The sequence below is a fragment of the Magnolia sinica genome, chromosome 18 (assembly GCF_029962835.1).
Source record: "Magnolia sinica isolate HGM2019 chromosome 18, MsV1, whole genome shotgun sequence".
NCBI lineage: Eukaryota > Viridiplantae > Streptophyta > Magnoliopsida > Magnoliales > Magnoliaceae > Magnolia > Magnolia sinica.
In genome coordinates, this window is record NC_080590.1 from 26,796,055 (window position 1) to 26,868,143 (window position 72,089).

At 41.0% G+C, this 72,089-nt stretch overlaps 1 protein-coding gene across 4 annotated transcripts; it reads right to left on the minus strand.

Moving 5' to 3' along the window:
* Positions 1–1,539: 1,539 nt before the first annotated feature.
* LOC131232476 (uncharacterized) lies at positions 1,540–41,939 on the minus strand. 4 transcript variants are annotated; one of them, XR_009164861.1, is made up of 20 exons: positions 41,434–41,937; positions 41,206–41,356; positions 36,845–37,176; positions 26,925–27,006; positions 26,512–26,842; positions 24,484–24,542; positions 18,876–18,965; positions 9,263–9,354; positions 9,060–9,158; positions 8,851–8,928; positions 6,646–6,730; positions 6,504–6,562; positions 6,273–6,342; positions 5,490–5,581; positions 4,883–4,945; positions 4,736–4,802; positions 3,507–3,776; positions 3,032–3,148; positions 2,257–2,505; positions 1,540–1,945 (listed from the first exon to the last, which is right to left on the minus strand). XR_009164861.1 is itself a non-coding variant. In XM_058228733.1 (20 exons), exons 1-20 carry the CDS (start codon positions 41,865–41,867, stop codon positions 1,877–1,879), a joined length of 2,793 nt encoding a protein of 930 aa, XP_058084716.1. In that variant the 5' UTR covers positions 41,868–41,936; the 3' UTR covers positions 1,540–1,876. The 4 variants fall into 4 exon arrangements, 3 of the variants coding, with proteins under 3 accessions (XP_058084716.1, XP_058084717.1, XP_058084718.1); XM_058228733.1 differs by having other exon boundaries at positions 2,353–2,505; positions 41,434–41,936; XM_058228734.1 differs by lacking the exon at positions 18,876–18,965 and having other exon boundaries at positions 2,353–2,505; positions 41,434–41,936.
* Between the last annotated feature and the right edge of the window lie 30,150 nt (positions 41,940–72,089).

Here is a 72,089-nt window from a genome sequence, read left to right on the forward strand (position 1 = left end):
TAAAAATCATTGATAGAAGAATATTCTCATTTTATATCTTCTTTCTCCATTTTATTGTTGAACTTTGATGGTGAATCACGCTGAAGGAAAAAGTTCTTAAATCGTAAACTCACATCTATTGTCACAAGGCAAAAAGAACTCATTCAGAAGGTTTAGACATGAACCTTTCCACAAATCACCTGAATGTAGTGCAATTTAGGTGGTTAAGATGACTCTAGATCATGTGTCCAATTTCCAATCTGTCAATCTCAATTTAGGCGACATCAACAATTCAATCAATCCTTGATTCAGGCAGAATCTGGCACACCTGCACATCCTACTCACACACACAAAAACCTGATCTAGGCCCTCAGTCACATGCGTCGCCCAATTTGATTGAATTAAGAGCAACATGACCTAACTCAAGTTTAAGAATGTAACACGAGGCTAAGGGCTCGTTTGGACGGGTGGATTGGATGGGATTGGAAGGGATTGGATGTTAAATCCCGAGATTGGCCAGGCGTGCCAAACAGACGTGGTGATTTGATCCTGGGATATAGCAATCCCATGGATGTTAAGACAACTACTTACAACACCATCATTACCATGAAATCCCATCCAATCCACCCTAATCCGTTCAAATATGCCTGGGATGTGTTTGGTTTGAGCGATTAGAAGGGATGGGAAGGTTTAATCCAGAGATTCGTCATGGTGCCAAACAGACTCGATATAGCAATCCCATGGATCTTAAGACAATCCACGGACAACACCATCATTACTTGAAATCCATGCCATCCACCCTAATACCATTCAATCCCTTCCAATCCACCCGTCCAAACGGGCCCTAAGAGTCGCACAACCTGTGGATATGTAGATATATACAAATTGAATCAAATTAAACTTTCTTAAAATATTTTTAGGGTCTTGGAATAGGTCTAGTCGGATCATCTGACCTAACCCATCAATGACCAATTTGGTGGGTCCCTACTGAGGGCTTAGTGGTAAAACTATGTTGTGAGTTTTAACATTGAGGTCATGGGTTCGAGTGCCCATGTGGTGTGTAAAGAAGGGTAAAAAAAAATTGGTGGGTGAAATTAGGTAGGTTCCATTTCATAGCCCATTTACTAAATGGGCCAGGAATTCCAATTCCAGCCCAGACCCAATTCATAACCCATTACTCCGGCCTGACCCCACCTTAAAATTCATGATGCCCAACCATGCACATCGCTAATCCACAACACGTCCCACAATTTGAATGATTTGATTGGGTGTCAGTATGCATCGAAAAACGTGGTACAGGATCCAACCTCAAAATAGGAAGGAAACAAAAAAACGAAAACGAATTAAAGTATAGCCTCAACGGGACCCACATGTCATGCACATCAGCCCAAACTAGACCATCTAAATAGTGGGACCGTTTGAAAGTGAGCAACCGTCCAAAAATCAGATTGATGAAACAATCCTAGCTGATGATGCCCATGTGGAGAGAGAGAGAGAGAGAGAGAGAGAGAGAGAGAGAGCTACACGGACGGAGAGGGGCAGGCTACATGCAGGAGAGCCTTCTTTCGTACTAAATCCATGCCATTCATTGATAAATGTGATATTATCTCAGCCATCCATCGCATGCGCGTGCGTTTTCAAAATTCCCCAAATATCCTGACATAAGATTGAAATCCCAAACAATTTCCTGCTAAATTTCAAAAAGTTTTACCTCTTGGAGACTAATTGATTGGGAAAAACTGTCCAGAAACACTGGCGTTATATATAGTACAGGGTTTCCCTTCTAAGTTCGTATTGTTATTTTTCAAGACTTCTGTGGTTCCTTTCTTTCCAACTTACCCTTCTGTTAGGCCGGAAATATACAAACGCAGCATGTCGTCTCTTTATGGTTTCTGAGTTACTTCTTTATTTGGTCAAGGCAGGCTTGAAGATCTCTGAATTCATCCGTATCTGAGAATCTCACAGCCTGAAAATTCATAAATTAACTTGAGTAACAAATGAGAGAGAAAGAGAGAAAGAGAGAGAGAGAGAGCTTCCCCTCTGCTAGCTGCTGGTAGGTTGGTCAGGAGCCCATCAGGAGCCCATTTACAACCCTACCCTTTTCGCATGGAGTCTTAAGTTATAACAGACCAAAACAATGACCATTATAACTGGTGATACCCAAATACAGATACTGATATAGACGCGTATATGAGAACGGAGTAGGGTTGCCATTGTGGAGATTTGGGGGCATGACCAATCCACCATGGGGACCAATAGCTCAAAAGGTTTTCTCACCAGCATATGGACCCACTTGTGCAAACTCCATCCACTACAGGGAAGTTCTCTATTAGTCATATGGGGGCCATTAGCTCAATGGTTTTGATCACCAACCTGCTTGATTGTATTTTTTAGGTGCATCTCAGCTGCAGCGAGTTCTCGATGGCTACCAGTGGATGAAGCAATTTCCATGTATACCTTGCAAAGTTGCAAAGAGGCATGTGCAAATTTCTTAAACCGGTCTTCGCTATGCCACAAATCAGATCCCTGAAACAACAATTCTCTTAGCAACTTGCACAGAGTACACATACACATGGACCAGTCATAGTATTCTATATCATAACACAAATATCTACTGCTTTCAGGAGCAATTGCAAAGATATGTTAACTAAAAGATGCACACTTCAATCAAGATATTGATAGAAGACTCAAAATGACATTCTTTGTTGAGAAACATATTGAAGCAAATAGCAGATGCAAAAGGATCCTCACATCAAGAAGACCCTACCCATCTCCAAAATGAAAAGCATACAGGAATCATGCATGAGTTTATTACAAAATGGAGCTGATGGAATCAAAACCCCAAATTCAAGAAAGGAATGTTTACCAGTACATAAACCCATAACCTCTTGGAAACAACCGGATAAAATGTACTAGTAGAAATAATACACTAAAAAACAGTAAATAAACTGTTGTAAATAATTAGCATTATAAAAATTTCTCAGTATGAACCAAAAACAATTAGCCAATATAATACTCATCACAGAGATTATTTTCGCATTGATGAAGATACCTGGTATGATCTAACTTGCTTTAGAAGGGCTTCTGAGCACATTGTGAGATCCCCTTTGATTTTGTACCATCTTGCATACAGACCCCATATATCTCCTCCCCCACCACTCCGAACAATCTACAACAAGAAGGAGAATATATGTGCCAAATGAAGCATATGTGAGTGAAAAGGTTACAAACAAACCAAAAAGAAAAAAAGAAAAAAGAAAAAGGAAAGAAAGAAAAGAAAACCACAAGTTACTTTGGGAGCTTCAAAACTGGAGGTATCGTCATTTATGAGGGGTAATAAAGGTCACGAGGAATATATAATTAAGTATGATAGACAAACTCTACCAGTAAATATAACTTCATTTATCCGTTCTTTACAAAAATACTCAAGGCCATGATAAAACAGAAACAACTGAAAAAGAAAAAAGAAAAAAAGAAAAAGAAAAAAGAGAGAGATGAGAAAATTGGCCTAATAAATATGTTCATACCTGCTGCAGAACTTTCCCAAGCAAATCCATCAAGTGCTCAGTTTCCCATGATCTTGCCATGCTGGATTCAAGAGGCAAGTTGTCAAGAGAGTCACCAGAAGAATTACTTGGAGAAGTTTGGATGGCACAATTAGGACCTCCAACTGTAGTGGATGACAAATCATGCCTTGATGATCTTACTTCCATCTCCACCATTAACCTTTCCAATAATTCAGCATCTATTCTTTTGTTGTTTGTCAAATCCAATACTGTTTTGGTGGCTTCTAGTGCCTGCAATGAAAAATCATCTTTTAAGTTGATGGATCACGGTGGAATTTTTCAGTGAAACTTCAGGAGGTACTAAAATACACATAGTTAGGAATAAAAAAAAAATTGCAAAAAGAATACATACATAATAAGTTTCCGTTTAATGGGAGCCTAAAAGTATGTGTTGTCATAAGAAACCAGTCCAACCGTCCCATCCATCCCATCTATCCATCCAACCTTTCATCCAAACATCTTTGATATTTCAGAATATCGACAATACAATTTTTTGCTAAGAAATCGTCGACAACTGGAAAGGAAACAAAAGACTGTGGTCTTGATATCGCCTATGTTGCAATAACGATAATATTGCAATATAATTGATATTATCGTCGACAATTTGAACACCACATACAACCATGCGCCCATAAAAAAAATTCAATATGGATTTTTTTAAAATAAACACATATTTGGCAATATTGCTACATTGGCAATATTATCGAAATATTGCCGATGCACTGGCGACACAAGCGACACCTACAATTTACATAGTCGAAAATATTAGCGATATCAAACCATTGGCAATACAAGAGAGTCAGAGACACTTGGAATCTACAAAGTCAAAAATAGTGGCGATACATTGGTTATATCGATACATTAGCGGTACTTAGCGATACATCGCCGATACCTGAAATTTCTGAGACCACCAGTGTTATTGGTATCACTGAGCTGAGATACGGATAATATTGGGGATATTTTGATAATATCGGGATACTCTGAACAATTACAAACAACTATTATTATAGAGGTGGAAGCAAGGGTTTTTTTTTTTTAATTTAACAGTATCCACTAATAACAAGGAAAGCAGAGAATCAAAGAAAGAGCACTCATATCTTGTAAAGGAAACGACAATCCTATTCATCGATGCTACAGGTTAGGGCAAAAGAAGAAAAAAGGTCCGTCTGAAATACAGATACCAATTTCACCTGATTGAAATTGCCAATGTCCATGGCAACTTGGCTATAATTCTCCCATAATTGCCAATTGGTCCGCCTGTCAACCATTCATAGTCAACCAAGTTAGCATTTTCATAAACTCGTGGCATTAAGCAGAAAGAAGAAAGTTGTGAAAACCTGAATTTGAGTGCTTCCTTGAACGCAATAAAAGCTTCCTTGCTCTTTTTCTTGATCATATGCCTGCAATATTTATAAAGTAAGAAAGTATCTTTTTTTTCTTTTCTTGATCAAGAGAAAGAATAGGAAGCCCCCCAGTATAAAGTATAAGTGGAAAAGATGTATCCAAGCCAGATTGGACCAACTAAAGAAAATAATGTCAGAGAGGAGACTGCTTATTTCGTTCCCTAATGTTAAACTTCTCACATTGGTTGATACTAGTGAGCTACTAAAAATAAAATACAAGAAGATGCATATGAACATCAACCAATAGTTGGGCCATGTAGAACAGAATCAAGCAAGAAACGTTTTGATTTGGAAGAAAAATGAGGTTGTAGTACTGAAGTGACAGGTATCTTTGCAAAGAGAGGTACACAGAGGGGGGCGTCTTTGCTTTGGAAATTTAATTTGTCAGACAACTATTGCAATGTGTTAAGTCAACCACACAGATCAAGATATCAGCTAATCCAAAAGAAAAGAATAATGATCCTCAGTGTATTGAATAATAAATTTGAAGTTTAATATTTTTTAAACAAAGCAAAGTATAAAATCGAAATCAAGAACATACAAGCAAGCAATATTATTCCAAGCCTCTCCATTTTCAGGATCGAGTGTCACAGCACGAGTAAACCCCTCCAGTGCTTTATCAATATCCCGAGCCTACAACGAAGAAATTTGATGGATCAATTGAAACTTGAAATAACAACTAATGTTATCTACTAATTTCCAAGAGCAAAACTCATTGTTACATGTGTCGATTACTTTTGCAGCTGAGACTCGCATTCTAAGGGTCAAAGATATTGTGCATAGATACTTCGAGAAAATATTTGTATACACATGCATATATCATCATCATCATCATGTAGCTGACCCCAATTAATTGGGATAATGTCTACATGATGATGATGCATATATCATCATCATGACATCATCTTCTAAGCCTTTTCCCAACTAATTGGAGTCGGATACAAGAATCCTGTTTCGCCACTTCAATGTCATATTGGCAGGATTCATGATGAAAGTTTGGCAAAAGTTTCACGGCCATTCTCCTTTATCTGTGCTTGGGACTGGCAATGAGAGCACAGAACTCCCACAGGAGATACATAATATGTATGCATATATTCTCAGCAAGAAGCTCCCAATATTCTAGAGACACCATGCAATGCTTCTAAAAGATGCACAACTACGTTTGTATCATGCATTTGGAAAAGAACACAAGCAGCAGTCAAACAATAGCATGTTCTGAAGGTGCCATGTGTGTGTTTGAATTCATGGAATAAGTGATAACCATGCGTCCATGCCTAACTCTAGGAAATCAAGAATGCAAGCATGGAGAAAACATGTGGATTACCTTCAATGCAGCAGCGCCAAGAGCAAACCACCCATCTGGATACAAAGAATTCAAAGCCATTGCAGATTCCCTGAGGTAGTTGTCATCAAGGCAAAATTGTTATAAAATAAATATTTAAAAAAAAAACATTAAAAAAATTAAAAAAAAATCAATGAAATCAAGGGAAGATAGGGATTAAAAACCATTATGAAAAGAAAGCAAATAACAAACTTGAGCTTCAAAATGAAATACCAAAGGACTTTAGATGTCTCGTAGTCCCCCCTATTGTATGCACTCCTTGCTAGAGACCGCTGTTGATCAAGCAGAGTTGGTGAGGATTCAAATCATAATACAAAATGTACAAACATGGTTGCTCATACAAAATCAAGATCACCTTAGCTCGAGCAGACCTATTGTTTGAAACTTCCAACGCTTTGTCATAATAAGCATCATCATTTGTAACATCACCCAGAGAACACCTGGAAATGAAAATTGTAATGCAACTCAAAATATACTACATTGTAATTGTTGGGGATTCAAACTCAACTGTATTCGGTTGTCTTATGGTATTGTCCTTGTTGTTTTGCCCCACATCGGATAGTGGTGGCTACCTGGGTTAGGACTCCTATCTATATAATGGATGCAAAGTAACCAATTCGAAATAAGGGATTTTGGGTAAGCAATGCAGCACCTTGTGCACCTGGGAGTTCTAATACTAAGACTGCCCTAGCCCTTAGTATAAAAATTTTCTGTTTTCACATTTTTAGTTTTGTTAACAGTAATAATTTTGACAAGCTATGTGTGTGAATGATGGACGAGAAGACACACTTGGTAAAAGAAATAGCTGAAAATTTATGACACATGAAGACTGTAGCTCAGCCTTTAATGTAATAATTTCAAGAAAGAGGTTTGGCCAATTATGTTTAGCTAATCTTTTCAAAATGCATTGCATGCATACAGACAAAGAACATTCAAAAACCACCCATTTGGAGAAGAAAATAAAATATGATTAATTGCCAATCAGATTGATTTCGTATTACTTTGAGGACCCGTTTAGTGTTGCTTCTAGGAAATGTAGAATTCTCAATAAACAAATTTATGGAATTGTTTATTGAAAAATCCTTCTACAGAAGTGATTCCCAAAAGACATGTTTAGTAAACATACATAAGAAAAAAAATTCAGGCAGACCCAACAATCATACGGCCACCACGTGAATTTGGATGTTTTTGGACAGTTATCCAATGTTTTCTTGGGTGGGGCCCGCCGTGTTGGGTATATGCCATCCAACTTGTGCATTGCATGGGTCATGCCATGATGATGGGAATGTGATGCCCAAAATTAAGGCCTATACAATCACTAGGTGGGCCACACAAACAATGGACATCCATCGAAAAACCTCCGAATACATGTAGTGGCTATCACGATGGTTGGATCAGCCTGATTTATGGGGAGTCCAACTTTCATGATTCTCCAAGACAGGTCAGATGTCATATACAAACCCTGGTAGCCCCAAGTACAGTCCTTGTAGAACTTACAAGGACTTGCGCAAGGAACCGGATTCTTTGATAGTCAAGCGGCATATGCTTTATACACAGGCACTCAAAAATTGTACCAATTACAACAATGCATCAAACAAAACCAATTAAATTGTGGAACCCATCATCGCTAAGTGATAGTCCAAAATGAAATTGCATTCATAACCACCAACTTGTTGAAATTCATTTATTGAAATAGGACCGCTTGATTGTTTAATTTTTTTAACCATCCGATTTCTACCCATGGCCTAACCCACCCATCATCAAGAAACAAATTGGAGTAAAAGTCGATCACTGCCTTGCAAATGCCCTATTTCTCCTCCAGTCTTCTCCCATCAGCCAAATTGCTTTCCAGCTGTTTATACTTGCTAACATTTTCAAACAGACACTTCCCCTCTTCCACACCCTTGTTGCCGTTTCTCTTCAAGCTTCGTGCAACCATAGGAGTTACATAGGCGGCATTTCTCAAAACGACAAGAAGAGTGAATGCCTAGGTACTAAAGCTGGAGCAGGAGCAACACCTCACATATAAGGTTACAGCAAGTATGTTCTAGATTCCTGAACCCGAATCGCAGCATCAAATCCCCCAAGAAGGATGAAAAGCTTCTTTGACTCTTATTGAAGAACCATGAACTCTTACAAAAAATTAATGCAAGCCGTCTCCACATGCTCAATGTTAACTCCATGCAACGCCTTTCCACATACTCAATATTAATTCTACATGATCTAATATCTAGAAACTTTGAACATTCACTTACCCAAGCCTTGGTTCCTGTCATCCTATGTTAGTTATAAAAAAGAAAAAAAAGAAACGAAAATGATCTTCCTCAAACCTAGTGTCCAACTAACACGAAGTATGGTGGCCAATACTTCTGAAGTTTGAAGTGGTGGGCATACAACTGTGCGCAATGGAATGATCTTCATTTTGTTATTTATGTTTGCATATATATATATATATATATATATATATATATGTCAAGTTATAATTCATACATGCATGCATTTGCATTATAGAAAAAAAATCAGATTAAGAAAATGCTTAATAGAATTTTGAATCTCTTACCATAACCTTGGATCATGAGGCATATCACATAAGCGTGCCTTGATGAGCTCAACAGCTGCCGCCTTCTTTCCTAGTAGGCTGTCAAGGTATTTATAAATAAATAAATAAATAAACAGAATTCACAACTAACCCCCCAAGATAAGAGAAGTGCTATTCAGAAGGACTACATCCAGAAAAGTTCAACAACTTAATTGTAAATGGCACAGTACCGGTAGCAATAGATTAGATTATCCCACAGCTCTAGATCCTCAAAAATTTTAAGTGCCTCTCCAATCATACCACTACTCACTAATAGTTCACCATATTCTCTGAAAATTGGAGATAAAATGAACAGAAGCTGTAAGTACTCTCAAAGAACACATGACTGTTAGATCTGCTAGTTTGAGGTAGTGGAGGAATGCAAGAACTATACTTCCGTAATGCCGGAATGGTGGGGATATAAACATCATATGCAAAGCAAATCCTCTGTGCAGCTCCAGGAAAACTTTCATAAATACCCTGGACCTGAATACAGTAAAGCACATTATCTGAGGTTGAGATAATTACAGGAATAATAAATGGCAGCTCCTATATACTAGATTAGACATAAAATCAAGCTCCACACAAAACTCAAACAGTTGGTCATAGCAGAAGGGATTAGTATACAATGACAACAGCATAAGCACAGCAATTGATACAATTATAATCATTCTACAATACAGAATCAACCAATGGTGTCAAAACCATAATCGTATTGCAAATCATTATAGGGGGTTGAATCGTATCAAATCGCAAATGTATCATAAATTGTAAGATTTTTTATGATTTTCTTTTAAAAATGGAAAATTATGAAAAATATAAATAAATCAGAAAAAAATAAATAAAAATCATCAAACATTCTTTTGTCATCAATATGCACCAAGTAATACCATGTCATGATAGTGTTAAAAGATTCTTATCTTTCCTTCTGTTTTTCTGGTCTTTCAAGAAAATTTCCTTCAAAACATACCAGGATACGTAATAATTTATGGTCTTGTTACCTTTCTTGAATGTAGAATCATATTGGAAAAGCGGCATTTGATTCTGTAGACCGATGAAAAAAGATATTTTGACTTATAACCTCTTTTTTTAAGGTGAGAATTTTATTGTTAAAAAAAAAGGAACGGACTACAAAAGGGAACAAAAAAGGGAAGAAAAAACAAACTAAGATGGAGAAAAAAAAAAAAAAAAAAAAGGAAAGAAAATTACGAAAACCAGACCCCTTCCTGGCAAGAAAACCCCAGTTAACAAAAACTACAGGGTCCAATCCCTAAACAACACTAAAACCCTCGAGAACACCCCAGCCTTCGAAACAATGATGTTCCTGAAACACCAGTTATTTCTTTCTGCCCATACAGCCCGCAATACTGCCAGAAGAAGGATTCACCATTTTCTTTTTCTGAGGGCTCCTCCTAGGTCCGCATGCCAACTACAATAGAGTTGTTCCACAGAATTGGGCATGGCCCATGACACTTCAGCCAACAGCAAAACACTCCACCATATGTCCGAGGAGAAAGGGCAACAAATATAAAATAAAAAAATAAAAAAAAATCCACTGATTCCTCTACCCCAATACAAAGAAAAAACATTTGGAAGATACAATCCTCTTTTTCTCAAGTTGTCTATCATCAGAATTCTGTTCCGGCCAACAAGCCAACCAAATGCAGTAACTTTTGGAGGAACTCCGTAAGATGACAAAAGGGCCCGTGTGAGAAACAGCTCCGGACACTGCAGGGGCTGTGACAGATCTATATAATGAGCAGACAGAACACGCCTGAACCCACCAGTGACCAACGAATAGAGTCATCCTGATTAGACAGCAGCACAAAAACCTGCAGATGAAGGAGAAGAGCAAATTCCTGGATTTCTGAATCGAATAGATTTCTATGGAAGGGTGGAAGCCAAATACCTCCACCATTTTCCTCAATAAAGCATTCATTAAACAAGATATTTGGTTTCAGGCTGACAGCAAAAAGGGTTGGGAAAGATTCAGCCAGGGTGGGGAAGCCACACCATAAATCCAACCAAAATCTAACTCTAAAACCGTTCCAGAGAGAGAAGTACACTTTGTCAAATACTAATGGGGCCACCCTGGCTATAACTTTCCACGTAAAGGATGCTCTATACAGAGAGGAACCTTTTATCCACCACCCTTCTGTCAAAACACCAAATTTTGCAGATATGATCTGACGCCACAGACTATCGGTCTCCATTCCAAATCTCCAAACCCATTTTCCCAGGAGGGCTTTATTAACAACCTTAAGGTTTTTAATATCCGCTCCCCCTTCATTGTAAGGAGTGCAAACCTCCCTCCAATTTAACAAGGGGAACTTCCTAGCTGTGAACCCTCCTTGCCACAAAATAAAATAAAAATCCTTCGAAGTTTGTCGATCTCCAAGATAACGGACTTCAAACACTAGAAGAGAGACAAAAAGTATATAGGCATATTCGAGAGAGAGAGGCCTTAATCAAATTCAGTCTGCCACCTAGAGACAACAAATTGAGATTCCAAGTGGAGAGTTTGTTCTCAATTCTTTCAATAATCTTATCTCACAAAAATAACGGAGGTTTTCCAATGCAGAAAGGTAACCCCGAATAGAGAGTAGAGAGGCAACCTACCTTACAACCAAAGGAATCAGCTAAAGAAAGACATACCTTCGAAGCCAGATTAATCCCAAATAACTCTCTCTTAGAGGTTAACTCTCAAACCTAAAAATACATCAAACCAACATATTGTCATACTCAAAAAATTGACCATATTCTCATCAGCCTCACAAAACAGGAGTGCATTGTCTGCGAAAGGAAGATTACATATTCCCAGCGGATATTTTTCCACTATAAAACCCCTAAACAAGCCCGCCTCCTGTCCCCTAGATAGTATACCACTTCAAGCTTCAGATAAGTCATTCCACGATGCATATAAAGTCAACATGATTGTAACCATCCATAAAAACATTTCAGATAAGTCAGATGAATTTGGTGTTTCAACTAATTTAGAAGTAAGAAATTATTTACACACACACACACACACACACACACACACACACACACACATATATATATATATATATAAATTTAAAAAGAAAAAAAAAAAGCTCTATGATTTAACGTTGAAGAGAAGATATATCATTTAATATCTTATAAAGAACAAAATAAAATAATATACCTTTTCTAAACGAGTCATTTTTTCTTTTCTTTTTTTCTTTTTAAAAGGTATTTTCTAAACAATTCTTAAAGCCCCTACCAATTTAAAAACATAAAATGAAAGCCAATTGAAGCTTAAAATAGAAGAGTGCAACTATAATTTGAATCGTAAATCGGAATTTGAATATTAAATCGTAGGATTCAAATTATAGAGTTGTTCAATATAAAAAGGGATTCAAATATCCCAAATGGTTTCGAAGTGGGACCCTTTGTACTTTGAGTGGTCCTATGGACTACCGTATATTTTTCCCGTTAATTTATTAATATAAATTAGAGAGAGGGTGTTATGAACCCCTAATCTCTCTTAATTAATCCTAAATTAAGCTTCAACATGGTATCGATGTTGCCCCTAGCCTCTGCAAGCCCACCCCTTACCGCACAGCCACCACCGCAGACCCGACCCCACTTATGTTGTCCCTTGCCACAGCCCTCAAACCCACCGCTTAAACCCCCTACCGCAGCCCGTAACCCCAGCAAACCCAAAATCCCACTTCATGTTCCTTCCCACCGGCTCCACAAGAACCTCCACAACCTCGTTGCTCGGTTCTGCAACCCATCTCTCCTTACTTCACCATTGTTGATGGTACGAGGGAGTTATCCTCCATACAAATTTCGTCTACAGTCCCCCGTTCAATGGTTGATCTTTCAGAACCTACCGACTCTACCACATCACATATAGAATCTTCTAACGAATAGGTTGGCCCTACTGGTTCAAGCACCCTTCCATTTCATCCACTGTCATTGATCTGGAATTACCAATTGCATCCAGAAAAGGTATTTGCTCTTGCACCCAATATCCTATATCTCACTTTATTTATTATCATCGTTAAGTCCATCTTTCCATGCTTCTACTATGGCCCTATCACATGCATCTGTCTCCACAAATTACCATGAAGCATTAACACATCTTGCTTGGTGTAAGGCAATAGAAGAGGAGATGGTTGCCATGTACCAGACTCATACGTGGGAGTTAGTTGATTTGCCTGCTGGAAAAAAGGGTTGTGAGGTGTCAATGGGTTTACACCATCAAGCATCGTGCGGATGGATCCATTGAGCGGCTGAAAGCCCATTTGGTTGCCAAGGGCTATACAAAAACCCAAGGACTTGATTATGAGGAGACGTTTTCTCCTATGGAGAAAGTAAACTCTGTTCGAGTATTGATTTTTATTGCAATTACTAGGGATTGTGATGGGGACATCACGCGCACACGCACGCCCCCCCTACGCACATACCCAAGGAGGAAGAGGGCCTCACCATCGATCTGGATCGATGACGATGTCCAGGGAGGGCCTCCTAGTTAGAGGACTGCGTTTTGGTTTGTTAGAGTGGACCCGATAGTCATGTAAAGCCTACCATGGGTTCTAATGATCATGGCCCACTATTATAATTAATCTAGTACTTTGGGTTTTGCTTATTATTGTTATTAGGAATATCATAGACGGTTTACATTATTTTGATGAGTTGTTATTTTTTATTACTTCGTCACCAAGTAATAGGTTGCGCACCTTGCGCGAGTTTTGGGGTATAGGGTTTTATAATAAATAGGTACCCCTTGTAGTCTTTTTTCTCATTGAAGATTAATAAAATTTCTGCGCTCCTCTAAATTCTTGAGTTGTGGAGATTTAATTGGGTGTGAAACCCTCCCTTCCTCGAAGGGCTAACTATTGTGGTGCGAAGCCACACCTATCCTGATTCGCCCCCACCTACCATCCATATTTCTCTTTTCCTACAATCATCCCATCTGTAAATCCATAAATATTTGCAGACGTTTCCCATCTACAGCAGATTTTTGGAGTCTGGCCCTGCAGGAGGGCTGAAACTTTAGCGGAGCACCACGCACCGACCGTATATCGAATTGGCCTGAAAATCGGGGGTTTTGGAGCCCACCCCTAGCCGACTAGACCGAAGAAGTCGCCTTCCGGGTTCGTGGCCCCCACACACATGCGGCCAAGCCCCTGCGCACGTGCGTCAGGTCTGGCCCGCTGACCGCGCCCGTGGACTGTTGTCAGGTCCAGTTTTTTCCCTCTTTCATTACTCTCTTGCTTACTTTTCATAACCCTAACCCTGGATTGCATTAATTCCAATTTATTTGCCATTTTTTCCTAAACCTAGGGTTCTCCGAATTGAAACCTGTGAACCCCTTGGATTGAGGACATATTTCTGTGCATGTGTGGGTGAATTTACTTCCCTTTGAGTATTGTTTGGTCCATAATTTTTATTGATCCAACCCTAACATGTGTAGGCCTGGACCCGCATAGATTCCCCTTGATTGAATGCTCGAACTTTTGTGTGGGATATGGAATTTTGTGTAATTGTTTCTGAACTAGTGTGATTTAAAGCCTGAAATCTTGCATGTCATATTTGAATTTCATTTCCTGCATCAGATTGGCCTCTTTATCAGTTGGATGTCAAAAATGCATTCCTTCATGGCGACAATTGAGGAAGTTTACATGGAGCAACCTCCTGGATTTGTTGCTTAGGGGGAGACTAGGAGAGTATATAGACTTCAAAAAGCAATTTAAGGCTTAAAGCAGTCTCCAATAGTGTGGTTTGACAAGTTTAGTAACGTGTTGTTGACTTATGGCTTCTATCAAAGTAAGGTTGACCACACAATCTTCATGAAGAACAATGATAAGGACATGATAGCATTAGTTGTATATCTCGATGATATCGTCGTTACAAAGAGTGATACATCTAACATCTTAAAACTCAAGAAGCATCTCCAAAAGCACTTTCAAACCAAGGATTGACGTAGGGAAGGGTGTGATGAGGACAATCACCATCCTCCTCGAACGATAAACTCTTTGAATCCACAAGGCCCTCTTAAATCCACATGAGAAATGTCTCAAATCAACAAGAGAAATAAGAAAGTTTGAGAATTTTATTGATAACTATCTAAAATAAACGAGTTTGCATGCTTAAATAAACCCTAAAACGCAATCTGAAGAGACCTAAAAAACTAAGGAAATAAAATCTTTAAAATGCGGAAGTTTCCGCCGTCCGTTGATCGGATCGTCAATCGATTGATTGGAATGGCCCAAAAATGTCCGAAGACTAAAACTAAAAAATTATGTGAGTTCTGATCGGTCGATCGATCTATCAGCTCAATTGACCTCGATGGATCAAACTATATTGAATTTTGTTGAATTACCTTTGGGGTTCTTCCGGTCCATTTGTGTTAGGAATGTGCTTGCTCCACATCCTACATCAAATCCCCTTCACGTAAAAAAAACTTGTCCCCAAGTTATCCTCCAATACCGGTTCATGATACTCGTACAAGTCCACGACATTGAACGTGCGTGAGATCTCCATGTCTTCAAGAAGGTCAACAACATAGGCGTCGTCATTAATCTTACGAAGTATAGGTACTGGCCCAATCTTCTTATTCTTCAGCTTGTTGTACGTCCCGGTCAGAAATCTTTCCTTGCGCAGATGAACCATGACGTTGTTGCCCACGTTGAACACCTTTAGGCGCCAATGTGTGTCAACCCTTTCCTTGTATTTGTCGTTATGCTCGCAACTTGGCCTTGACATCAGCGTGTACACTTATGATTCGGTTTGCCATATGTTATGCAGCAACGCTCACGCCTAGAAGCTTGGGCAATGGAACCAAATCAAGAGTATGCTTAGGTACTCATCCATACACAACTTCAAATGGAGACTTGCCGGTGGAATGGTTTTGCATATTGTTGAACACAAATTCTGCCTAAGCCAAGGCAAAATCCCACTGCTTGGGCTTATCACCCGAGATGCATCGTATACGGTTCCCGAGTGTACGATTCATCACTTCGGTTTGCCTATCTGTCTGCAGATGACATGCATTGTTGAACTATAGCTTGGTGTCAAACCACCTCCACCAAGTCCCCCAAAAGTGACTGGGGAACTTAATGTCACGATCCAAGGTGATAGATTTTGGGACACCATGTAGTCATACAACCTCGCGGAAGAATAAATTTGCGACATGTGTAGTGTCAAGAGTCTTCTTGTACGGTATGAAATTAGCCATTTTTGAGAATTTGTCGACCACAACAAACACAGAGTCCATTCCACGCTGGGTCCACTAAAGCCCTAGCACAAAGTCTATGGACAAATCCTCCCAAGGGCCATCAGGTACCGACGATGGAGTGTACTGTGACCATCCCTAGGTGACCGTCAAGGCCACCTCCATGTAGCTCTTGGATAACACGCTCTCACAACAAACTCCGTGCAATGCACAACCGATTTCCATTGAAAAGGAAATTATCCTGAATATGGAGGTCACTGGACTGACCTTCTTGGCATCTAATACACGTGTCCTTGAAGTCGTCATCATCGGCATATAGGTCATTAATGTATTCGAACCCGATAACCTTATTACTTATGGTGACCAACAATGTTGCATATCAGCTAAGCGCATCAACTACCTTGTTCTGCTACCCGACTTTATGCTCCAGCACGAACGTGAATTCCTACAAGAAAGAAACCCACCTAGCATGCACACGGTTAACATTAGTCTGGCTATAAATAAACTTGTGGACCTGGTGGTCCATATAAAGTATAAATTCCCATTGAATCAAATAATGCCTTCAATGCCACAATGTCGAACCACTGTGTACAACTCTAGCTCATATGCCGACTATTTCTTACGAGCATCACTAAGTTTCTCGTTATAGAAGGCTACCGGCCTGCCCTCTTGAGACAACACACCCCCAATGCCAAACTACGACGCATCGCATTCAACTTCAAGCAATTTATCAAAGCTGGGAAGTACAAGAACCGGGGTATTGAGCAACATCTGCTTAATTTCAGTAAAACTTTTGTCAGCCTTGTCGGTCCACTAAAAATGCCCCTTCATGCAATCGGTGATCAGTGCCATGACGGTGCTGAAGTTCCTCACAAACCAATGATAGAATGTCACCAACCCATGAAAAACTTCGCACTTCATGAATTTTCGTCGGAATCGGCCATTCTCTGATGGCTTTCATCTTCTCTTCATCCACATGGACATCACGACAAAGCCCAAAAACAAGAGACTCTCTATTAAGAAGCCGTGCTTCTTCAAATCAAGGTATAACTTGTTCTCTGCGAGCACTTGAAGCACTTGTTTAAGATGCCCCACATGGTCTGCCTCGCTCTGACTGTATATGAAGATATCATCAAAATAAACCACCACGAATCACCCAATAAATGGTTTCAGAACTTGATTCACTAACCTCATAAACGTAACAGATGCATTCGAGAGTCCAAAGGGCATGACCAATCATTCATACAGACCCTCCTTGGTCTTAAATTTAAATGTTGTCTTCCACTTATCACCCGATCGAATACGAATCTGATGGTAGACGCTCCTCAAATTCAATTTGGAAAACAGTTTCGCCCCCACTAGCATGTCCAATATATCGTCCAGCCGTGGTATAGGAAATATGTACTTTACGGTTATTTTGTTTATTGTTCAACTATCGATACACATGCGCCAACTCCCATCCTTCTTAGGTGTCGGTTGTTTGTCAGGTAGGTTCAGCCCAGCAGGGTTCACACCATGATAATAAGAATGCATATTAGTTGTAGATATGTTTGTTACATATCATTACATTCAAACTTTTAAGTATAGAAATGGCATACAGGTCGGGCTAGGGCCATATAGAACCTGTCAAACAACCATTTACTCTAAAAGCTTAAGCTGTCAGAGTGTGGTATATCAATGTATATCAAGGGACTTTATCACTCTAACACCCCCTCGCATGTGCGGGGTGGGAACTCCGCAAGGGAACATACTGACAAGGGTGGAGGGACACTCACACCATAAATAGGCAGGGCTTAAATTCCCGGTCCCTGGGCTGGACCTAATTTTCCTGACCCCCCATGGGAGAATAATATATTAGCAAGGCATATTTGCTGCTCTTGAGATTCGATTATAAGACCTTCCGCTCTAATACCATGTCAAACAACTATTTACTCTAAAAGCTTAAGTTGTCAGAGTGTGGTGTATCAATGTATATCAAGGGACTTTATCACTCCAACAGAACCTTAATCAGGTAAAGCTCGAACCTAGAAAAATTGGTAGGTGAGACTTATTAGTTGGACAAAGCATGAAGCGAAGCGGCAATAGAACCAGGTGCAAAAGCGGGGAAGCATCTGTTTCATAATGTTAGCGCCGGGCATGGGAGTGGAGAAGAATCTATTTCAAAATGTTAGAGAGCATAAACAATGAGGAAGCAAGAGTGGGAGTGAGAACCCAAATCATGATTTTAAGAAAGAAAGGCACCTGGTTAAAAGGATCATGAAACTAATCCTTAGCTGGACCAACAAGGCCCAATGATACCCCCTAAAATTTGTATGAATTCTTGTATCAAAACCAAGACTTACTAAAAATTCCCACTTACCCGGACATTAGGAACCCTGGCACTACTTGAGCAACTAAGCCAACTAAGAACACTAAGAAGGATAGCCATTAACGTTACGATATAACATTTGCAATTGAAAAGAAAAAAAGAAGTGTAGAAAGCGACAACAGACGGGTCAGAGTGAAACTTATGTGACCAATTTTGCTTCCTAAATAATCTAAATTAATGCCACAAGAAATGCAAGAGTTTTCTAAGGGTCAGAATGAATTTCTGTTTTACTAAAGGTCAGAATGAATTTCTGTTTAGCTAAAGGTCAGAATGAATATCCATTTAGCAAAACCAAAAAAAAAAGAAAAAGAGGCCAAGCTGTCAAGCACTGATGAGAAAATATCATGAACTTCAAAGATCGAGCATATCATATGCATAATAAAGAACAATATAGTGTGTACAAATGGCAGCAATAAGCATATAAAACTCTACCAATTTATCCAACATCACCAACGCACGCTGCTTTGTGCGACTGCGAGTAGACTCCCATTCAATGCGTAGGATGTCACAGAAGCACCTAATCTGGAAAAGGAAGAATTCTACAAATACTAAATTACAAATGAAAAGAAATTATGCCAACCCATGGAAGATTAGCAATTTCCACAAGAAAAAAAAAAAAACATGCAAAGCTACAAGTTTCTTATAACAAAAGCTTCAAGTCAATATAAAATATCCTAAGCTTATGGGTTAGGTTAGCTTAAACACTGTAGCCAAGGGAAGGATAGATCCTAGAAGCTCCTCCACACGGAGAGTGCCAAAGCTCATGTTAACATAAGCATATGACGATTTTTAATTACTGCAGTCTTATTCACCCGAGTCTCCAGAATTTTACATACTTCCCCTTGAAGAGTAATTTAACATTTTTGTGATAAGTTAATCGAGCAAACAAATAAAAATCAGCCAATCTGAGCATGTCAAGATATTACATAGGCTGATATGATTATAAGAAATGGAAAAATACGGTAGAAGTGTCACGTTAACAGAAGTCATATGTCAAACTTTGTTTATCAATAAATAATAATAATAAGTGACAATCGAATTGTGTACAAAATATGTCAATTAACAGAAGTCACATGTCAAACTTTTTTTAATCAATATAAAAAAAAGTGACACGTCGAATTGTGTACAAAACTCAAAACTCAATTGCTTTTTTAGAGAACAAGGACTTGTCACAAACACATGAACCATATGAAACCCGGAAGTGTCGCACATCCAACACTCTAAGTTCCATTCACACACTCAAAAACAAAATGAGGTCTTTCTCTTTACTTGTGCTCTAAGATTCCTCCTCATCTCCCACACATAAAGTTCATTGAACCTTTCAGAACCCAAACTAAAATCGGAACCCACTTACCCTTGAACTACTAGTTAACTTATTAACTTTGGCTAAGTAACTAATGAAGACACAAATTTAAACTGGCCCTCCATATTTTTTTTTTATTTAAGAGCAACGGAAATTTTATTGAAGGCCGCTTGCAAGCAAAACGGGAAAAAAATAAGAAGGGGATCCCAAAGGGACTGCAGCCATAAGACAGACTGTAAGATCATGCTAAACATTAAGAATGGAAGCCCACTCAAAGACAGAAGCTTTGATGAAGGCTACCGTTGCGTCGCTCGATCCTGAGGTGTTCCAAAAACGGCATCTATTCCGCTCACCTCAAACAGCCCACCAAACGGTCAGTGAAATCAGTTGCCATAGAGTCCCAATCTTCTTGGCCACACCTCCCCCATGCCAACCTAAAGAAGTTCTCCAACTGTCCCCGGCATAACCCAAGAGAACCCGAATAAGGCTAGGAAGTGCAGCCATATTTTAAAAGTAAATGCGCAGAAGATAAAAAGGTGATCGATGGTTTCAGCATCTTGATTGCATAAGCAGCACATGTTTGGAATAGCCACACCGCTCTTCTGAAGGTTGTCTTGTCAATTGTCAACACTTTCTTTCTGCCCACCAACCATGAGAAAGCGGCCACCTTGGGGGGAGCCCCATAGGACCAAAAATGATCAGCGTAGGTCCCACCTAAAATTTCTGGAATTCGTAAAGTCTAGAACTTCCCAAAATTCCAAGCATTCACAAAAATGAACCTCAACTAGATTCTCATGCATGGCCAATTTGGGCTCCAGATTGACACCACCACACCCATGGTCCTCAAAAAGGTGGCGCACCACATTAGGGCCAATGTGTTGTCTTTTCTTTGAATTTCCTTGGTCATGGGCCCTTGTTCAATCAGATGAAAGGCCCACTTGATCTGAAAAGAACACTGAAGCACAAGAGATGTTTTCTCTATTGAATGAATGAGAACAAACACAAAGGTACAGTACCTATAGGTCTCTCATGTCTATCTAGTTCTAGGAAAATTCTAGAATCTTCTCAAGCCTATATGGAGAGATCCACTCAACTCAAGCCTATCAAAAACATTTATATAGATTATAAGAAGGGGCGTGTTCCAGTGGTATCTGGCTAGATGTGCAGCCCACGTGATTTGTTCACGGAATCCAAACCGTCCATCAGATGAGTCACCTCCCAAATACCCTCAAAATCGACCCAATCCAAAACTCAGGTGGGCCATAAACATGGAATATATTGAGAGGGAACACCCGCCATTTATTAGATTGGGGGTCTATGGTGCTATATATATAGAATCCAGTCCCTTCAGACCCTTCACTCGGGCCAGATGAATGGTCGGGCCAAAAATCAGACTGTTTTACGACTCACGTTTGTCCCTTTGAAATTCAAGGTGGGCATCCCCTCCCAGTTTGTTTCCTTTGTTGTGGCTCACTTCAGTTTTGGCTTGGGCTAAATATTGGGCCCCAGGTTTTTTTTTTAGGTCAAGTATCTAATAGATGAGCTGGATAGTGTGAACCCATCACATGAGCTCCACCTATGGCCGGTACCACCGCAAGGTCGTGGTGGTACCGATACCACTAGAGCGCACCCCTTATGAGAATGCCCTCATAGGTAATAGAATTACAAGAATTCTCAATAGGAATTTCACCAATTTTTTTTTCCATTGGTTAATTTCACCACTATTTCCTAACACTCCCCCTCAATATGTACATGGGCAAAAGTTAAACATCTAGCTTGCTGCATACCCAGTGGCAACGATCCAAGGAAGCGACTTAGTACAAATATCAACCAACTGTTGAGAAGAAACAAACATGAAGCAGATCTGCCCTCTAGCAACTTCCTCACATCACAAGCAAAATGAGAGTAAAACTCGTGTTTCATGCATGCAAGAAAAAAAACAGATTTGTCGCCATAGAGACAAAACTAACATTATCACAACAAAGAATAGAAAGTATAGGCAATGAAATATGAATATCACAAAGTTAGAACCATAGACAAGCCAATGCATCAGTTGGTGAAGCCATACCAATACTCAGCTACAACACTAGAATGAGAACAGCAGGTATGCCATTGCCCTACATCAAACTGTTTTGTGCATTATTTGCATGCGAGTAACAGAGAAAGAAAACTCTTGGCCACTCGCGCAAATTTAGTTATAGCTGTCAATTTTGACTCGTCTTTGTAAGGAGCTTCCACATATGAAGTTCCACCAATATGGCATAATTGTTTAGGAACCAAGTTGCATTCGACAAGCGTACCAGTCATTTTGATAGAATGACAACAATACCACTAGAAAATAACACAAGGAAGAAATTGCCTGTAGCAATCTCCATTTCTAATTTCTTTCAACTTAGGGGCAAAATATTGAAACAATGACACTGTTTTGATGTAATGATTAGCAATACCTGAGTATTTCTACATTGACCCAAACATATCAGTGGCGCAGCCTGTGAGTGGGCCCCATGAGTGGGCCCCACGATCTGTCCGATCAGAGATCTGGACCACATAGTATGACAGAACACTTTCGTGGACCTTAATAATGGTCTGATCAATCTAGGGGCCAGCCAATAGTGGACCCCAAAGATGACGCAGTCAAACTGTAGGTCCAGAAGTCAAAAGGGTTAATTGCTAAAATAGTTGTAATCAGAGTTATGTCTTGTTGAACAAGCTTCTATTTAGTATTTTCGTCACTAATTTTGTAGGCTACTTTCAGGTATCAAACGATATATGCATGACATGGAATTGGTCCATTTGAAAGTTTGTTGAGTTAGCTTTGAGAAAAAGCCAAATTCGTGCAATTTTCATATCACGGGAGCAAGTTATGGTGATTTAGGGAAGGCTTATATGGTTGTCACAAAATTTAGGGATTGGGATTTTTGGTTGTTTTTAATTAGGGAATTTTAAAATATATATATAGCTAATTAATAGGGAATTGACATTCTAGTACTTTTTTCCAAAAGATTAATCAATATAATTATCATTCCAATACCTTCCATCACGTCCGCCACGTGAGCAAATGGGTCGGAGGCTCAGGTGGGCCCCACCGTGATGTTTATGTAAAATCCACCTCAACCACCAAGTATGTCACCCCATGTTAGGCCAAGGGCCAAAAAGTCAGCTCCATCAATGATTCAGGTGGACCACATGATTGGAAATAGTGCATAGGGCAACGCTCACCCTCTAAACTATTTCCATTACTGTGGCTCACGTGAATCACAGATGGTTATATTTTTGGGCCACAGGCTTAAATTTTTGTGTGGAATCTAATAGTCGGATTGGATTTCATATAATTATCATGGTGGGACCTATAAAAATTGAGGGTGGACGTCTCTCTCCTAAATGTTTCCTTTGGCGTGGCCCACCAAAATCACAGGTCAGCCTGATTTTTGGTCCCTAGGCCTAATATGGCAATAAATATCTAATGCTCGGAGTGGATCATACATAAACATCATGGTGGGGCCCATCAAAGTCAAGAGGGGTGTCCCATACAATTCCCTTTTTTCTAAATAATCTCTCTATATAGCCGGAGAGGGATATTAAGACTTGATTTTTTTGTTAGGCCCACCATGTTCTGTATGCAAAATCCACTCCGACCATTAGATGCCTAATCTCAATTTGGGCCCACAGGCAAAAATCAAGCTAAATTGTGATTTAGATGAGCCATGCCAAAGAAAACAGTTGGGAGAGACGTATCATTGATTTTCACAGGGCCCACCATGATGATTATACTAAATCCACTCCAACCATTAGATGTCACACTAAAATTTAGGCCTGAGGCCTAAAAATCAGGCCCATCTGTGATTCAAGTGGGCCATACCAAGGGAAACAGTTTGGAGGGCAATCATTGCCTTGTAAATTGTTTCTAATCATGTGGTCCACCTGAATCACAGATGGGATGATTTTTGGGCCCTTGGCCTAACATGAAGTGACACACATGGAGGTTGGAGTGGATTCTAGATAACATCACGGTGGGGCCCGCCTAAGCAGCCAACCCATTGGCTTGCATGCCCACCCAACCAGCTATTAAAGAAATGTAATGGAAGGTAGCAGAATGATAATTTTATTGATTAATGAGGTAGCTTTTTTAAAAAGGTACTGGAATGTAATTCCATATTAATTAGGCAGTTTTTTTTTTTTGTAAAATTCCCTTTTTAATATTTTATCAACATAAATGGGTGGAATTAGGACTAATAGATGGTCAGATTATATTAGAGCTTCTTTTGCATTGGAAGAAGATATAAACATGTAAAGACACTCTCATGAATACTTGAAGGCAAAATGGATTTATGCTTATGGAGATTCCCTTGCTTTGGTGAGTGATTCCTTAAAACCTATTGGTGTGATGATCAATACAAACCTATTGGTGTGATGTTCAATACAAGCATGGTATGATTCTATGCTCATACAGGCTGTGATGCTTTGTATCTGGTTGGGGCAACAAATCATTATTTAATGTCGCAATACTATCCAACTCATTTGACAAAATCTAAATCTGAGATGCATTCGTTCATTTCCAACTAATTGCATTTATTTATTCCCAAAGTAGTGAGATTGATATTGTAGGCAATTCGGAAGCTTTATCCATCTCACTTCATCCACGTACATCACACTGCTAGGTAGTAATCATTTGCAAGATTAGGACAAAATGAAACATAATATTAGAACTGCCAATATTTAAAAACTCATAACACTTACAATAAAGTATGACAATTGTTGACCGTCAATAGCCTCAATGAATGGGGCCATCTGCCATCCTACAAAATAAAGAATCATGGTAAATGAGCCTAAAATAGAGGGAAATACAATTTCACATTTAAAAGAACGTTAAAGAATATTATCAATATGTTATACGTAACCACATGCAAACTAAAAGGCTGATCATTTGTATGGTAACACAACATATAAACATAAAATTAAACTATTAATGTCACATTGAGCAATAAAACAAGGGGTTAAAATGACTAGGCAAGTAATGTTACAAAGTCTAAAGAAACTGCAAGGGACTGGAGGTTTTAAAACCAATATAGTGAAGAAAGATGTACAGACAAGATAGTTTTAAATGATGATTCATAATTTTGTAACACACTCATAGTTTTCCATCCTTTTTTATTTGGATGTCCCACATACTGTAGTATCATCCACTGGTAGTATACACAAACCCTCCATGGGAAAACTTTACTCTTACATATTTAGGCCTGTTTGGATTAAGGGAAAACAGAAGAAAAGAAGGAAAAGGAAATACTTCTCCCATGATGGGACGTATCACATAGTCATCCCCAACACAAGATACAAGGTGAGTATTGTCTCACAAAAATGAGATTTCCACTAAAGGGTTTGGGTCTTTAGGATCACAAGATAAGAAATGTGGTATGCTTTAAATTCAAACATTCAATTTAGACAGCTTTCTAGTCAATACATAGTATAGCCAAATATAGATTGTAGTGAATCTAGTAACTAGTTATGTTAAATTGATAATATAATAAGACACAATTATCTTGTATTGTAGGTCCTAGAAAAAGCTTCCTATAAGAAGCAAAGAGAAGGGGGAAAGCAAGGGGAGTAGGTTGAAAAGAAAGAACTAGTTTCATCCGAATTTGAAGATGATGAAGAAGAAAATATCATTCTTCATGATGACAATGATGATACCGCCACGGATGACAAGAATGGAGGGGAGGATGCATGAAGATTGAAGGAGAGATACATTTTGAACATTTTGTTTTCTTTTGAAATTATACTAAAAATGTATAGAAATGGGAAGGAGTGGAATGATTTAAACTTTATTATGAGCGACTATGACACATATACATCCATTATGCAGGTTCACGATTGATAATGTTAGGGCATGTTACTTTTCTAGATGCATATTGATGGAAGGTGGATCGTTGACATATGTTCTCTCTTTTTTCTTATTTATGTAGAACTTTTTTCATATTTTTTCTGATTTTTTAAGAAAACCGGAAAAATCTTATGATACACAGTACTATTTGATTCAGCCCCTTACGATTTGCAATACCATAATGATTATGATAAAATTGTCCGCTGATACTTAATGTAATGAGATCACTCAATAGATACAATAGTTCCAGCTCCAAACAACAAAAGGCTAAAACAATTTCACTCCAAACGCACTCTAGTGGTACCGGTACCACCATAAGCTTACAGTGGTATCGAGCAGATGTGGGGCATCCAAACCTTCAATTAGATGTGTCACCTCAGAAAACCCTAGACACCAAAACTCATATAGATCCAAAACTATGGTGGGCCATAAAAAAGGGATCAAGCTCAGAACGAACACTCACACTTAAATTCCACAGGGGCACATCTGAGTCGCAAAACAGCGTGAATCTCTGCTGGCGCTTCATTTGGACTGGATGAAGGATCAGAACAGCCTTGATTATATGTACACAAAACGGTGGGCCCCTCGTTCTACTCAATAGTGGGTATTCCCACTCAATACGTTTCATATATTGTGGCCCATCTAAGTTTTGGATCAATCTAATATTTGGGCTCTGTATGTTTTCTTATGTGAGGGATATGATAGACAGTTTGGATGGGGTGAATACATCATGCTCCATTTCATTTAGCATAGAGACCTCAAGTAAACCGATTTGTGCATGTGGAAGACTTAAATATCAGTAAGATCAAGAGCCTGAAAATATTAAGCATTAAGCATGAGAGAACCAAAATCATACATGCATATCCATTTACATACAAGCAGACAACCTTGCAACTCATCATCTGGGTTGCTCTTTTTAATAAAAAGGCACTGTGCCAGGATCACAGCCTGCTGGTTCGCATCTAGAGTTGCCTTAGCACTACCACCATTTTGAATAGCACTTGCATCACTCCCAGCATCTTTCTCAGTTTCTACTAGCCTTGGAGTCATCAGTATGTCACAATTCTCATGTTGATCATCAGAATGAGTGACCATCTTATCTGCCTCAAGGGGAGAACTACATCTCCGGAGTGCATGACTTTCCATGACATCATTTTGATTGCCACTTTTCTGCTCAGTTGCGTTAGTAACAAGCACCATTTGAGCCTTTGCCTCTACCTGCATCAAAGCATAAGACCTATAGTAAAGGCACTGGATTTTCCAACTAATATTCAATATACATTGAAATAAGAAAAAAGACCTGGTGAACAGTCCGGAAGCCCAGAACACCTGTAACGGAAAGATGCAGTCCAGATGCTTCTTGAGCACAGTTAAAATGTATCCTGAGAAACAAAATAAAGCTTAAGAGATTTCAGAAATGATAGGAAAAATATTCCAGTTACTAAAAGAGATCAACTTTTAAACTCTTGAATGCCATGAAGGTGCCAGCTAGTGAGCTTGCATGTACACGGTGACATGCATGTCCATGACAGTAGGGATAAGGGTGAAGTGCAGCAAGTTCATTGTATTGTTCCAAAAATCAAGATCCAAGTTATGCCAACAAATTAAGAATTCCAAACAGACAAGGGAAGCAACTGGGATACTTTTGATAAGAAGTATGGATCGAAAAGGTGCCAAAACATTTCTAAGTGGAGAAAACTAGATTAATAAGCACTTCAAACTAGTTTAATTCGTAGTCAAAGAATGCAAGCACCAAAAAGTCATCTGTAATGAAAAGAAATAAAATAAATAATAAATAAAAAGAGCATAAAGGAATGCAACGGAATGAGGCAAAAGTCTCATGAACAAGGCATAAGGCTTCTCTGTAAATTGTGGGAAAATAAAATAATATGGAAAAGATATTACAAAGAAAACAAAAAAGAAGAAAAGAATGAATAACAGGAAAAAAAACAAAAAGTAGGGTTAGTAAGGTACATTAAAAGGCAGAAATGAACTTTTAAGCATTGTTTTTCAACACAATCATGTCGCTTTCTCCCCATGTCAAGGACCATTCAATTTGTGGCCGGTGCTCCATCAGTCGAATGGAAAATAAAACCATATAAATAATTCATAGATTCCAAAATATCATCAACCTAAGACCTTACATGGCCATCCATCAAGTGATGAAACGTGAACAGTCTGGATACAGCTGCAAGAGGATAAGCTATGTGTACAAAGCTAAAGAATGTGATTCTTTGTCCTTGATAGCTTAGGTAGGTTTTGCAGGCAGACATAGGGGCAATTCAAATTAAAGGGAGAAAATCTATCTAGAAGGGTGTGTCTTTAACAAGGCTGAAAGTAAATCCATTCGTCTATTATTATCATATTGCAACGAACTGCACTTCACGGCACATACTTATGTTTTCCTCATATTTTCCTATTGAAAATAACCACATTTCAACCGTGCAAGCAACATTTTTCTCTAAAGTATCTTTTCTGAATGCAAGTCTTGAGGCTAAGGATCAAGCAAGGCAGGGTAGGGAGTGGTCAAGTTGTGGGTTTGGAAGGGCGACAGGGGGTCGGGCAAGGGAGAGTCAACAGGCTGGGCCTAAAGCTAGATAATGCACTAGTTGTGAATGTGATGAGGACATTATGCACACACATGCCCGCACGACACCCGCACGCGCACGCACACCACCCCGCCTACGCACTTGTGTATGCAGAAAGAGAGCCCCACCGTCGATATGGCTCGATGACGACGTCCAGGGAGGGCCTCGTAGCTAGAAGACGAAGTTTTGATTCAAAAGAGTAGGCCCAATGTCAAGAAAAGCTCATCATGGAATCTCATGATCGTGGCCCACTAGTCGGATTGATTTCATATTTTAGGTTTTGCTTATCGTTATTATTTAAAACATCATGAACGCTTTGGATTTCTTTGTTTGGTTTTTATTTTAGTTTACTTCATCGCCAAGTAATAGGTTGCGCACATGGCGCGAGTTTAGGAGTATAGGGTTTTCCCTATGAATAGGCATCTCTTGTAGTTCTTTTGATTCATTGAAGTTGAATAAAAATTCTTGCATGGTTTTTCTGCTCCCTGAGTTTCTGAGTTGTGGAAAAATTAAAGTAGACGCGAAGCCCTCCCTTTTCGAAGGGCTAAGATTAAAGTGGGTGCGAAGCTCTCCCTTTTCGAAGGGTTGACTACCGTGGTGCGAAGCCACGTTTATCCCCATCCGCCCATCCATCTTATTTCATCATTCCCACAACCATATTCGCGCCAAATCCGTTTGTTTTGCAGTTGTTCATCCCTCTGCAGCCAATTTTTAGAATCTGGCCCTACATGAGGACTGAAACTTCGACGGAGCACCATGCTCAGACCGTAACTCGGATCAACGTGAGATTTGGAGGTTCTGCAGCCCAAGTCTGGCTGACCAGGGCCAAGAAGCCGATTTGGGAAGGTAGGCCTTCATCGCACGTGCGGCCATCCCACCTGCGCACGTGCGTCAGCCCCGGGGCACCGTCTGCAAGCGGCGACTATTTCTGGGACAAGTTTTTCTCTTGTTTTCCTCTTTTCATCCCTAATTTTATAAACCTTAACCCTAGATTTCCATAAATCCTCAATTTCTCTCTTTTCTCACCCTAGGGTTCATTTGAAATTGGTAAATTCCTTGGATTAGGGATTGATTGTCATGCATGTGTGGATGATTTCTATTTCCCTTTTGAGTATCATTTGATTCATAATTTTTATTGATCCAACCCTAACATGTGTAGGCCTGAACCCACATAAATTCCCCTTAATTGAATGTTTGGACTTTTGTGTGGGATGTGGAATTTGTGTAATTGTTTATGACTATGTGATCTTAAGCCTGAAATCTTACATATCATATCTAAATTTCATGTCCTGCATCAAATTTGGTATTAGAGCCTAGGGTTCTTATAGGGGAATTCATCACATATTTAGGGTTGAGTTTGTTTGAGTCCTTCATGCATCCAGTCCATCATATATAGCTGCTAGAAGACCGTAGTCCCTGATATATGTTGCTGAATTTTAGTAACAGTGTGTAGTCTCCATCATATAGAGTCTCGTACGGTTATTTAGTTTTTTTTAGACGCATATAGTTGCCGTAGCAGATCCTTAGGTTGAGTAAGTAGTGCATGCCCACACGTACGGGTCGTGGTTTCGGTTTGCAATCCCCAGACTAAACATGGAGCAACTGCAAGAAACAGTGGCCAAGTTAGCCCAGCAGGTTGAGTCCTTGAGTAAGCACTTGGAACAATGCATAGATAAATGCCTTGACCAAATAGAGGCCTCCTTCGGGGCAAACCCCACTATTAGGGACGATGCCCAATCTCAGGCAATTGGTCAGGAGGTTAGGCCAAGGAATGGAGGCAGCCAAGGAGTTGGTCATAGGCGCGCACCTGTGCATCCACCCCTTAAGGGACATCATGATTAATGTGACCTAGATGCACAACTCCTCAAGGGAGTTAGGGTAGATACCCCTACATTTGATGGCCACTTGGACCCGAAAGCTTTTTTAGATTGGTTGGTGAATATGGACCATTATTTTGAATGGTATGACATGTCGAATACTCGATGAGTCCGATTCGCCAAGATGAAGCTTGTGGGCCAAGCAAAGAGGTTTTGGGCAACGGTTGAGCGAAAGAAAGAAAGAGCAAGGGAACTCCCAATAGCCCATTGGGGAGAAATGAAAAAAACACTTAAAGAGAAGTATCTCCATTTCTCTTATCGCTTACGGTTGATTGAGGAGTGGCAGTCTCTTCGGCAAGGTTCCATGAGTGTCGCGGACTATATCGAGAAATTTGAAGAGTATTCGACCTACTGTGAGGTTGATGAGAACCCAGTACTCACCCTTGCTCGTTTCAAAACGGGTCTCCATCCTGACATTAGGAGAGAATTGCTCACCAAAGACATAGACACTATTGAACAATTGTACCAAGTAATGTTAGACGTCGAGCAATACTTTAAAGCATCTGTTGGAAGGCGGTTTGACTTTCGTGAATCCAGTGCTAAGGCTAACCCCTCTGGGGCTAAACCTAACACGGGATTCCAAAACAAACCTTTCACTAATGTTCAGTCCAGGCCCAAGGATGATAAGGGTAAAGAAATTGTCGGGTCTAGTTCGTGTGGAAGCGGGGCCACTAGGTGTTTTAGGTGTCAGGGGTTTGGTCATTTTGCTCACCAGTGCAGCACGAGAGAGGGCATCAAAGTACTCCTTATTGATGGGCAAGTAAAAATAGTGCCCCCAGAGAGTGATGGTGAGGAGGAATATGAGCCAGTCGAAACCCCTAGTGATGAGGAAGAGGGAATGCAAGAGTCTGCGACCCTCGCAATTGTGCGTTGTGCTTTGGCTCAAGCCAATAACATTAATGACTGGCGCCACAACACGATCTTCTACACGTATGCAAAATGTGGGGAAAAGAGCTGTAAGATGATCGTAGATAATGGTAGTTGTACCAATGTGGCATCGACTAGCACTGTGAGTCATTTGGGCTTGAAGCTAGAAGCCCATCCTCAACCTTACAAAGTCTCCTGGGTTGATGAAATATCCATTCCAGTCTCGCACCGTTGTCTTGTCCCTATTCAGTTTGGATCATATAAAAACACAATTTGGTGTAATGTTGTTCCTATGGATGTGGGCCATATCATTCTGGGTAGGCCATTGCTCTATGACAGGGACGTCACTATATTTGGTCGTTCAAATGTGTGTACGTTCTGTTTTGAGGGCATGAAGGTCAAGCTAAATCCTCTACCACCCAAGAATACGACTGGAAAAGAGTCCACCACACAGTGGTGTGAGCGGCCCAAAAGAAGTGGAGTCGAAGTCCCAGTCCAAACTGCTCCATATTTTGAATGCTAAAGACTTTGAGCGAGAAACGGCGGCGGACTCGATGATATACGCCCTTGTGGCTAGGGAGAGTGTACTAGAGACTAACATAGAGTTACCCACTGAGGCCATTCAGGTAGTACATGAGTTTTGTGACATCTTTCCTGATGATCTACCGAATGAGCTTCCCCCTATGAGGGATATACAGCATGCCATTGATTTAATCCCTGGGGCGACTCTACCAAACCTCCCACATTACAGAATGAACCCAAAGGATCACGCTGAGTTGAAGAAGTAGATTGATGAACTCCTAGATAAGGGTTTCATTCGAGAGAGCATGAGTCCGTGTGTCATGCCCGCCCTTCTTACACCTAAGAAGGATGGCACATGGAGGATGTGTGTTGATAATAGGGTCATCAACAAAATCACAGTCAAGTGTCGATTTCCCATACCGCGTCTTGATAACATGTTAGATATGATGGCCAATGCTATTATCTTATCAAAAATTGACCTCAAAAGTGGGTATCACCAAATCCGTATATGCCCTGGTAATGAGTGGAAGATGGCCTTTAAGACGAAAGATGGTATATGAGTGGCTAGTTATGCCTTTTGGGTTAACTAACGCCCCAAGCACTTTCATGCATGTGATTACCCAAGTGTTGAGGCCCTTCATGGGGAAGTTCCCGGTCGTATACTTTAATGATATCTTGATTTATAGCATGACTAAGGAGTAACACCTTAATCATTTGAAGCAAGTTTGTGGGATCCTTAGGGCCGAGAAGTTGTACGCCAACCTAAAGAAGTGCATGTTCTTGTCTAGTAGTGTGATCTTCTTAAGTTTTATTATGTCAGCTGAGGGCGTATCAGCGGATCCCGAGAAGGTCAAGGCCATCATCAATTGGCCTGAACCCCGCAATATTCATGAGGTGCACAACTTTCACGGCTTTGCCACCTTTTATAGGCGGTTCATTCGAGGCTTCAGTTCCATTATGGCTCTCATCACGGATTGCATAAAAAATGGAGATTTCAATGGACAAAGGCAGCTTCAAAGGCCTTCAAGGAGATAAAGGTCAAGATGACTGAAGCTTCAGTCACGCGACCTCCAGATTTTTCAAAAGCTTTTGAAGTCGCATGTGACGCATCAGGTGTCGGCATAGGAGGAGTACTTAGTTAGGAAGGGCACCCTGTTGCCTTTTTTAGTAAGAAACTGAATGAGGCGAAACAAAGATATTCCACATATGATAAGGAGTTCTATGCGGTAGTGCAATCACTATGCCAATGGCGTCATTACTTATTACTGCAAGAATTCGTCTTATTCTCGAATCATGAAGCCTTGAGATACTTGAACTCTCAAAAGAAATTAAGCCTCAGGCATGCCAAGTGGGTTCAATTCCTCCAAGAGTACACTTTCGTGCTTAAGCACAATGCCGGTGTAGAGAATAAGCCTGCCGACGCGTTGAGTCGTCGAGTCGCATTACTCAACTACATGACCGTTGAAGTTACGGGCCTTGAGCGCATCAAAGAAGAGTATTCTGAATGTCCAGATTTTGAAGTTGTGTACGCGTCGTTGTTAGAGAGTTCGTCAGGAGCTAACAGTGAATATTTGATTTTGGACGAATATTTGTTTAGGAATGACCACTTGTGCATATCACGCACCTCCCTCCGCAATTTTCTTGTCTGAGAGTTACATTCAGGAGGGGTCGCAGGTCATTTCGGTCGAGACAGGACCATTGCCCTAGTGGATGATAGGTTTTATTGGCCAAGCCTCAAGCAAGACGTGTCCGAAATTATAGGGCAATGCCGTACTTGTCAACTAGCAAAGCAAAGGAAACAAAATAGAGGATTATACACACATTTGCCAGTCGCATTCATCCCTTGGCAGGACATCAGTATGGACTTCGTGCTTCGACTTCCCAGGACTATTCGGAAACACGATTCAATATTTGTTGTTGTGGAACATTTCTCTAAAATGGCCCACTTCATTCCTTGTTCTAAGACCTCCGATGCATCTCATATTGCCAAGTTGTTCCTTACTAAGGTCATCAAACTGCATGGGTTACCAAAAAACAGTGTCTGACCGTGACGTGCGATTTATGAGTTACTTTTGGAAGACACTATAGCACATGATGAATACTAGACTCCAATTTTCTTCTGCCTACCACCCTCAGACCGATGGCCAGACTGAGGTGATTAATAGGAGCCTAGGGAGTTTACTTCGATGTTTAGTGAGGGAGCATACCAGGATATGGGACACCGTACTACTCGTAGCCGAGTTTGCATTCAATAGGTCCACAGGCCTAAGTCCTTTTGAAGTCGTTACTAGTTACAAGCCTAGGAAGCCTATTGATCTTGTCCCCATGTCATTGTCCCATAGGCCATCAGAGTCTGCAAAATCTTTTGTGCATCACATACATTCATTGCATCAAGAAATCAGGCGAAAGATTACTACTAGTAATAACATTACAAATTTTCTGTAGACCAACATAAATGTTTCAAAGAATTCAATATTGGGGACTCTGTGATGGTCCGCATCAAGCCCGAGCGGTACCCTCCAGGAGTCATTTGTAAGTTACACGGGCGTAGCGTTGGACCCTTCAAAATTATAAAACGAAACGGTCTCAATGCATATGAGGTAGATCTTCCACCTTCCATGAGAATTAGTTCCACATTCAATGTGGAGGATTTAGTTGCTTTTCAGGGACCCACTAATACTTTGTCCTGCCCTTCGCCCACTCATCCTGATTCCCCAGATTTACCCCTTGAACCATGGCCTTTTCCCAGCCTCTACCTCCCATACCTAGCCTTCACACACCCAGATAGGAAATAGAGGATATCCTGGACCATGAAATAGTTTCAACATCGGCCAGCGGGTTTCAGAAGTACCTGGTTAAATGGAAGTCAAGCCCAGCGTCAAACAGCACGTGGCTCACTGAGGAAGAGCTTTAGAGACTTGATCCTGACATCCCGGAGCAGAATCTTCGCAGCCGAGGAGAGTTGATGAGGACATCGTGAGCACGCATGTCCGCACGACGCTCACACGCGCACGCACACCACCCCCCTATGCACATATGTACGCAGAAGGAGGGCCCCACCATCGATCTGGCTCGATGACGATGTCCAGGGAGAGTCTCTTGGCTAGAAGACGAAGTTTTGATTCAAAAGAGTGGCCCGATAGTCAAGAAAAGCCCATCATAGAATCTCATGATTGTAGCCCACTACTTAGATTGATTTCATATTTTAGGTTTTGCTTATTGTTATTATTTAAAACATCATAAATGCTTTGAATTTCTTTGTTTGGTTTTTATTTTAGTTTACTTCATCGCCAAGTAATAGGTTGCGCACATGTCGCGAGTTTAGGAGTATAGGGTTTTCCCTATGAATAGGCATCCATTGTAGTTCTTTTGATTCATTAAAGTTGAATGAAAATTCCTGCGTGGTTTTTCCGCTCTCTGGGTTTCTGAGTTGTGGAAAAATTAAAGTGGGTGCGAAGCCCTCCCTTTTCGAAGGGCTGAGATTAAAGTGGGTGCAAAGCCCTCCCTTTTCGAAGGGTTGACTACCGTGGTGCGAAGCCACATTTATCTCCATCCGCCCCTCCATCTTATTTCATCCTTCCCACAACCATATTCGCGCCAAATCCGTTTGTTTTGCAGCTGTTTATCCCTCTACAGCCAGTTTTCAGAATCTGACCCTACAGGAGGGCTGAAACTTCGACAAAGCACCACGCCCAGACTGTACCTCAGATCGACGTGAGAGTTGGAGGTTTTGCAGCCCAAGCCTGGCCGATCAGGGACAAGAAGCCGATTTGGGAAGGCGGGCCTTCATCGCACGTACGGCCAGCCCACCTGCGCACGTGGGTCAGCCCCGGGGCACCATCTGCACGCGGGGACTATTTCTAGGACAGGTTTTTCTCTTGTTTTTCTCTTTTCATCCCTAATTTTATAAACCCTAACCCTAGATTGCCCTTAATCCCCAATTTCTATCTCTTTTCTCACCCTAGGGTTCCTTGATTTGAAATTGGTGAATTCCTTGGATTAAGGATTGATTGTCATGCATGTGTGGATGATTTCTATTTCCCTTTGAGTATTGTTTGGTTCATAATTTTTATTGATCCAGCTCTAACATGTGTAGGCCTGGACCCACATATATTCCCCTTAATTGAATATTTGGACTTTCGTGTGAGATGTGGAATTTGTGTAGTTGTTTATGACTATGTGATCTTAAGCCTGAAATCTTACGTATCATATCCGAATTTCATGTCCTGCATCAAAATGTGAGACCTGGTATGACCAGAACATTATAATTTATACTTAATACTAAAGCAGCACACCTAGTTCACAAAGAGTATAGATTGGTTAACCTTCTCATAATTGGCAAGAGAATTTCCAACAATATACGGCATAATGGTGAAATTGAAACACAGATATAGCAGTTCTGACTAAAGAATACACAGCAGTTGCTATTTCCTTAAATCATCATCTTAAGCCAAGTCCCTTTGAAACTACAACAATGTCATCAAAATAGGGCTCAAATAACTTATCTTTTCAGCACCAACACCTGAAATAATTTTGATAAACTGATGCCGATGTAGGAGTAGCACAAATAGTTAATAAAATGAGGAAAGTAGACTTAGATGGTTTGGTCATGTGCAGCAAAGAGCAACAACTGTGCTGGTTAGGAGTGAGTTGGTGCTTTTTTTTAACTGCATGAGTTGGTTCAAGTTGAAAGCTCTAAAAGGTTAAGGGGAAGGCCCAAAAGGTTGTGGATGGAGGTAGTAAGAAAAGACTTGATGACTTATGGTCTAACTGAAGGCATGGCCCTTGATAGAGTGGAATAGCGGAGTAGGATTCATGTAGATGTAGCCAACTCCAATTAATTGGGATGAGGCTTAGAAGATGTTGTAGGAAGGTAACTAGAGAAGTGCACGATGAGACAGTTTAGCACAGTACTCTCAGCTCAAGACCCATTGAAAAGACCATTTTATTATGGCTGAGAGAGAGAGAGAGAGAGAGAGAGAGAGAGAGAATAATCAGAACTACAATGTCTCAGACTCTCAGATAGTGTCCACCAGGAGAAAAGGTAAGGGAAGAAAAGAAGAAGAAGAAGAAGAAGGCAAGCTTGCATCTTGAAAATCAGATATGTAACCTATATTGAGTTCCTTGAAAAAGGCTGACATAAATTATAGATGTACCATTCTGATATGCATGATGATTGCAAAAGAATATGAGGAAATATGATTGAAGACATAAAGCATGACTCAGCCATTTAGCAATAGTGATGTACAATAAAGGTACATCGGATAATGATATTTCTAACCAAGCCAATACTTGTAATGATATTTCTTACATCAACACAACCATAAAGGAACTCATCAAATCAATTAATTTGGAAAAGATCTCACCTTGAAGAATCAACTCGACCATAAGTATGTTCTACCAACCCTGCTTCTAAATGAGCCATCGACACAATGGCTAATGCTTCTCCCTCACACAAGCTGGTACCCCAGTAATTCACTACTTCATCCAAATTGCCAAAATGACCCACAGTTTCATTCATCAGCACACGTAATAGATCATATAAAGAAGACAATCGCTCATCTAAAATCCTTTGTTGAAGGAGAATAAGCCTAGACAACCACCACACAACCGTTCTAGTTCCGCTTAAACAAGAATTATTCCCCTCCATAGACAAGTCTTTCACCTTCGAAAGCAACATCTTGGCATAAACTATATACTGTGGAAAAAAAAAACTGTTATAATCCTATATAGGTAAGATTCAAGAATAAAGACCAAAAAGTAAAAGAATACTGCAGGTGCCCATTTGGGCTCCCCTAGAAAATGTGTTTAATCATAATGCTTCTTTCTCAGGCAGGGACCACCATGTGGTATCAGCGCCTGTCACAAGTGTACTTACGGTCAGGATTGAAGGCAGGAATATGGCCCACCTAGTAATCAGTGGCCCTGAAATTTCAGGGGAGTTCTTTTCTTGTGATGGCAATTCCAGTGAACGGTTCGGATCTCAAACATGTGGAACAGATTCAGTCATGTGTGAGAGGCAGTCAATCACTACCTCTCAATAATCTCTTTTTTTTAATAACAGGGAGCAAGCAGTTCTCCAAACAAATGCAACAGGGTGTTGTAGATTTAAAATTAAATAAAATAGGTGGCACCAAAACAGATGCTATCTCTTTACGACTCCGCATATGAAAGAACTATTGTTAGATTGTAAATCTGTGCAAATCTGTAAATTTTGATTAGTCTTTATTGGATTCTAGGATTTATAATTAGCAATTGTACAGCCATTCTTAGACTAGGAGCTCGCCTAAAATAGTTTATATCTATTCCATAAGAGGACCATTCCTCTTTCAATGAAAATCATCAGAGAAATTTCTCCACTTACATGTTAGATTGAAAATCTGTACAATTTTGTAAATCGATTTTGATTAGTATTGATCCGATTCTTCAATTTATAACTAGCAATGATACAACCATTCTTAGACTAGGAGCTTGCTTAAAACAGTTTGTATCTTTCTATAAGAGGACCATTCCTCTTTCAATGAAAATCATCAGGGAAATTTATCCACTTTACATAGTATCAGAGCCACCCCATTCGGTGCTTCGATTTTCCACCGGAATCCAGCCGTTTCCTACCTTCCTGTTGTCACTGACAGTACCTCTGTCGACACCAAACCTATCATCCCCTTTCACGGCCCCCACAACTAGCTCCAACCCCTGATCGTCAACAGCCCCGATCTATCAACTGCCGCATCCAGATCTAATGCCCAACCCATCAACAGCCACATCCAACCACCAGCGCAAACGCCATTTCCGGCACTGCACGAACCCACCAGCCATTCCTGGACACCTCTTTGGCATTCCTGCCATCGCATGAACCTAACAGCTAGCCCCGGCCACCTCTCTAGCATTCCCAGCATCACATGAACCCAATAGATAGCCCCGACCACCTCTCTAGCATTCCCAGCATCGCACAAACCCACTGACATTCCCAGCCACCTCTCTGGCATTACCGGCACCACACGAACCCACCATCGTTCTCAGCTTCACTCGAACCCATTCTCAGCTTCACTCGAGCCCACCGCCGTTCTTGGCTCCACTCAAACCCACTGCCGACGGTGCTCAAACCCACTCCCTGTGGTGCTCAAACCCTACCCGAACCCACCTCCAGCAGTGGGCCCTACTGCCCCTCTGTTGTCCATCATTCGTCAGCCATCTTTGCCGACGGTCGTCAAGCCACATCATCCCCACATCCACCTTTGGCATCTTTGTCATCTCTTAACGTCTCCTCTTTGCCATTACTGACGGCAGCTCCCACCTTCCTGTCTCAACCACATCCACCACTACACCCATCTATTGTCGATGCTGACATCCAGATCCGGTTCACCCAAATCGATTCTTCAGCAGCTCCGGCCTCGTCTTCGCTACCGTGCGAACACCTCTGCATCTTTGCGCCAGATACTTCTGCTTCAGCATCCAGCATTCCAATTCTTTTGGTCAGCCACATCACGCAGATGCACAAATTCATCACTTCCATCCCCAGGTTGTTGTGGCATGTAGGCCCCTCCTGTGCCTAGAGGTGTTGTTGGAATATTGCGGTTGTTAGCTCCTTTCATTACTGTGATTATTTTTATTGTTCGACCATTGAGATTATTGCTATGCTACTATAGTTGAATCTAGTACAACTTATACGCCTGACATAGGCACTAATACTTCCACCATCAATTCCTCACGCCCCCTCTATCTCCACCATTCTGACCAGCCCTAAATCATGCTTGTTTCCCAACCGCTCAAAGGTGATAATTATGCCACTTGAAGTCATGCCATGATCATTGCCCTTGGTGCAGAAAATAAATTGTTCTTTGTTGATGGCTGCTACCCACAACCATCTAGCAATTCGTCTAATTTTCCCTATGGACCCGTTACAACCATATGGTTCTATCTTGGATTCTCAATGCTCTAACTAAAGAATTAGCATATAGCGTTGTTATACTAACAATGCTCGTGATGTTTGGACTGATCTGCACAATCAATTTTCTCAAAGCAATGGTCCACATACATTTCAACCCGAGCGTTCCATCAATTCCCACACACAAGGCCAATCGACCATTTTTATGTATTTTTCTTAGTTGAAGTCATATTGGGACAAACTGTCTTTTTGTTCTTCTCTTCCCGTGTGCACTTGTGGAGCTGCCAAGGAGCTTACTTCTCATCAACAGCGGCAACTTCTCATAAAATCCCTTTATGGACTCAAACAGGCCTCCAGACAATGGTTCACTAAATTCTCCATAGCCTTACATGGTGTTGGTTACATTCAGTCCATGACCAACTAATCCCTCTTCACCAGGCATCATGGTATCGCTTTTACTGCAGTCTTGGTCAACATTGATGATGTCATTGTCACAGAAAACAACGAAAATGCCATATCTACTTTGAAAACCTTCTTAGATCATTAATTTCGCATTAAAGACCTCAGACCGCTTAAATTTTTTTGGGAATTGGGGTAGCTCGTTCCCATCGAGGCATTTACATAAGCTAACGTAAATACACTCTTGATATCTTATCTGATGTTGGTTTACTTGGTGTCCGTCCTACAGACTTACCATGGATCAAAACTCCAAACTCACCAATGAAGTAGGGGAACATATCGTCGCTTGGTTAGACGTCTTCTTTATCTTCCTATTACTCGACTAGATTGTATATGTAGTACAGATTCTCAATCAATTCATGAGCAAACCGCGACAACCTTATTGGGATGCAACACTTCGCATTCTTCATTTTTGAAAGGAACTCCTGGTTAAGATTTACTTGTGTCTTCTAGTTCCTTCCCTCTGAAAGGATATTGTGATTCTAACTGGGCTAGTTGTCCCATGACATGCCGCTTTCTCACCAGTTATTAAATTTTCCTCAGTGAGTCTCCTCTCTCATTGAAAACAAAGAAGCAAAAAATTGTCTCTCGCTCCTCGGCTAATGCCAAGTATTGCTCCATGTCTACTACCAGTTGTGAACTCACATGGCTTCTTTATCTCCTTCACGATCTTCATGTTCACAATATTCAGCCAGCCCTCTTATTTTGCAACAATCAAGCCGACCTTCACACTGTTGTTGATCCAGTCTTTCATGAACGTAGACAACACATCGAGCTTGATTATCATCTTGTTTGTGAAAACATTCAATCCAGGTTAATTCAGCTTTCTTATGTTCCATCACGACTTCAGCTCGCCGATTTATTTACCAAACTGTCGGGCAAGGACTTGTTTCGATGATTGAGCTCCAAGTTGGGCGTTCTCAATGCTCACTCTCCAACTTGAGGGGGAGCATTAGATTGTAAATCTGTACAAATCTGTAAATTGATTTTGATTATTCTTGATTAGATTTTCGGATTTATAATTAGCAATTATATAGCCATTCTTAGACTAGGAGATTGCCTAAAATAATTTGTATCTTCTTAATAAAAGGAACATTCCTCTTTCAATGAAAATCATCAGGGAAATTTGTCCACTTTACAACTACAATATAACTCAATGTTAGCATTATCACCAATCATAATATCCCCAGAATAATCACCTTGAACAGACGGAAACTTCAATTACACCACAAAAATAGATCTTCTTGAGAAAATAAAAGCAGACTAAGATTCAGTCAACAAAAAGGCATGCAATATAAACACGAGAAGGGAATGTTAAGCAAGAGCTAAAGAAAGGAAAACTTCCTGAGCAATCACAGTAAGAGATAAAAAGAAGAATACCTGCAGATGGGAAAATTTCCCGAGCAAATCAGAACCGCTGGACATGAGCTGCCTACGGGCCCACATTTCCCACTCCCCACTCCCACTGACAGCCTTTCCTTTTTTCGAACCCAGGAATGTTAGAGGAAATGGGGGCAATTCCTCAACAGGACTGACAAAAAAAAAAAAAACATTCCATTGAATGAAGAAAGCTCAATCAACCGACTAGAGGCAATAAAGAACACTAACCCGGTCATATTGAGCTGGGTAAAAGCAAGAAAAGCCGCAACACCAATGCACATGACAAGAACCGCTCTGCACGAACGGTCGGGATCGTCTTCGGGCTCCAGCACGCTGAGCCAAGCTTCGGAGTCATTCTTCCGCAGGAACGATTCAGCGCTCTTCTCGACTTCGTGGTAGAATCGGTCCGCGCAGTCCGCTGAGTCCTTGAACTCCCATGAGTCTGCGAACTGGAAGACGAGACCGACTGTGTCGGAGGAGAGAGCGGCGGAGTAGTCTCCTTTCTCGATGGATGATGTGATTTCTTCGATGAAAGGGAGGAGATTGGGAGATTGCTTTTGAATGGTTGGAGGAGGAGGAGCTGTGCTTTTGGAAGGAGAGAGGGAGCACCGAAGGAGGCGGAGCTCCAGAGCTTTGGCGGTCTCGCGCTCTGTATCTGCCATCGCGCGCGAAGCAAGAGCTTCGAGCCTTCCTGAAGTAGAGAGTGGAGCTTGGTGGTGTAGGAACTTCGAAACGGAGAGTATTTGAAGGATGAGCCGCGCCAGTAACCTCGCAGCTGGGCACGGGACGACTCGACTCGTTTAGACCGGACTCGATCCGAACGGAATGGGTGAGTCGATCCGGACCGAGTAGCTTCGCCCAATCCGAACTCAAACCGAGTCGAATTTGAATCACCCAGTAACTCGATCTGGACTGAGTAGCTTCATCCAATCCGAACTCAAACTGAGTTGAGTTCGAATCACCCAGCAACTCGTACATGTGTGTGTATAATTGTATATAACTAAGACCTGATGTTTCATATACAAGATGCCATGTAGCTGATGAAGAGGCTGTAATTCCAGCAAGTGCACCTAGCTGAGTTGTGATTTCAGCCTTGGATTCCTGCAGCACTCGGTGCCAACTTGACCTAAGTACTTGTGACCAGGTAGGACTTGGTCTAGATTAGTCCAAGCCAGACCCAAACTTACATTGGGTCATACATGCTAGACTTGGTACCAAGTTACATCGAGTTTGGATCAGGTATATTTCAAAACCAAATCAAGTCGGGTCAACCCTAACTCGGTTTGACTCAACTCAATGCCTAACTCTTCTCACTATAGGAGGCAAAGGGAGCGGATTAGATACTAAACGCGCTTTAGTAGAGGCTACCCAAGTGCCCTAGTGACATGATGAAATACAATTAAATTGAATACCAAGAGTCTATTCCCTTACAATTAATGCTTTTTCCATTGGAGCTCCGTTAGGCATATATCCGTTTGACATTACACTCAGTTGACCTAATAAGGGTAAATGCCGTTTTCAAGTCATTTATTTCTTCACTCCCCCTACTTAAGTGACATCACCACTTTCTGGGGGCACCACTATGATGTATGTATTGTTTCCACATCATCCATTCATTTTGCTTAGGGCATAATCTTAAGAGTGAGAAAGATCCAAATTTCAAGTGCAACCCATTGCAGAAAACAATGGGGATTGAACACCTACCATTAAAACCTTGTTGGGCCGCAGAAGCTTTCAATCAAGCTAATATTTATACTTTACCTTATTCCATGTCTTTTGTAACTTATAAAAATGTTGGATCTCAAATAAACATTATGGTCACCCCAGGAAGGTTTCAACGGTGGTTGTCACTGTCCCACTGTTTTTTGTGGTGGGGTCCACTTGAACTTTGGATCTACCTAATTCTTTAGCTCACTCCCTAAAATGATCTCTCCAAGTGGATGGATGGTGTGGATATAACATATACATCATGGTGGGGCCCAAAGAACGTGGTGACATAAGGGCAGTAACCAGACTCACTATAGTTTGGTTTAGTAGCCATTGTTGTAATCCCTTATTTATGGAGGAGCTCAATCCCATATTGGGATTTTGTATGGCTGATTATCATTTACTGTGTCTAAAGGTGGGGAACTTGAAATTGAAAATCCCTAATTAGTGAGGTTTGGATGAGGTTATTGTGAAGCAATGGTTGTCAATGACTAAAGGCCTATTTGGATGACCGGAAGTTCTTTTAAGTTGTAAGTGACTTAACCGTAAGTCACCTACAGCTGAAAGCTAATTACAGGTAACTTATTTTGATCTAAGTTGAAAGTCACTTACATGTAAGTTAGTTTTTTTGTTCAGGTAAATTACAGGTAAAAAGTTATATATTCACATTTAACAGAACTTGGATTATAGAATTGTTCCAAAATATTATGATCATATAAAAATGCATGGGATCAAATACGTAATTTTATTAAGCCCATCAAGATTAATATTTGCGCTAATTCTTAGGCCAAACTAATTATCAAGTGGGACATAAAAGTAAACTCATGAATTTATAATATCTATAATATGGAGCGATAACTCAATTTAAGCACGGGGAAGAAACTTAAAAACATTAATAAGTTAAGAAACACTAATTATCTTGGAATCCAAATCCATTTCGCAAATAGATCTAAAAATCAAGGAATTATTAAGTCAAAAAATACATACCACTAAGCATAGATGATCTATATATAACAAAATTAGAATTATCATCACCGTCCAATTTTTAGAATTCAAATGCATGAAAATAATTAAATAAAAATTAAAAGATAAATACATTAAAAGAATCCAAGGGAGCATATCAGGGTAAGATCTATGCGGCCCACCTTAATATGTTAATAAATAAATGCATAAAAAGAATCCATGTGCGGCCCACCTTAATATGTTAATAAATAAATGCATAAAAAGAATCCATGTGCGGCCCACCTCGAGAATCCACGTGCGGCCCATTTTAATATATTTTTTCTATATCCAGAGGCTGACCATATGTTTTTCTACGTCATTTTTGGATGAAATCCCAAAACTTAAGTAGAGCCAAATCTTAGGTGGACCACACCATTAGAACCAGGCAAATAGCCAATGGCTCCATTAAACTAGTTACAACTGTTGCTTGTGGTGGAGTCCACATGAGATTTGGATAAGCTTAATTTTTAAGGAGGGTCTTCGATTCCAGTTTCTCTTCTTTCTTCTATTTTTTGTTTGTTAATTAGGCAATATGATAGGTGAAGCCCCATGTGCTGTGTGTTTTAGAATAAAAATAAATTTTAAAAATAAAAATTATTTTTTGAAAGTAAATAAATATATTAATCATTTAAACTTTTCATAAATAGTGTGTATAGCCAATCAATAGAGGTGGGCATCGAGTCGAGTCGGACCGGATTGGGTCCAACTCGACTTAGTCCAAAGTTTTCAGTGCCTGACCGGAACTCGATCCAATCCGGGACCGAGTTCGGGCCCTTTGGCTCAATCCAATCCGTTGTATTGCTGGCCTGACTTGAATCGAGTCCGACTCGGTCAGGAAAATCGAGTCGGATCGGGTTAGGTACGGTTCGGATCGAATATTCTTGACTCTAAAAGAGTTTCAATGGTAGACGTTCAATCCCACTGCTTTTTGCATTGTGGTCCACTTGATCTTTAGATCTATCTTATTTTTCAGCTCAAGGCATAAGACAAGCCCGCCGAGTGGATGGACGGTTTAGATATAACACACACGTCATGATGGGACCCACAGAACTTGCTGATGGCAACACGCCAAACCAGCTATGTTGGTGCATGGTACACCTGCCAATCCGCGTCCCAAGGTTTTTCCTTGGGACGTGCATTTTATGCTGTGTGGGCCCACAGTGATATTTGTAAGAAATTCACACCATCCATCAGTTTTGAGGGCTCATTTTAGGAGATGATACCAAAAAATAGGTGGATCCAGAGCTCAAGTGTGCCGGACAAGAGGGAAAACAAGGGAAGGTGGTCCTTGAATCTACACTGTTTCCTCTCGTAAGGGCCACTCGAGTCTTGGATATACTTCATTTTTGGCAACATGTATTAAAATGAGCTCCCAAAACAGATGGACAGTGTGGATTTATCACAAACATCACGGTGGGACCCACCTAACATTCCAAGCAATAATGTGAAACGGACGACTCGTTAGGGAGCTCTGCTCGAGGCACCTCGAGCCGTGTGAGAGGATGCTTTGGCTACTCCCCATCCCACTAGTCAAAGGATGGTAAGTCGGTGCTCTGTGGGCCCCAGCATGATGTATTTACTTCATCCATGCCATCCATCTATTTTTCTAGATCATTTTATGGTTTTTTTTTTTTTAAAGAGAGGTATATCCGAATCTCAAGTGGACAAACATCACAGAAAACAATGGTGAATAAACATTGAGCAGATTGAATCGGGTCGAATCGGATTGGATCCAATTGGATCGGATTACGGATCGGGTCGGTCCGGGTTGACCATCGATCCGATTAACGGTCGGATCTTACTGGGCCAACTCGATCCGACCCAATCCTGGCCTTCGATTCAGATCTATTCGGGATGGATCGGGTCAGATTCGCTGGATCGGTCCATTTCTGCCCAGCTCTACCAGTCGGTAAGAGAAAGGATTTTTGCTCAGGGCCTGTTTGGTCGGGCAGATTGGATGGGATTGGATGGTATTAGAGTGGATTGCACGACTTTCAAGGTAATAATATATGCGTCAGTGGATTGGTGCACGATCTATGGGATTGCTATATCCGGTCTGTTTGGCACGCCCGGCCAATCCCGGGATTAAACCTTCCAATCCCTTTAAATCCCTCGAACCAAACACGTCCCAGGCAATTTTGAAGGGATTAGGCTGGATTGGATGGGATTTAAAGGTAATGATGGTGATGTCAGTGGATTATCTTATGATCAATGGGATTGCTATATCTCGGGATTAGGATCCCGTGTCTGTTTGGCACGCCTGGCCAATCCTGGGATCTATCTTCCAATCCCATCCAATCTGCCCCGGCCAAACAGGCCCTTATGCAACCAGGGTTCAAATCTCCTCAAGGATGATGCGAAGCACTCTTCGCCCGATCTGACCTCTTGTTAAGTTTTTTTCTAAAATTTGGATTGAGAAATTAACTATTCAAGTTGAGCCTTGAACCTGATAGATCTGATCATCCTCGGTTGTGTACAAGAAACACTTAATTTTCTAATGCGATGTTGTTGTGAAGCCTACTCGAAAGTTCAATATGTGTATCCTTGTTTCCAATTAATAAAAATATTGGGCGTAGCAGAAATTTTCAACGGTATGCACTCAATTCATACTTTTTTCTGTGGTGTGGTCCACTTGATTGTTGGATATAGCTAATTTTTAAGATCAAGATATGAAATTAACTATTAAAATGGATGGACGGGGTGGATCAAATACATATCACGGTGGATCCCAGAGAGTTTACTCAGTACGCATTTCCCTTTCCTCAAAATGCTATGCTGCGCACCAGTTGGTAGGAGTTCTTGCGAGAACTTTTTGAGAACTCATAATACTTGATGTTAGTCAAAAATCTGAATGGTCCACATGATGCAGAACACTATAAAACCCCTAAAGCCTAACTTTTACATTGATCCAAAACTTTTGTGGGCCATAGAAAAAGAAAATATTTTCTCCCTTAATTTTCATCTCACTTTGATATGGCCCACTAGAGTTTTATATCGGGGTGAAAATTGGTCTCTGAGGGTTTAATGGGATGCTTCATCACATGGACCGTTCGGATTAGAGGATCATGACACATGTGGAAAGGTGAGTATGTGCGCACGTGCACAGGTGAGCATGCCCATGTACGTGTAACACCTCTTCTACTCCCGTTTTCAAAGCAGAAAAAAGGGAGAGAAATTTACGACTGTGGACCCCACCTTTTGTCCATTGGATATTCTTGAAACAATACAAACTTAACTTCCGAACTTGGACCTGCTCGTACGGACAGCGCAATTGATAACGAAACCAACCCTCCTTTTCAAGTAAGCCGGCTTATGGCTACGGCTTTGTGGCCACTATAGCTACGGATTATAACCGTAGCCATTGGTACCTCTAATCCGTAACCATAAGTGTCATGGTCCAGGGACTCGATAAACTAGGTCAACCAGGTCAATTGTCTTACCCACTTGTTTTTTTAGATTTGTCTCATTTTTTGTCTTATATCATAACGAGAGTAGTCAAAATGAATTGACGTGAGACCCACATAGCTTTCACTAGTAAGGAGTTCCTATCCTAAGTTGTTGTGAGCAATCTGCATTCCTTTGGATTATAGGGAATTCATATAACCCTAGGTTACAGGCAAGTTGTATAACTTTTAGATAATTTAGTTTGCATATGGCTCAATTGAGTTTCAAAACTCCCTATTTGAGTAACTTAGAGTCGAATAGCCTCTAAAAGAGGTTTTTGGCAAGTTGTTTTCAAGCCCCACCATGTGGTGTAATCTACTTTAGCACTAGAGCTTCTTCATTTATTTTATCATCAAAACCTTCTTAGTAATTCAGCGAGGGAACCTAGGAATTGAGCGAGGGAACCTAGGAATCGAGCGAGGCAACCTAGAAATTGAGCGAGGGAACCTAAAAATTGAGTGAGGGAACCTTAAAATTCGACGAGGGAACCTTAAAATTCGACGAGGCAACTTAGAACTTGCACAAGGCAACATAGAAATTGAGCTTGGGTTTGGGATTACAACAGAATATTTGTCACCTTCTCAAACCACCATTTCAGTGTATACCTAGAGGTTGGGTTTGGGATTACAGCAGAATATTCGTCACCTGCAAAGATGATTTGAAAAACATATCAAACATAAAATTCACAAGATAATCATAATGTACAAAATCAGAAATAATTGAAAATAGTGTAACATTTCATGAATTTTAACTAGCTTCATATGAAATCGAGATAGAAATTGAGTGAGGAAATACCGAAAATTGAGCGATACAAACTATAAAAATAAGCGAGGCAAACTAGAAATTGAGCGAGGCAAACTAAAAATTGAGCGGGGCAAACTGGATACTAAGCGGGGCAAACTAGATATTCAGCGGGGCAAACTATAAATTGAGCGTGAAAAACTAAAAATTCAACAGGGCAAACATGAAATTGAGCGGGGCAAACATGAAATTTAGCGGGGTAAACCGGAAATTGAGCAGGGGAAACTATAAAATCAGCGGAGCAAACTGAAAATTGAGCGGGATAAACATGAAATTGAGCGGGGCAAACTGGAAATTGAGCGGGGCAAACTTGAAATTGAGCAGGGCAAACATGAAATTGAGTAGGGCAAACTATAAATTGAGCGAGGCAAACATGAAATTCATCGGGGTAAACTGGAATTTGAGTGGGGGAAACTAGAAAATCAGTGGGGCAAACTGAAAATTGAGCGGGGCAAACTTGAAATTCAACTGGATAAACTAGAAAAGAGTTGGATGTTTTGTCATTTTGTAGTTTTTGAAACATGACAGTTAAAAATGACATGCTTTGAGCCATATCAAATTGATCTTAGCGAGGTTCTTACCTTTCTCAACAATTGAGCCTTGATGAATCACAACAATCATATCAGCATTCCTCTCCAACCATTGTGTCAAGACCTTGAATATACAGTATTTCAATAGCAGAAGAGGTAAGTAGCCATTCTCTCCCCTTAAATCAACTGCAACTTGCATATAAGAAACCATGACTAAGGTACAGATTCTGTCGTTAGCTTCTATGCAAAGTTGTGGCTATTCCGCAACTTACTTTAATGAACCGAGGTACCCCAAACTTTTTTTTTTTTTTGGTACATTGGTGTAGCTCCAATAGTTCTGGAGGTGTTTGGATGTACTATTGGATTAAATTGCATGACGAATGAATGATGAATGATGGAAAATATCATTAGAATTTTCCATTTCCTCTTGATAAAGGGTGCATTACATTACACCAAATATCATGATATTTCATGACATTTGGTGCAACCAAATGCGGCCTAAATTAACTCTCATTATTCGGCTCATTTGTGTCCAAATGCAGGGTAAGTTATGGTTAAATGGAGATGAACATTCACAATATTCTTTCAGTTAGAAACTTTAACTGTTTCGCTATATTATCGCAATTTTATTTTCACCAATCCAACTTAAAATGAAGCCAACTACAATTTGGGACTGGCTTCACCTCTTATTTGAAGTGCAATTAACCCAAGTTTGGGAATCTCACTTTGCCGCAACTTGATTTTCAAAATCCAATTCAATTCTACATCCAAATATAGACTTTAAGAAATGGTTTCAATCACAGGAAGAGCTGAAATACTATTAACCTGAGGTATTTCGTCTATGAACTTTGAAGCATTGGCAATCTCGGCTGCAGCTCTGATCTCTTTAATGGTCGCGTTATCTTTACTGTAGGCAATGTTATCTCTAATGCTAGAAGTAAACAGCACCGGTTCCTGGCTAACAAGCCTGATTTTCCCTCTTATCCATCTGAGCTGGAACTCCTTGAGATTTATACCATCTATCAGTGGGGCAAACATGAAATTGAGTGGGGCAAACTAGAAAATCAGCGAGGCAAACATGAAATTCAATGGGGCAAACATGAAATTGAGCGAGGGAAAAGATGCCTACATTTAGTTTGAAATCCAAGTAGACAATAGTACTGGTAAGCAAACTGGTGAGTGATTATATGTAAAACTAACCTACAAGGGACTATATATATAACCTTCAAACTTAACAAGCTTGATGTGTGGTGTGTACATGAACTTTATTGCACAAGTGTGTGGACTTAGCAAGGCTCATGTTAAGTGCGAGTACAAATATTAAGTTGGCATACGCATTTCAGTAAATTAAGATTTAACCGCTGAGTCAAGTTTCGATTTTTGTTTATTAAGATATACTCATTATGCATGCATAAGATGAAATGAACAGTTATGAATGAGTATGATTGATTCTAAGGCATCTCTTGATAGAGATGATTAGACCACTTAGAAGTGTGCATGCCTGTTACACCTATCATGAGATTTTCATATTTTACACTAATGTTTTCAGTATTTATGACGTTGGAAATGCTGACATTGTGATCACGCCTAGTCCCACTTTGATAAATGAGGTGATGATTGCCGTGGTCTAGTGTTGATAGTTCTAATCGACCAAATAATTCAGGATACTTTATAGGATCCATTAAAATATCCAGTAGAATCTTGATCGTTAATGAATTACCATATAATACATTGCATATTAAAGAATATCATTATAACACCCTGAAAATCGGGGGTCAAGTACAAACTCGACTCCCGAGTTCCAACGCATCACTTATGCAACATAGATAATGATGATTAAATGTTGTCCATATTAGTGCATTAAACATGAATGAGATTATACCAAAACAGCATATCATACTCCAGAGATAAGTGAATTTTGCAAGCGGAAGACTGTATTAGATGTATAAGATATATGAACTGTAGTAAGTCTCCAAAGTATGATCAGGTTATTAGGTTAAATATGTACATGTATACTCCCAAAATGTACAAAAAGAATATACATGTGTGCTTCAAAATATAATCATAACGAGTGTAATGATATCTAGTCAGCATCCCTATAAGCCCCGTCAATCAGAACACGGTCTACATAGACACGCCTGATAGCTGCATATAGGAGAAACCCTCCTCATCATCATAAAAGTCTGGCTCCACCTCATACGCATCGCCATCATCTGAAACTAAAACAGGGTCTGGTTGGTGTGTACAACACCGTCCCGTAACATGGGAGTGAGTGATTAACTCAGTGGAACAATAAAGCAAAGGTTAACATGTTATCAATTCAGTCAAGCAGTAATGATAACGCAATACAAGCAAACATCCCTAAGTACTGTGATCAATGCAAGAATGATATAAAATAATGATGCATGTCCTCGCCTGCGCTCCCTCAGCGACTTCATCTTACGATCGCGTATGAAACACTGCCTCAGTGCTTGACCTGCTACGCCAAACGCACACGTAATGCGGTGCATGAGCATGATTACCAAGTTCTTATTAGTCCTTTTCATACAGCAGGATTGGGAAGCTAAGGTGCCTCCCTTATATTAATTCTTAAACAATGATCCATTCTAGGGTCGTCAATCCTAGTAAATCTCATACGATGATACAGTTCTAGGTCACTGCAAAGGGCTCGTCACCTTATCAGTGCAGGCCTAGTGTACTCATGTTGCTACGTAAGGGCTCGTCGCCTCTACGCAGTCTTAGGGTACGCACTACAAAGGGCTCATCACCTTATCGGTGTAAACCGACAGCTCGAATACAGTGTCTCATACCACCGTATTCGGCTCACGAGTCTAGGTTGCTCACTGGTCACTACGGGAGACTCGTCACCCCAGCGTAGGCCGACAGCTCGATCACGGTGTCCCATACCACCATGCTCGGCTCATGGGTCTTAGCAGATCGAGGTACTAAGGTTTAAAAGGGTTTTCACTGGTGAGTTTGGTACCTTAGATTCAAGCAGTAACGTCCATACATGGTGAACATACATCGGGTCAATCGGGTTACTTGACGAACTCGATTAGTACGAGCCAACGTTGAGTTAATCGACATGAAGTGCGTAAGCACTCCGTGTGGCCTAACCATTGCCAACATCCCAAGTATGGTTCGGATTCATCGATCATGTCCTATGTGGCGAGACAACCTCAGCCACCAAATCAGAACCTGTTACCGATTGCCTGGACTATTTCATAGTCCCAAACACATTCAATAATAACAGATAATCATACAAGCTAATCAGAACAGTAATGGATCAACAATTCCAACCATACAAGCATGTGAGCATTTTATGAATTTCAACTTAAACATGAATTCACACATAAGCAGTGTCTAAGTAAAACAGACAAAGGATGTAAGTTACATGGAGAAAATCATACACATCGTTAAGATAGTTGAGAATCCCTTCTCAACGGCCATATAAAGTATAACTTATTACACACTTGTTCATTCAAACATTTCTACAAACACTTAGACTATACATTCCAACATACATGACGTATGTTGGTGATAGCATGTCTTAGGGCAAATCCTTTCGCCAAGGAGTTGTTACACATACAACTAGCACAAACACATGACAATTAATCATGGCAAGCACACATTCAAATTTCATATGCATACGATACTTTCTACATATACATGAAATACATTAAACTCAATATAGTTCATATATATCAGAAACGCAATACAAACATCGCATTTGGTATGTGAAATTGCACCCACATCAGTAATAAACCATTATCTGACATTGAAAGCCTTGAAAACCATAACCTATACGTTTATAGTCTGCACCTTTCACCGGTAGACTCGTAACGAACTCAGTTTTAAAGCTAAGTCTTTGTCTACGGCAGATTGACAACCTATAGCATAAATTAGGTTAGCTATTTGATAACTTACATGATCAGAAATCCTAGAACAGATTAAGGTTAGGTTTTCTTACCTAAGAACGGAATGGAATTCGCCGGAATAGCGATCCAGTAGCAATAAATAAGCATGGGAAGAGGAAGGGTAGAATACCAGGAATTTTCTCCAAGTTCTCTCTCACTTTCTCTCTCTTTACTCTCTTCTCTCTCCTAGGGTTTTTCTCAAATTCGTATGGAGTGAATGAGAGAGGGTTCAAGGTCCTTATATAGGCCCAGATTTGATGAAAATGGCCCCAGGGCCATGGTATACTTAGGTTATATTTAAATATGGGTTGTTCCGGTCCAACGAAGCACTTCTGGTGGCCCCTTTTCCACGTGCGGTCGGACTTAAGCTCCCTAACCATGGATCTAGGTCAGGCTGAGTTTTCGTATTGATCGAATTTACAGATCAGCCATGGCGGACCAGTTTTAGTTCAGCGGTCACGATCACTCGATCAGGGCCACAAGTACATCGACATGTGTGGGACATTTCTCCTGATCCGAGGATGTATTTGGGTCAGATTCTGACGGTCTGAATCCTTATATTTTGCCCGCAAGCGACACGACTCAGATTACTTAAATTCGGATTTTATTCTTAAATATTTTCACGTTTCTCACACTCTGCTTCGGGCTCAAGTTGTGCATTTCTAAAGACAATCAGGACTTAATTTTTGAGGGGGTTGTCAAGCCCAGTAATGCGGTCATATCCGTATAGTTTCGGGGTAATCAGACTTTCGACGTGCGCTCCAGGTCCGATACGGAGTTTCAAGGTGCTCCCGAGAGCAACTGGGTTTTGAGATAGATCCTAAGTTTCAAGATAATGTAGCATTAATGATTTTACATATTTTAAGTCTTGTAATTTGTATTTAAAGTGGTTCGAGCTAATTCTATTGATTGTTCAATTTAGCACTTAACTAAATCGTGCCCTAATTACAATAGAATAAGGTCCTAGTGCAGTTCTACGCTCCTTTCTGGTACTTTTAGTTAGTATATTATTTTAATTATTTTTTCTAATAGTTCTTCATCAAGTCCACTTCAGCTATACCAAATTTTATTAGATTTCGTGTTGTAAAAAAATTCTAAAAATTTCAGAAGCAGCAGCTGTCCAAACTAATGATTTTTGGATAGTTGTCACAATGACCTATATCTAACTATATTATGTATTTTATTATATTTTTTAATTATTTTTATATGAAACTATACTTATCAAGCTTCAATCTAGCTTTTGAATTACCTAAATCAGAGTAATAACGAGAGAGATATGATTTTTCAAAGTTGGACGAACATTGCAGAATTTTTCTACCGAAAATGGGCCGCTGGCCTGCATTTTGGCGAGGCCTCGCCAAACTGGCGAGCCCCTCGCCGGTCGCTGGACTCTGGGGTGAGGGCTCACCCTAGGGGCGATGTCCTGCCCGGGGTACCGGATACATTCGGGACCCACCTCAGGTCCTCCGAATTGTGTCGTTTGACCCCCGTGTCCATACGAGGCATTTTTTGGTCTAATTTGCAAGCTGGAATGAGTTTATTTGACATGAAATATATGATTTTGGGGTAGGAGATGCTAATCTATCCAACTAACCTATTTATTTTGTTAGATTCTAAAAGGTTATGGGTCAAAAACCCATTTTATCCATTTAGTTACTATTTATGGTAAGTTTTAGTTTTGGTATTATTCTTCATCATTTATACCCTAGGATTGGTGTGTATTATGAATGTGCTTAGAAAATTTTGAAGGATAGGATGGTGACAGGTGAGATTTCGAAGGAAAATGGTTAAAAGGAGACTTTACGCTTTGGGATTGAGTTCTGAAAAGTTAATAAGGTGTTATGATCAATCCATTGCCTAAGGACATCTATTTTCAGGTTGGCAAAAATTCAGGGTGTTACAATCATGATTATCCCAAGTTAGAGAATGTTATAATCATTAGCCATGTATGGCATGTTTTCATCCGGTAGTGCAATGATTGGTTTAAATTAATCACATTCAGTATATACGGTTTTATAGGCATGAAGTACTATAGACAACTCAAGATAGAATTGTATTGAAGAATGACTTCTCTCCTTGTACGTGAGAGATTGAGAAGGCGTAGGTAAGTGAAAGAGTTCTACAATGGGTGAGCTCTCTCCCATAGCCACTCTCCTATATAAAATGCATTCGGTCCTTAACACAGACCTCATGTTTTTCGCTAAATTTCTAGTTTACCCCGCTGAATTTCATGTTTGCCCCGCTGAATTTAATGTTTGCCCTGCTTAATTTCTAGTTTACCCTGCTGAATTTCATGTTTACCCCGCTGAATTTTTAGTTTACCCCGCTCAATTTCATGTTTACCTCGCTCAATTTCATGTTTGCCCAGCTGAATTTTTAGTTTGCCCCGCTGAATTTCATGTTTGCCCCACTCAATTTCATGTTTGCCCCGCTCAATTTCTACTTTGCCCCACTGAATTTCTAGTTTGCCCGGCTGAATTTCATGTTTGCTTCGCTTAATTTCATGTTTGCTCTGCTCAATTTCTAGTTTGCCCCGCTCAATTTCTAGTTTGCCCTGCTGAAGTTCTAGCTTGCCCCTCTCAATTTCATGTTTACCTCGCTGAATTTCTAGTTTGCCCCACTGAATTTTATGTTTGCCCCACTAAATTTCTAGTTTGCCCGCTCAATTTCGTGTTTGCCCCGCTAAATTTTTTGTTTATCCCGCTCAATTTTATGTTTGCCCCACTAAATTTCTAATTTGTCTCGCTGAATTTCTAGTTTGCCCTACCCAATTTCATGTTTGCCCCGGTGAATTTCTAATTTGCCCTGCTCAATTTCATGTTTGCCCAGCTGAATTTCTACTTTGTCCTGCTCAATTTCATGTTTGCCCCGTTGAATTTTATGTTTGCCCCACTGAATTTCATGTTCTCAATTTCTAGTTTGCCCTGCTGAAATTCTAGTTTGCCCCGCTCAATTTCATGTTTGCTCCGCTGAATTTTATGCTTGCCCTGCTCAATTTCATGTTTGCCCTGCTAAATTTTATGTTTACCCTGCTCAATTTCATGTGTTGCCCCGCTGAATTTCTAGTTTACCCCCCTCAATTTCATGTGTTGCTCCGCTGAATTTTATGTTTGCCCTGCTCAATTTCATGTTTGCCCCGTTGAATTTCTAGTTTGTCCCCCTCAATTTCATGTTTGCCCCGCTTAATTTTATATTTGCCCCGCTGAATTTTCAGTTTGACTGCGAACTGATTGAAATTGACCGCAAAGTGAATAAAATGGATTTTTGACCATCGACCTGATGGAATCTTGGAAAATAACTACATTGCTTAGCTAAAACACCCTATGAACTATGGAAGAAACACCCTATTAGTTATAAATATCTTAAAGTGTGGGGGTGCTTATCAGAAGTAAGTTTATTGAAAATTAAGAAAATGAAGTCACGTCCTGAAACAGTAAACTGCGTGTTTATAAAATACGCAGAAAATAGTGCAGTCTACAGATTATTGGTTTTGAAATCTGAAAATAACATCCTATATCATAATACTGTCATTAAGGTAAGAGACGCGTAATTCTTTGAGAATGTTTTTTCAATGAAATATGTATCTAAATAAATTAAAGATATCGATGCTTTTGATATTGCCTCGAGTAGTAAGATTGTGAAGAGAGAAAATGTATAATAATTAGAATCAATGAGGAGCATAAGAGTTAGGAAATGGACTAACCTAGGACATGGGTTCCATACTTTCTTCATTGAGGATGATTCTTTAACCTATACAAAAGCTATCAATTCACCATATGCATCCATTTGGAAATAATTTGTAAATGATGAGTTATAATGTATTATGTCTAACGGATCTTGATAATTAGTAAACCTGTCTCATGGGAATAAACAAATACGCTGTAAATGAGTTTTTAGGAACAAGCTAAAACCTAAAACCTAAAACCTAATGGTACTACTGACAAGTTTAAAACCAGGTAAGTGACTACGGGTTTTAAACATAATGAAGGGATAGACTACTTTGATAGCTATTCTCCTGTGAGTATGATCTCTTCTATTAAAGACCTTATAGCAATAGCCTATGTATATAAACATCTTATACATCAAATGGATGTTAAGACAACTTTCTTGAATGGTGATTTAGAATAAGAAATATACATGGATCAACATGAGGTTTATAAAATTGAAAGTCAAAACAATAAAGTATATATATTAATCAAATCTCTACATGGCTTAAAATAAGCTCCTGAACAGTAGTATGAGAAATTTGACAGTGCTTTTAAATATAGTGGATACGGGATAAATGACACAAACAGATGTGTATATAGTAAATTCACGGATAATGAAGGATTTATTATTTGTTTGTATGTAGATGACATGTTCATTTTTTTGAATTATTCTTAAGTTGGTTTATTCAACTAATAATTTTTTGTCGTCACATTTTGATATGAAAGATATAGGTGAGGCTATTATGATTCTTATAATAAAAGTTAATAGAAAATATGATGGTTTTCTCCCGTCTCAATCTCATTATATCGAGAAAGTGTTAAAATGTTTCAATCACTTTAACAACATACTCATTGGCACTCCTTACTACTATTCCATACATCTAAAGAAAAAAGCAAGTGAAAGTATATCATAGCTTGAATACTCCAGAATCATTGGTAGCCTGGTGTACCTAATGAATTGCACAGGACCTTATATAGCTTATGCAATAAATATATCAAGTAAACATACTAAAAACCCTAGTCATGATCATTAGAATACTCTATATAGAGTACTAAGGTATCTAAAAGGTACTATTGTATGTGGTATACATTATATTGGTTTTTTAACTGTATTTGAATGATACGAAGATGATAACTAGACTACAGATTCATATGAAACAAAATTCACAAGTAGATATGTTTTCTTTTTTATGTGTCATCTCCTAAAAATCCACTATACATACCTGTATTGCTCGAGCCACCATGGAATCCGAGTTCATTGCTTTGAAAAGGGGTTCGAATAGAAGCAAAATTGATTAGAAATCTATTGGCTTATATAACTTTATGGCCAAAACCTATTTAAGTTATATATTTTCATTGTGATTGTTAAGCTGTTATAGCAAGGGCTAATAGTAAGATCTATAATGACAAAAGTAGGCATATCTAACTCTGTCATAATATAGTGAGACAATTACTACATTATGAAATAATAGTCACTGATTTTGTAAGATCAAAGAAAAACCTGGCAGATCCTTTGACTAAAGGACTTAGTAAGCAAATAGTCCTAGATACATTAAAGGGAGTGGGGCTGAGTTCAATACCATGAGCTACCAATGTTGACAACCCTACCTATACAAATGAAGATCACATGTGATAGGCTTCAAATAAGTAAACAACAAGACACTATGAGACATTTAAGCACTATAATAAAAAAAGCCCCTTCCATGATGTTGGCAGTGCAAGTAACAATTGGTAAGGTGAGTCTTGCGTAATAAATCCATATGCCATATATATTGGTGGTGTATCCAGTTACTTCATATACTTGATGAAATTCACTTATACGAGTGTGGAGGTGAGGTTGCTTCCTATGATAATTTGGAGAAAAAATTTCTCTATAGCGCTAGTGAAATATTGAAAAAGATGCATGACTAAAAAGCATTAAAACACGAAACCATCTATATTGCAACAATTGCGTGAGTGACACCTATATCTGTTTTTACATTAATAGGGGTATTGTAACACCTGGCCCAATCGGAACAGTGTCCTAAGGCGTCCACGTGTGAATCGACGCAGGACCATACGATTCGGTCGCACATGTGGATTCATTACCGATAAATTAATCCAGATTAAGCCGCTAATGTGATTGGATCCAATTACGTTCGGGCTGAACCCGGGCCTTAGTGCCAGTCAGCCCAATTGTACTTGGTGACTGCCTGTACGAGCCATACACCGCCAAAGCAAGCACAGGAGATTTCGAAACTTGGGGAGGCCATAAGCTTCACTGGGCTTGTGGTCCATTGCAAATGACAGACTCGGATGACACCCAGAAATGAATGAGTCCCGCCGTCCAGTTAGCACTTGTAAAGTGCGAATCGCCCTTGCTTTCAAATAAAATATGGAATTTTAAATCAAATGGCCCCGCTACTTGAGTCAGTGCATTAGGGCATTTCAGCCGTCGAATTTCTTCTAAACTTACACCAAAGGCTGAAGATATTTCCTTGCACTTGTACACAAAATCTAACCCTTGATTGAGAATCAATGATCGTTGATCGCAAAATGGACCGTAGCGATAAAACCCCGTGTCCATTTGCCGTCAAACTTTACCCAGCCATTCATCAGGCCATGGGGCACCTGTCCCATGAATTAGATGGGCCAAGGGGCCATCAGGGCGGCCCCAACAGCCAGAAATGGGCCCCACAGGGCCGTTTAAAGAAATTAACGGAACCTAGAGCCAACTGATTTAATTTCAAGGTATAAAACCCTTAAACTATCTCTCTCTCTCTCTCTCATTCCCACAGAAATCCAGCAGCTGAGAGAGGGAGAGAGAAGGGAGAGAGAGAGGAGAGAGAAAGAGAGGGAGAGAGGTCTGTGGGTGCATGTGGTACTTGGGGACCGAAATTCTCCGCACCTACACCTCTACATTGCCGGAAATCCCGAGCCGATCACCGTAGGAACGAGCTACATCTGATCCAAGGTAAGATCCGGACTTCAATCAATCTCTCTCTAACAACAAGTCACATGCATGCACCTTACCACAAATTTCATGTGACGCGGGACCCCGACACGTCAAGTTTGCGGACCCGACAATGATAGGGCGACCACAGGAGCTTCCAATCGATAGTAGGTGCGGACCATTATCTTTAGATGGTCGATTATCGTGCCTAGTGTGAATCATAGTGGATTTGGGTGCTATATGTGAATGCATGTTGCTGAATTTTAATTATTACTTGCTTTAGGACATATGCATAGGACTTTTTCCAAAATTGAGAAAGGAAATTAGGCCCTGAAGATCTCTTGATGCGTAGATTGCTGACCTGTCAGCCAAATTTAGGGAGATTCAAGTACAATCTCCTAAATGTGGCTAATTTATATCTTACATGATTGATTACTAGATGCATGTCACATGTTGGTTGCTGATTTGTAAATTTCATGTTGTTCACTGATTTGCATGCCATGAGATTGTCATCGATTCGCATGTTAGATGTTGCTTGATGAATTGTATGTTATATGTTGGTACAGTAAATTGAATTGATGTGAATTGGGTGCATTGTTGTCCATGTTGCTAGAATTCTGAGCATGTTGTTTGTTTGCTAGAGTAGTTCCAGAAAAATTGTTGAAACATGCTACATAATTGCTCACATGCCCCTTTATGGATCAGCCAACTAACCGGAATCCCTTTTTGGGCAACCCTTCCGTTGGGACGGCCCATGGACAAGTTTGACCCGATTAGTCGAACTGCGAAGTGTCGGCCGTAGTTAGACTACACGAGACGTTGATCTCAAGCCGTGCAATCCGTGGTACGTCTCGTCGAGGCAGATTAGTCCACTGGTTGGTCATCCTTATATGTTAACCATGATTATACACACCTAATTAAACCTGAGGTACCCTGTGACCCTTGCTGTAATGTCTCGGAAAAATCCGTACAAGGACCCGAGTACCACCTCAGGTAGAAATCACCCAGGACCAAATCCTTTAAAAATTAGGCTAGTATTAGCAAGTGTTAAACTAGAGTACTTGTGAAATTAGCAGTAATCACTTTAAATATGATTTGCAAGACCCAAAACGTGCAGAATCATTGACGCTACATTACCCTGAAATCTAGAATCTATCCCTAATCCCGTTTGCTCTCGGGAGCACACTGAAACTCCATATCGGACCTAGAACGCACGTCGAAAGTCCGATTACCCCGAAACCATACGGCTATGACCGCATTACTGGACTTGACAACCCCCTCGGAAATCAAGTCCTAATTGTGTCTAAAAATACACAACTTGAGCCTGGAGCAAAGTGTGTGAGAAACATGAATATATTTAGAAGAAAATTTCAGATTTAAGTAAACTGAGTCGTGTCGCTTGTGGGCCAAATATAAGGATTCAGACTGTCAGAATCTAACCCAAATACACCCTTGGATCAAAGAAAATTTTCCATACATGGCAATGTACTTGTGGCCTTGATCGAGTGACGATGACCGTTGAACTGAAACTGGTCCGCCACGGTCGATCTGTAAACCCGATTGGAGCGAAAACTCAGCGACCTAGATCCATGGTCAGGAAGCTTAAGTCCGACCGCACGTGAAAAAGGGGCCACCAAAAGTGCTCCGATGGGCTGAAACAGACGCCCTTTGGATATAACCTAAGTATACCTTGGCCCTGGGGTCATTTCCATCAATCTTGGGCCTATAGAAGGACCTTAAACCCCCTCTCTCTCACTTCATACGAATTTTAGAAACCCTAAGGGAGAGAGGAGAGAAAAGAGAAGGGAATAGAGAAAGTGAGAGTGAGAGTGGGAGTTAGTTGTCGGGATCTTTCCTTGACGCTCCACGTGCTTAACCACCATCCTTGTATCGCTATACGGGCGATTCCGATTCCGTACTTGGGTAAGGAATCCTAACCTTAATCTTGTTTTAGAAATCCAAATAGAGATATCGACAAAATAGCTAATATATTTCGTGATTCAGGTTGCCGTTGTGCCGTAGACGAGGATTTAGTGTTCAAACTGAGTTCGTTACAAGTCTATCGGCGCAAGGTGCGGACTATATACGTATAAGTTATGGTTTTCAAGGCTTTCAATGTCGGTTAATGGTTTATTACTAATGTGGGTGCTATTTCACATGCCAACTGCGATGTTTTTTTCGCGTTTCAGATATATATGAACTATATTGAGTTTAGTGTATTCCATGTATTTGTAGAAAGGATCGTATACGTATGAAATTTGAAAGTGTGTTTGCCATGATTAATTATCGTGTATTTATACTAGTTGTATGTGTAACAACTCCTTCGTGAAAGGATTTGGCCCAGTATATGTTATGGCCAACATACGTTGTGTATGTTAAAAAGGTGCAGTCCAAGTGTTCGTAAAAATGTCTAAATGAGCAAGTACTTGGCATCAGGTACTTTATATGAGTGTTGAGATAAGATTCTCAACTACCTTAACTATGTGTATGATTTCCTCCATGCAACTTATATTATATTGTCTATTTTACTTATGAAATGTGTATGTGTGAAATCCTGTGTATGTTGTACTTCATAATATGCTCAAATGGTTGTAGGATTGGAATTATGTGTTTATTACTGCTTTGACTATTTCATACAAATACTTGTTGGAATTGGATATATTTGGGACTACGATATAGTCTAGGCAATCGATAACAAGCCCTAATTTGGTGGCTGAGGTTGTATTCGCCCCACAGGACGTGTTCGATGAGTCCGAGCCGTACTTCAGTTGTCGACAGTAGTTAGGCCACACGGAGTGCTCGTGCACTTCATGTTGGTCAATTCGATGTGCGCTCGTACCGGTCGAGCTTTTCAAGTAACCCGATTGACCCGATGTATGTTCACCATGTATGGACGCTACTGCTTGAATCTAAGGTACCAAACTCACCAGTGAAAACCCCTTTAACCTTGGTACCTCGATCCGTTAAGACTCGTGAGCCGGGCATGGTGGTATGGGACACAGTGGTCTAGCTGTCGGCTTACGCTGGGGTGACGAGCCTCCCTGTAGCGTCCAGTGAGCAACATAGCCTCGTGAGCCGAATACGGTGGTATGAGACACTGTATTCGAGCTGTCGGCCTACACTGATAAGGTGACGAGCCCTTTGTAGTGACCTCGGGCGTACGCTAAGACTGCGTAGAGGTGACGAGCCTTTCCACAGCAACAAGAGTACAAACTAGGCCTATACTGATAAGGTGATAAGCCCTTTGTAGCGACCTAGAACCGTAACATCGTATGAGATTTACTAGGACTGACGACCCTAGAATAGATCATCGTTTGGGAATTGATATAAGGGAGATACCTTAGCTTCCCAATCCTATTGTATGAAAAGGACTAATAAGAACTTGGTAATCACGCTCATACACCGCACTGTATGTGCCATTTGGCGTTGAGTAGAGAGCACGAGGAAGTGACTGACATGCGCAACCGTTAGATGAAGATCGCAGAAAGAGTGTTGGCGATGGCATGCATCATTTATACATACCATTCTTACATTAATCAGAGTACTTAGGGATGTTTGATTGTATTGTTTTATCATTACTGCTTGACTGAATTGAGAACATGTTAACCTTTACTTTATTGTTCCACTGAGTTGATCACTTACTCTCACGTTACGGGATGGTATTTTAAACACCAACCAGACTCTATCTTAGTTACAGATGGAGACCCGACTGATGAGGTAGAGACGGACTTCGCAGACGATAAGGATGCTTTCTCATATATGCAGTATTCAGATGGGTTTATATAGACCGCTCTGATCGACGGGGCTTCAGGGTTATACTTGTGGACTATCACATTTTTTTAGAAATTTGTATTTTGAAACAATACTTGTAATTATTGACCTGGCAACGCATACATACTTTGGGGACCTATCCTGGTTTATAAAGTTATACATATTCATTTCAGTCTTCCGCTTGCGTACTACAATTGTCTCTGGATTATGTTTTGCTGTTTTGGCTTAATCTCATTCATGTTTTATGAACTAATACAAACAAGATACAACCATCATTAGATATGTTACATAAGTGATGTGTTGGAACTCGAGAGTTGGATTTCTACTTGACCCCCGATTTTCAGGGCGTTACACTTGCACCCACTGATAATCATGAATTGCGGCCCATAAAGACTCACGAGCCAGGGATAGTGGTATGGGACACTATGTCCATGTTGTTAGCCTACGCTGGGGTGACGAGCCTCCCCGTAGTGACCAGTGAGCACCAAAGACTTGTGAGTCAGGTATGGTGGTATGGGACACTGTACCCGAGCTGTCGGCCTACATTGGGGTGACGATCTCCCCGCAGTGACCACGAGCAGAACTTAATGTCCCAAATTATTTTCATATGAGCTTAAGAACTATGGGATTGGTGAACCCACAAGGGCTAAGGATCGTGAGAGTCATATGGCCGCGGCCATTAGAGTCGCGCGATCATATTAGGGCAATGATCCGTCGGTATCTCGATTTTCCCAACATGTTGGATGAATGAACCTAACTAATCAACTCGGCTAACATGTGCATTACATGCATTGACTACTTTTACGATTTGGCAGTCGAGGTCGTTTATGGGAGTGTTGGTTTGCGAACATTAGATGGTGTCGCAAGAGGGAGTGTTTTGGTGAGAGGCATGCATCATATCATTAATCCATGCATTTGCATTAACCAGAGTATCTAGGGTTCTATGAATGTATACTATTCATTAAATTTACTCTTTGTATGATAATTCATGTAACTTACTGTTAATGGTACCACTGAGTTAGCTACTCACTCTCACTCTGAGACTGTGTTTTAAAACACCAACCAGAACCTGTCGTAGAAGTAGGGACAATGGAGCAGGATGCACTGGAGGATGCCGGTGTGGACGAGGAGGAGGAGCAAGCATACTTCCGGACCTTTGGCAGATCTTTCTAGTTCAGGTTTGTAGATCGTGGGACTGGGCCAGGGCCCTAGTTATTTTGGGTTAGATGTATGGTCGGGACTAGATCCCTGATCGGATGTTACTTCGGATATTTTGGGCTTATGTTTGGATGTTCATTTTATTAACAGCACTTAACTTTTTCGCATGATTTATTGTTACTCTGTGCCTGGTTTAATTCTCCATCGCTACATGATACTATTCATATAACTGCACATGATGCCCGTTAGGGCATATGTGGCACCCGAGAATTCGAGCGCCGAGTTCCTACTCGGCCGTTGAATTTTGGGGGCATTACAACTTGGTATCAAAGCATGGTTCGGGTTAAGCTAGGGCTTGGACGGTGGGTCTATCGTGGCGTATTTCTGACTTAGGAGGGAGCGACTGAACTTAGAAACATTGATAGGACCCCAGAATCATGTCATTCGGCTAGTCCGAAGATTGAACGCTTGCCTAGGATTGGCAAATAGAGGAACCTAAGTTACGCGAAGTGATCCAAATCACTTCTAATTAGAAAAGTCCGATGACTTAAGTCGATCCGATTTAAATGCTGTAGGATCAAGCTACACGAGTAGCTCACAAAATCCCAACTACCTAGTGTACAGATCCGACGGTCCTACCTGACGTAGGATCCCCTTAAATTCCAAATAGGGCAAGACGGAACGTCTTCGCCTCGAATCTAAAGGATTTCAAGCCCACTAGGGTCTGCGTTTAGAGGGCTCTTCGAGCTCGAGAGGTCCCCACCAATACGATGAAGCGATCTTTGGGCTGCGATAAGCGAACCCGATGATGGGGGGACCTAACAAGTACATAGAAGGGGGCCGATGCAGCCCCACGAGCTTCAAAGGAGACCCGAGGGTGGCAGGCCACCACCAGGTCGGTGGCAGGCCACCGCCAGGTCGGCGGCACGCCGCTAGAACCACCAGAGGGCGGCAGCGGTGGCACCATCAGATCGGTGGTGCACCACCGCTGGGACCAGAAGATGGCGATGCACCGCCAATCCGATGAGCATGTGGGGCCCTACCACGTGTGGGGGCCCCCTCTATTCCGTTTTCATCCCTTTAAAAGCTTGGGGACCCCTCCCCCAAGCCATTTCCTACCTCCTAAACCTCTCCTAAACCCTTCTTCTCTTTCAAATCTCTATTTCCAAGCTCCTAAACCCATCTTCTTGTTTGCATGCACCATCTTCAACCTATTCTAACCTCCAATCATTCCAAATCATCTTTCTACCCACCTAATCTTACCCATTTGAGCACAAACCCCCTCCACTAAGGGACCCACAACCCACATTCCCTCAAATCCATCACCTAGCAACCATTTTCTTTAAGAACTTCCATTCCATGGCTTTCTTTGAGGTGGTAACATCAATCTTCTCCATCTCCATGCTCTTATCGCTTACGGGTAAGAAACGTGTGGCCCCCGATGAAGCCGGGCCGAGCCGAGAGAGAAGATCCAAGAAAAAGCTCGACACAGGTGCGGGCCCAAGCACCGAACGGAGGTCGAAACATGATCTCGATCTCTTAGCCTCGCCTACGAGAGCGGTATCGCAGGGCATCGAGTTCAGTAAGTTTAGAAACCGTAAGGTCGTGTTCGAGGTGCACGTGGATGAAAAACTATTCGGTGAGCATCAATTACTCGACTACCTTCTAGACAATGGTTGGGGCACGATGTTCGAGGGGAAGTATCGAGCCGGTGTGGGCTTAGTGCGGACCTTTTATGCGCAAATGCGGAAGCCCTCTCTCGAGCCGCTTGGATTCACTATTAATCTTGGTAGACAGGAGGCTCGTATCGACGTGGATATGATTGCGTGCATCCTCGGGGTAGAGCACGGAGTCATTCATGCCAGTGAGGATAACATAGCGAAAAGGCGAATAAGGGACCGCTACATGCGCCACCCAACTTGTTGAGTGGAGGCGCAATAATAGCGTCAAGTCGACGAACCTAACCCCTGACTATCGCCTACTCCACCACATTTGCACTTATAACGTGTATCCAAGGACGAGTAACTACACAGAATGCACCAAGTTTATGATAGACTTCCTCTACCAAGTTGGGCAGGGGGAGAATATTTGCCTACCTACACTTGTGTTAACTCAAATTGCGAAGGCTGCACAATCCCCTTAGGAGAAACAGACACTCCCCTTTGGCCAGTTAATCTGTAAGATAGCCCATAATTTTGGGTATAGGCAGCCTGAAGAGCTCCCCGTTCCGATCTGGATGATCGATGAGAATACTCTCAACAACATGAAGATAGGCCCTAAGCAGCGTAGGGCCCGCATAGAAGAGTTCGGGGACGAAGTAGAAGAAAAGAGTGAAACTGAAAAAGAAGAAGAAGAAGAGGAAGGAAGAGAGGCCTAGGACCGCAATTGGGAACTTCCTGCCACTCATAGCTAGCGCCAGAGTCAGGATGCGCTCGACGCCCGCCTAGCCAAGATCGAAGAGAACCAGGGATATTTAGCAAGGCGACTGAAGAAGTTGTCCCGCACAGTGAAAGCAATCCTGTGCCATGTACAGGAAAAGGGAGCACCTCCACCTTTGCCGGAGTCGGAGGATTAGGCGTAGGACACTGAAGTCGCCCTTCTAAGTAGTGACCTTTAATGGGTTCTCTTTGCTTGTTTTAGGTTGTAAGTCTTTAAGTTTTCCCAATTATTGGCAACCCTGCATTTTCTGTCTCTATACATGTAATGCTTTAGCATATGTATCATTGACAATTTTGTTTAATGAAATGCTTAAGTTGCCTAAATTTAAGTAATGTGTTGAAATGTTATGGAAATCAATGATGCTTGTGTAATATCACTATCGGAATGTGTATTGGAATGTGTATCTGTTAAATGTTGCATCCATGGGTTTAATGTTACTAAATGGTGTGAGATGCCTTTAAGGACAATGAGGCCTCAGGGCGATGGTCGTCTAGTCCACCTAGCTCTTGGCGGAAGAGACGAGCAAGGACGCACTGTCCCTAATGTGTAACAGGGTTACCCACCACTCACATGTCGGGAGTAAGGATCATAGCGGCAGCTAGAACTTTCACTGAAGCTACATCCGTCTGTCGAGGTTGCCCCATTGACCTGAGGGATAAGAGCATACGTGTGGATCTTATAGTCACAAGAGTCTTCCATTATGATGTCATTTTGGGTGTGAATTGGCTCTTCGCGATGAGAGCCGAGATTGATTGCGAAGACCGAACAGTGACAATTCATGAAGATGATAACTCGTCCATTATGTTTTCAGTTCAGGTTAGCTATCCACAACGAATCCTATGTTGTGCTTCATTGGAAGAAGGTGGTGAAGAACTTTCGTTAACATGCACGCATGTTATTAGGGATTACATTGATGTATTCAAGCACATACCGGGACTCCCTCCCAGACGGGAGATTGATTTCACTATAGATTTGGTGTCGGGTAGCACGCCCATATCCCTTCCAACCTATTGTATGCCTCCATGTGAAATGGAGGAACTTTGAATCCAGATCGACGATCTATTAGACCCGGGTTTCATCCGACCCAGTGTGTTGCCTTGGGGAGCCCCAGCCGTGTTTGTGAGGAAGAAGGACGACACCTTACGATTATGCATCGATTACCAGAGATTGAATCAAGTCACTGTGAGGAATAAATACCCATTGCCTAGATTGATAATCTATTTGATCAATTGAGAGGTGCCCAGTACTTCTTGAAGATCAACCTACAATCTGGATACCATCAACTACGGGTTAAGGAAGAGGACGTACCGAAAACGGCATTCAGAACCAACTCTAGGTACTATGAGTTCCTGGTCATGCCTTTCGGACTCACGAATGCACCAGCCGTGTTCATGGACCTAATGAACAGAGTTTTCAAACCCTTCATATATCGGTTCGTCATCATATTCATAGATGACATCCTAATATACTCCAAAAGCCATAGGGAGCATGAAGAACACTTGCGAGTGGTCTTGGAAACGCTCAAGTGAAACAAGTTAGTTGCTCAATTCCGAAAGTGCGACTACTGGAAGGAGGAAGTCAAGTTCTTAGGCCACGTGGTGTCTAAGGAAGGTATCTTTGTGGACCTAGCTAAAGTGGCAACGGTACAAGATTGGAAAAGACCGGGCTCAATTACTGAAGTCAAGAGTTTCCTGGGATTGGCAGGATATTACCGCCGATTCATCAAGGATTTCTCGAAAATAGCTCGACCTTTGTCCCAACTCACCAGGAAGGATATTGGAATGAAAGGGCGGAAGCGGCCTTCCTAGAATTGAAAGAGAAGTTGACCTCGACTCCGGTGCTCATCTTGCCTGAGCAAGGAGTCAGGTACACTATCTACACAGATGCATCCCGTGTGGGACTGGGTTGCGTCCTTATGCAAAAGGACAAGGTCATTGCTTATGGCTCTTGGCAATTGAGGAAGCATGAAGAGAATTACCCTACCCACGACCTCGAATTGGTGACAGTTATTTTCGCCTCAAAGCTATGAAGACATTACCTCTACGAGATAGAATTAAGCTCTTTTGCGATCACGAGAGTCTCAAATACATCTTCACCCAAAGAGACTTGAATATGAGGCAACGTCGCTAGATGGAGATGTTGAAAGATTTTAAATTCGAAGTCTCTTATCATTTTGGCAAGGCCAATTTAGTGGCCGATACGTTAAGCCGAAAGAAGGCATTGGAATTTGCAGCTTCATTGATGGTGGGAGAGTGGAGCATGATGGAGTTTGAATGAGATTTTGAATTGAAATTGACGATGGGAGAACCATACGAGGTCATCGCTCATGTCCACGCCCAACCGATGATCGATAATCAGATCATCGAGGCCCAAAGGGGCAATGAATTGCTAAGAAAAATGAGAGAATTTGCAAGGTCCAGAGTGACTCGGAATGGAGGATCAACTCTGATGGTGGCCTACGATTCCGAGGTCGCCTTTGTGTCCCAAACCTTCATAGACTAAAAGAAGAATTGCTAACTGATGCTCATAACTCCAAGTTGGCAATGCATCCCGGAAGCACCAAGATGTACGGAGACCTCAAGCGGAATTATTGGTGGGATAACATGAAGAGGGAAATAGCTAACTATGTGTCTTGATGTCTCACATGTTAGCAAGTCAAAGTCGAGCATCGTCGACCACCAGGCTTCTTGCGGTCCATGCCACTTACCGAATGGAAATGAGACTTGATATCCATGGACTTCATTTTGGGTTTGCCCAAGACAAAGAAAGGACATAATTCAATCCAGGTGATTGTGGACCAATTAACAAAATCGGCTCATTTCCTTCCAATACGAGCTTCTTACTCAGCTGACAATTTGGCCAGGTTGTACATTAAAGAAATAATACGGCCCCATGGCGTTCCTTTGGGGATTGTGTCAGATCGGTATACACGGTTTACTTTGATGTTTTGGACCCGAATACAAGAGGTCATAGGAGTAAAGTCGAATTTCAGCACTGCTTTCCACCCACAGACAGATGGGCAAACAGAACGGGTGAATCAGATATTGGAGGATATGCTGAGAGCATGTGCACTGGATTTCCTAGATAATTGGGATGAGTGCCTTTCTTATGCTGAGTTCGCTTGCAACAATAGCTTCTAAGCTAGCATTGGCATGACACCTTATGAGGCTTTATATGGGCGCCCATGTCGAGCTCCTCATTGTTGGGCAGAGATTGGGGAGAAGAGCCTAATAGGGCCTGAGTTGGTGCAGACAACCACCGGGAAGATTGAAATCATCAGGCGTCGACTCTTAACGGCCTAGAGTAGGCAAAAGAGCTATGTGGATATGAGGCGAAGGGACCTAGAATTTGAAACAGGAGACCACGTGTTCTTAAAATTTTCACTAATTAAAGGGGTCTTACGCTTTGGCAAGAAAGGAAAACTCACCCCGCGATATATTGGGCCTTTCCAAATCCTAGATCATATAGGCCCTATTGCATATCGCTTAGCCCTACCCACTCCACTTGCTGGAGTACACAATGTGTTCCAGGTCTCCATGTTTAAAAAGTATGTTCCCGATCCTAGTCACGTCATCAGGTGGGAGCACGTGAAGCTCATGAACAACGCCATCTATATCCTCAAACCCGCACGAATTTTAGACAAGAAGGAATAGGGGTTGCGTAACAAGGTGATCTCACTAGTTAATGTGTTATGGACACATCACGGGAAAGAAGAAGCCACCTAGGAAATGGAAGCCGAAATCGGCAAACACTACCTAAACTTGCTCAAGTAATACGAACAGGTATAAATTTCGAGGATAAAATTTATTTATAAGGGGGGTATATTCTAACTCCTGGCCCAATCAGAATAGTGTCCTGAGGCATCCACGTGTGAGTTGACGCAGGACCGTACGATTCGATCACACGTGTGGATTCATTACTGATAAATTAATCCAGATTAAGAAGCTAATGCGATTGAATCTAATTATGTTCGAGTTGAACCTGGGCCGTAGTGCCGGTCAGCCCAATTGTACTTGGCGACTACCTGTACGAGCCATACATCGCCCAAGGAAGCACGGAAGATTTCGAACCTTGGGGAGGCCATAGGCCTTACTGGGCTTGTGGTCCATCGCGAACGACAGACTCGGACGACACCCGAAAATGAACGAGTCTCGCCATCCAGTCAGCCCTTGTAAAGTGCGTATTGCCCTTGCTTTGAAATAAAATACGAAATTTTAAATCAAATGGCCCTGCTACTTGAGTCAGTGAATTAGGGCATTTCAGCAGTCGGATTTCTTCCAAACTTACACCAAAGGCTGAAGATATTTCCCTACACTCATCCACAAAATCTGACTCTTGATTGAAAATCGGTGACCGTTGATCGCAAAACGGACCATAACGATAAAACTCAGCGTCTGTTTGCCGCCAAACTTTATCCAACCCTTCATCGGGCCATGGGGCACCTATCCCATGAATTAGATGGGCCAGGGGGCCATCAGGGCGGCCCCAATAGCCATAAACGGGCCCCACAGGGCCGTTTGAATAAATTAACGGAACCCGGAGCCAACTGATCTAATTTCAACATATAAAACCCTTAAACTCTCTCTCTCTCTCATTCCCACATAAATCTAGCAGCTAGGAGAGGGAGAGAAGAGAGAGAAGAGAGAGAAGGGAGAGAGAGGAGAGAGAAAGAGAGGAAGAGAGGTGTGTGGGTGCATGTGGTACTTGGGGACCAGAATTCTCCACACTTACACCTCTACATTGCCGAAAATCCCGAGCCAATCGCCGTAGGGACGAGCTACGTTCGATCCAAGGTAAGATCCGGACTTCAATCAATCTCTCTCTAACAAGTCACATACATGCACCTTACCACAAATTTCATGTGACGCAGGGCCCTGACACGTCAAGTTTTCAGATCCGACGATGCTAGGGCGACCACAAGAGCTTCCAATCGATAATAGGTATGGACCATTACCTTTAGGTGACCGATTATCGTGCCTAGTGTGAATCATAGTGGGTTTGGGTGCTATATGTGAATGCGTGTTGCTGAATTTTAATTGTTACTTGATTGATGACATATGCGTGGGACATTTCCCAAAATTGAGAAAGGAAATTAGGCCCTGAGGATCTCTTGATGCGTAGATTACTGACCTGTCAGCCAAATTTAGGGAGATTCAAGTACAATCTCCTAAATGTGGCTGATTTGTATGTTACATGACTGATTACTGGATGCATGTCACATGTTGGTTGCTGATTTGTAAATTTCATGTTGTTCGCTGATTTGCATGCCATGAGATTGTCATCGATTCGCATGTTAGATGTTGCTTGATGAATTGTATGTTATATGTTGGTACAGTAAATTGAATTGATGTGAATTAAGTGCATTGTTGTCCATGTTGCTAGAATTATGAGCATGTTATTTGTTCGCCAGAGTAGTTCTAGGAAAATTGTTGAAACATGCTACATAACTGCTCACATGCCCCTTTATGGATCAGCC

Bases quoted from the DNA above. Each gene is read 5' to 3' on its own strand.
- LOC131232476 (XM_058228733.1), bottom strand. From the start codon at position 41,867: ATGGCAGATACAGAGCGCGAGACCGCCAAAGCTCTGGAGCTCCGCCTC. The intron at 26,843-26,924 runs GTCTTTTTTCTT...GCTTTGATGCAG, and splicing joins GCTTCCGGACTGTTCACCAG to GTAGAGGCAAAGGCTCAAAT. The intron at 24,543-26,511 runs GTTGTCTGCTTG...TTTATTTTGTAG, and splicing joins CCCAGATGATGAGTTGCAAG to GATGGCAGATGGCCCCATTC.